The sequence below is a fragment of the Oryza glaberrima genome, chromosome 6, assembly GCF_000147395.1.
Source record: "Oryza glaberrima chromosome 6, OglaRS2, whole genome shotgun sequence".
Classification (NCBI taxonomy): Eukaryota; Viridiplantae; Streptophyta; class Magnoliopsida; order Poales; family Poaceae; genus Oryza; species Oryza glaberrima.
In genome coordinates, this window is record NC_068331.1 from 26192642 (window position 1) to 26261948 (window position 69307).

The 69307-nt window shown below is 45.5% G+C and overlaps 9 protein-coding genes across 12 annotated transcripts in view; 1 reads left to right on the plus strand and 8 right to left on the minus strand.

Moving 5' to 3' along the window:
• Positions 1-1084: 1084 nt before the first annotated feature.
• On the minus strand, positions 1085-3389 carry LOC127777048 (uncharacterized). The gene is made up of 10 exons (XM_052303557.1): positions 3257-3389; positions 3070-3172; positions 2771-2913; positions 2611-2689; positions 2407-2527; positions 2169-2323; positions 1587-2085; positions 1349-1431; positions 1193-1273; positions 1085-1103 (listed from the first exon to the last, which is right to left on the minus strand). Exons 1-10 carry the CDS (start codon positions 3387-3389, stop codon positions 1085-1087), a joined length of 1416 nt encoding a protein of 471 aa, XP_052159517.1.
• Positions 3390-23341: 19952 nt separating this feature from the next.
• On the plus strand, positions 23342-25737 carry LOC127776227 (14 kDa zinc-binding protein-like). The gene is made up of 6 exons (XM_052302586.1): positions 23342-23467; positions 23585-23644; positions 24238-24324; positions 24406-24553; positions 24776-24893; positions 25085-25737. Exons 1-6 carry the CDS (start codon positions 23409-23411, stop codon positions 25150-25152), a joined length of 540 nt encoding a protein of 179 aa, XP_052158546.1. The 5' UTR covers positions 23342-23408; the 3' UTR covers positions 25153-25737.
• Positions 25738-26116: 379 nt separating this feature from the next.
• On the minus strand, positions 26117-37432 carry LOC127776228 (glycine cleavage system H protein 2, mitochondrial-like). 2 transcript variants are annotated; one of them, XM_052302588.1, is made up of 4 exons: positions 37342-37432; positions 26910-26998; positions 26555-26725; positions 26117-26466 (listed from the first exon to the last, which is right to left on the minus strand). In XM_052302588.1, the coding sequence occupies exons 1-4, from the start codon at positions 37415-37417 to the stop codon at positions 26338-26340; spliced, it is 465 nt and encodes a 154-aa protein (XP_052158548.1). In that variant the 5' UTR covers positions 37418-37432; the 3' UTR covers positions 26117-26337. The 2 variants fall into 2 exon arrangements, with proteins under 2 accessions (XP_052158548.1, XP_052158547.1); XM_052302587.1 differs by lacking the exon at positions 37342-37432 and adding an exon at positions 27919-28466.
• Positions 37433-41060: 3628 nt separating this feature from the next.
• On the minus strand, positions 41061-44314 carry LOC127777502 (phosphoglycerate kinase, cytosolic-like). The gene is made up of 7 exons (XM_052304104.1): positions 44200-44314; positions 43888-44104; positions 43109-43186; positions 42743-43003; positions 42085-42402; positions 41598-41756; positions 41061-41521 (listed from the first exon to the last, which is right to left on the minus strand). The coding sequence occupies exons 2-7, from the start codon at positions 44080-44082 to the stop codon at positions 41327-41329; spliced, it is 1206 nt and encodes a 401-aa protein (XP_052160064.1). The 5' UTR covers positions 44083-44104; positions 44200-44314; the 3' UTR covers positions 41061-41326.
• Positions 44315-45858: 1544 nt separating this feature from the next.
• On the minus strand, positions 45859-50061 carry LOC127777049 (uncharacterized). The gene is made up of 3 exons (XM_052303558.1): positions 48924-50061; positions 48778-48854; positions 45859-47067 (listed from the first exon to the last, which is right to left on the minus strand). Exons 1-3 carry the CDS (start codon positions 50011-50013, stop codon positions 45859-45861), a joined length of 2376 nt encoding a protein of 791 aa, XP_052159518.1. The 5' UTR covers positions 50014-50061.
• Positions 50062-62822: 12761 nt separating this feature from the next.
• Positions 62823-63685, minus strand: LOC127777050 (BTB/POZ and MATH domain-containing protein 1-like). Its single transcript, XM_052303559.1, has 2 exons — positions 63449-63685; positions 62823-63344 (listed from the first exon to the last, which is right to left on the minus strand). Exons 1-2 carry the CDS (start codon positions 63683-63685, stop codon positions 62823-62825), a joined length of 759 nt encoding a protein of 252 aa, XP_052159519.1.
• A 2173-nt stretch (positions 63686-65858) lies between these two features.
• Positions 65859-66825, minus strand: LOC127777458 (uncharacterized). The gene is made up of 2 exons (XM_052304057.1): positions 66457-66825; positions 65859-66325 (listed from the first exon to the last, which is right to left on the minus strand). The coding sequence occupies exons 1-2, from the start codon at positions 66674-66676 to the stop codon at positions 66195-66197; spliced, it is 351 nt and encodes a 116-aa protein (XP_052160017.1). The 5' UTR covers positions 66677-66825; the 3' UTR covers positions 65859-66194.
• A 1076-nt stretch (positions 66826-67901) lies between these two features.
• LOC127777051 (uncharacterized) lies at positions 67902-68384 on the minus strand. Its single transcript, XM_052303560.1, has one exon. It carries the CDS (start codon positions 68382-68384, stop codon positions 67902-67904), a length of 483 nt encoding a protein of 160 aa, XP_052159520.1.
• Positions 68385-68862: 478 nt separating this feature from the next.
• The window catches only part of LOC127776488 (uncharacterized), a 10908-nt gene continuing 10463 nt past the window's right edge, over positions 68863-69307 (minus strand). For 2 of the 3 annotated variants that reach the window (XM_052302876.1, XM_052302875.1), the window contains exon 18: positions 68863-69307. This exon is cut by the window's right edge and continues 530 nt beyond it. The gene's annotated coding sequence lies outside the window, so the exon portion shown is untranslated. The other variant, XM_052302877.1, reaches the window with a different exon arrangement.

The following is a 69307-nucleotide window of genomic DNA, read 5'->3' on the forward strand; positions in this document are numbered from 1 at the left end:
TATCCAACATCAATAGATATTTGCGAGTCCCAACATATGTGAAAACGTTACTGTTGTACTGCAATTTTTTTGGATCTGCAGCATAAGTATTCATCCATTTACTTGGTGATGTCTGGAATACTGTACTCAAACAGAATTATAGATGCTTTCATCAAATTTGCTGTACCGAGGTAATTAGTGTAGTCGTTATTTTTAAGGGTTATATTTTTAATAGGCGTGGGACTTTCAGATTATGCTTCCACTTGGTATAACCGATGGCATAAATCAATATATATGTTCTGCCGTATTTTGCCAACTTCATATCGCCCGGATATATATGTTTTGTCAGTATTTTACCAACTTCATATCACCCGAACATTTCTGCTGTGTGCTATAACGGCGTGTATATTCTAACTTAACGTATCCCTATATTTTGTTACTAGACATAGAAGCGCGCTACGCGCGCCCTATCGGGGTGCTAATGACAGAACAAAAAGTATAGTTTCATAAAAAGCAAACAACAGTTTTAAAAGTGACAAATGTTTACATGTACCGGATAGAGCAAGAACGACATTCATACTTTTCATTAAAAACAGTGTAGGGCACGCCATTGCAGAGAGACTATGAAGATACAAACAAGAAGGTAACTGCTGGCAATGTAACACAGGTAAAGATAGCAACTCCATGGAACATAGCAACAACGTAACGATCTGAAGATAGCTGAGGATATAACCATAAGCAGTCTTAATATTTGTCTGACATAATAGAATGATAAAGTAACATGTGGCCATGTCTCTGTTAATTGTTCAGGACCCATTGCTCTGCTAGGTTAGCTGCAATTGTAATGGATCCTGAGCATATAGCTGGAGCATACTAAACATAACAGCAACAATAGCATACATATATAGATAAGGATGGTTCCAAAAGGCTTGAAGTAATAAAGAGACGGGCATAGTTTATAGCAAAAGGCTTAGACATGTAGCATCATTCAGGAGACAGAAGTCTCAGGGGCACCATTGTTTCTTGTACTTCAAACAAGGTTGATGGAGACGCTACAACTTGGATGATGACCAAAATGCTTGACTGGGGATACATGAATGATGCATTAAGCATCAGCTGGTGCACTGAAAAAAAAGGAGAACACATTGTTAGAAACTATATCTATACTAACATGTTTTATAATTTGGTATTAGCTATAAGTTGGTGAGTATACCTATCAGTCTCATCCTTCTCTTTGTTGTTATCTTCATTGAACAATTTCTTAACTGGTGGTGTTGTCTGAGAAGGGTGCACTCTGTTGAAGGACATATTTTAGTATAAGCGGATGTGGAAAATTCAGTAACAGGACAATGAGAGATAACAGTTATACCTCTTCTTGGAGGTAGTGGCAGAAGCGGGCGAAGGAGCAACTGGGCTTAAAGTCTTATCATGCACAGCCACAACCTTTGCTTTCTATAAAAAGGGAAGTAAGGTATTGTGTAGCCAAGAGTAATAACATAAATTATGTTAAGATAAAAAGATTAGACAGATTATGAAATTTATACCATTGCAGTTTTATCCTAAACTTTCTGAGCCATCGATGGAAAAAGCGTGTCAAGTGAGGTTACTTGTTCTGTTGGAGCACAAGAGAACTTGCTGGTTGACGTGTGAGGTGTTGAGGGCTGTAAAGCCTGCTTCTTGGGTGTGCTAATTGCCGCAGATGGAGAAGCTGTTGCAGTGGATGGTGGGGAAGAACAACCAACCTCAATTACTTTTGTTGGTGACAACAGAGCACTGCTTGATCCAGGTGACATCATAGCTGATGAAGTCTGAGAAGATGTTGGGGACATAAGTAGAAGAGGCTGTCCAGAAGTATCCCCTGAGATTATGCTGTTCACTTGGAATGAAACCTCGCAGTTTCTAAGTGAGTTCTCTGTGATGCTGACATTCCAGACGAATTGTTTCTCAAGCAAGCATGTTATCTCATCTGGGATGAAGTTAGAACCTTCTGGTATTTTGTCAATCAAAGCTTCAATTGGCTTCCGCACGAGGCGTTGAGCCGTTTTCCCAAAGAGGATAAACTCGGCGTTATCACTGTCATCACTTGCTGTGAGTGCTAGCTTGTATCTGCATGTTATATCGCAAAAGATGAGAGTTATTGAATGGAACAGAACTTGTTATGTCAAAATAGACAATAATCGTTACTTTACCTTGGTGTTGCCATTCCAATCCAAGAACAGCTGCCGCACTTGTACGTGTATCCATATGGCTTTGCTCCTTTGAAGCACTTCTGGCAGGAACGATACCACCAAGAGTTCTCGTTGCAGAATTTTCTTATAGTTACACTGGTTATAAATCGAAGCCTCTGCACCAATGAACAAAGAGAAACAACATGAGAAATAAGCAATGTCTGATAGACAGTGTGAATCTAGCCTACCCAACACTAACCCGACATTTGTGAGGATTGAGTTTCTTAAGCTCTGCCACAGTCTTTTGCTCAACAGTGTCATCTTCATATACAGTGGCTGCTGTTTCAACCCATTTGATTGGCTGCAATTTTTCCCCAAGCCTGTATAACGATTGTTATGAGAAAATATGTACAGCATACCTATCTTAGAATCTGCACATGCAAAAAGGAAATTATGCACTAACTTCTTTTTTAGTTCAGCTATCTCAGGTATATCGATATTAATATACCACTTGCATGCAGAACATCCAGACAGCGCCAAGCCTACATTTGTACAATAATTAGATATGGCATATATATGTTGTATGTATGAGGTATATTTTGTTGCTTTCTATTAGAACTCACCTATCCCAGACTTGGTGTAGTCCTTGACAAGTGTCCCAACAAAGAGAACAATCTGGGGTTCCTTTTTACCAGCATTGTATATATCCTCAGCTTGAAAGGCCAGTGCTCGTTCACCCCAAAGAGCGACATTTAAAATAGAGTTGCTATTTGTGTAAACATAAAAAAAAGGTGGGAGGCATGTTAAAAAAATTAAATGCCCTATGCTAGTTCTTGTTTGTGTTTAAGGTTAGTCCACTGGTTAGCATATAATATAAATCAATATAGCTAGGAGAAGAAACAACAGGTTGAGAGACCATTACTTGGCATCACAAATTTGAACTGTCCTTTTTAAGCTGTCAGCTTCTCTTGACTTGGGGCGTAGCATTGTCGGTGTAGTTATCTCAGTAATGACACCCACAACATCTGGTGAAAATGGAAAAGTTGTAAATATCAGAGCCAACAGAGTAATTTATAAACTTTGCAAAGACATAACAGCAATGGGCATACCAACAAAGCGATCAGCATTGCCAACCAGATTTGGAACATCATTGTAAGATGTTAAGGAGTACACAATAGTAGGGAAATCAGCAGGGCCACCAATGCATTCCTCAATTTCAGTCCAAGTAGTAAATAGGATCATCATTTCATTGGGAACTGGCCTGTATAACCTATTTCCATACTTGACAGTGTATGAGTCTAAGTAATAGACTTTTCCTTCTGTAAGCAGAGGCTTGTACTTTTCCGTAAGAGGAGGAAAGATCTGTGCATGGATGCTATTACCCTATATAATATGACAAATCAATGTAAGGAAACATGTAAAGCATTATCGAACTCAAAATTTACTTGCTGAACTATCTTACCTTTGCATCAAGCAACACAAGGTCTTTGTGAAAAATTTTACTTTCATCCTTAGCATCACAGAAATCCCAGAGTCTAGATAATCGAACACAAAGGCGCTCATTCTCATCACCACGAATCAGATCGGAAATAAAGATTTCTCCCATGTCAACCTACATCATTCGAAGTTAATAAACACAACAATATAATAAACATCGAACTGATGTATATGTAATTGAATGACAACTATAAACAGAAGTAATACATAGTAGAGAAAAAAATAACAATTACCATGTTAGCAAAAATGGAGAGCATAAGATCCTAAGCAATTAGCAAAACAAGAACCATCCAGTAAATCGACCACATGTTCAAAAAAACATATCCAAAAAGGTGCGCACAACGCACATAATCATATGCTGGAGATTAGTGCAGCGGCAGCTCAGCCTGCAATTGTATCTATGCGTAAGAACGAAGACAATGTGTAACAATCAAAATCTAAAATAGTCAGATGGTGTACCGCTGCTTGTGTAGCAGCAAGAATTTCATGGTACACAACATTTTTTGTTTGTGTACCACAGGAACCATCATCGTTTTCAATCAATACTCGTAAACCTGATTGAGAAGTTGCCCTTGAGAAAGCGACATATAGTTGACCATGAGTAAAAACAGGTTTTTTGAGGTATACGCCGACCCTGTCAAGTGTTTGGCCTTGGCTTTTATTGATAGTCATGGAGTAGCAAACTCGAACAGGGAATTGTCTTCTCTGCAATGTAAATGGCCATTTCACATTCGTCGTGCATAGTGCAATTCTAGGTATGTATATTTTATCGCCAATGTTAGAGCCAGTTAATATGACACATTGTAGAAGACGCTCACCGAGTTGAACTATCAACAGCCTAGTTCCGTTGCACAAGCCCATTGATTGATTTATATTTCGAAGTAGCATTACCGTGACACCTTCTTTCAGTACAAGCTTATGTGTAGGGAAATTGTTTGCATCAATTGAGTCCAGGAATTCAATGGGATATAATAGGTCAAAATCTGGGATTTGATCACTACACTTTGATATTGTATCGCAGCTTAGGTACTCCTTTCCAACGCCTGGAACTAAGCCCACAGCATAATCATTTATCTCATCAACAATCGAATTGTTAGGGCACACGATCGCACGTGAAGCTAAATAGTTAGGGTCTTTATAATGCTCTAAGAAATCAGGATAGACCTCTCTAACAACAGCAGCTATCTTATCACCATCTGTCATGATAAGCAAATCATGAGGTATTTCGATCCATGAAGCGTAGTTGTCACCATCTTTCTTAGCTGCAGGCAAAGTACCATCACCAACAGCCAAAAGCCATTTACCGAAATTACTAAGCTCATCTCTGTGTGCATCTGGAAGCGAAGGGTTAAGTAGCCTCATGTTTATTTTCAAACTAAGCACAACAACATGTTTCCATAACTTCGAGTTTGTGATCGATGCAGCAATAATTGCTTTCCGTGAACCTTTGGGCACAACAGGTAGAATTTGCCTAAAGTCGCCACCCAGGACAACCGGAACACCACCAAATGGAACAATAGCATTTGCAGAACACGTTTCAGAAAGGATATCCCGAAGTGTACGATCTAACGCCTCGAAGCAACGTTTATGTGTCATGGGAGCTTCATCCCAAATAATAAGCGCAGTGTTTTGCAGCAACTCAGCGAGCATTGTTCCTCTCTTTACATCACAAAGGCTATTTTCGTTAATATCGACAGGTATTTTAAATCGTGAATTGGCTGTCCTGCCTTTTGGCAAAAGCAAGGAAGCTACGCCAGAAGAAGCTACAGCAAGAACAATTTTGTCCGCAGACCTTATTTTTGAGATTATGACATTCCATAAAAATGTCTTACCAGTACCACCATGACCACTAACAAAAAAGAAACCAGGTTGGTTAGCAGCCACACAACCAACAATTCGGTCAAAGATTTTTTTTTGGTCATTATTAAGTTGTGAAATCAAAGTTTCTGCTTGCATTGACATCATCAAGGGATCAGGTGAGAGCTCCTCTTCAATAAGCCTATTACCCATGGGTACTTGTGGAGAGAAGGTTGGATGAGGCAGGTTATAATCTCTTATGTTGCCGCCACTCTTTCCAAAGACACTGGTAAGTTCATGTATCAACAAAGTAAGAAGATGTTCGTGTGGAATAATGCAATGTGGATTATCAAGGGCCTTTTTTAATCTAAGGTGTATGTCATCTGTCATATACAACCAATATTTATCAAATAGACCCCGAACGTTCCCAACCGAACATAAAAGGACAACTGTAACAAAAAGTTGTCTTAGCTGATAAGAAGATGCAGTTTGTATCGCTTCATCAAAAAGAAGGTGCCATTCATTATCTCCCTCAAGGATGCCCCGTGCCTCACAAGCCTCTCTATATGTTTCATATACAATATTGTTGTAGGTTCGCATGTCGGCATAACTTTGTGCACCTTTAACAATCATTAGTAGCATTCGTAAGTAGTACAACTCGCCGGAAGCTGGATGGACATAATACATTCTACCAATTTTAGGGGCAGGTGTTCTTTTGTGCCATGTTCTAGAGGAGCCATCCCATGTCCATTCTTTAGGGAAATCACAATATGTCAGGCAACGGGCTTCTTCATATTTCGTGTTTGCTTCAAACCACTCAGTCAGCATCGTACGGTTTGCAGCAGGACAATTAATTAATGCTCTCAAATCAGACCCTTTCTCATATCGAACATAGTTCATTCCTGGTAAGTGGACAGCCAACCTTTCTACTGGAGGAACTCTATAATGTATATCAAACTCAAAACTTCGGTGTAGTGCTTCGCAGGTAGAGAGAAATCTAGCATCCATATATTCTAAAATTTCATCAGGAGGGGCTAAATCATGATTCGGTGACATGTTTCCTGATGGGGCTGTGGTTTCAAAATAAATCTTTGCTTTGTCATGGCCTTTCATTATGTATTTAAAAAGATACTTGATCATGTTTGATTTGTTACACCACTCAACATTTATATGCGCCTGGAATGTTTTAAGCAAGTTAATATTATACGGCACAACTGATCTGTTGTCTAAAAGCACACCGTTTTTTAAAATGGTCCGTCCATCATTCCTTCGCCTATAAACAGCAAAACCACACTCATCAACAAATGTTTCATCCTGGAAATCTTTAGGATAGTGTTTCGAGCATTTGTTGTCTTTCATACAAGGGCATTTTTTGTTCTCCTCACCGCAAGGGCCATGCATCATGAATTCCTTTACTAATTCATACCCTAATTCGTCGGTTCGAAAGTCTGGTATCTCAGCTGAAATGAACCCATCTATAACAGCTGCCGATACCTCAGCATTGCTGGCAGCTAGCCATACCAAACAATGTATGTGTGGTAAACCTCGCTTCTGGAACTCAACCGTGTAGAGAACTAAGGCGCGAAAAAGAGAAATAGTCATTAGAACTATGAAGATAAAACCAATTGTATACGCAGGTGCTGGAAGTGGGAAAAGGGAACATCTTTACCTGCAAGTACAGGCCCAAATGTTCTTCCCTCTCTGATGTCAGTTATGAATTCATGAACTTTCATATTGAACACTCTAACAATCATGTCAGGCCTATCAGATGGCAGTTGGCCATCCTCAAACCTTATCGACTCTACTATTTCTTGCCATTTTGAATTGCATGTAAATGTCACGAATAAGTCTGGAGACCCAAAAACACGACATATTGCCATCGCATCTTGATAGTTCATTACCATGTACCGTCTACCACCAGTAAAGCTAGTAGGAAGTATAACCCGCTTGCCTACATTATCAGCATTGATTAAACCTCGGTCAATAGCATCAGCTATACCCTGAACACACTCTGAACGAAGGTCAGCCTGATGGTCAGCTATCCACTTCAATCTGCTCCCCTCAATCGTTGAAAAAGCATCGACAACTATTTGATTACTAAGACGACCATAACATGTATATGGATTTGGATCGTTCAGTCTATAGTGCATAAAAAACGATGAAACTCCAGCATAGTAACATATTTTCTTCCTGTCCCGTCATAGTCATTGTACTGTATACCAAGATGGAACCCTCGCTCACCATATGGGAAAAGCAGTGGGTACTGTAAGGCCATGTATGATGGGTGTATAGATGAAACACGTCGTAACCCAACATCCTTATCATGCACAAGTACATCGAAAGTATATTCTGATGCCGAGTAATCACCTACTATAATGGCAGCTATTTCATTGCTAGTTGGTAGGTTGTATTGTATCTCAGATTTTGCATTGCACCCCATAAGTCGCAGTGTTAAAGTTTGGTTTCCATGCTCAGCAAGACGCTCTCTAGCATAACGAAAGGTTTGGACAAGTTTGTTTTCAGAATCTAGCATATCAGAAAGAGCACGAACTATAGATGGGTCAGCCCGTTCACCGGTGGAATCATCGTTTTGAAATATGTTCATTCGATTTTCTGTTTCATTTTCTGGGTCATAGATATAAAGTTGAGTAAACTTGGGCTGTTTTCCACGAGAGGGCAGGAGGCTACCAATTTTATGGTGGACAACTCCGTTAATCTTAAAAACACAAGGTGCATTTCTAGTGTTAATTGTCTTGTCAACAGTTGCACCCATGGAAGTGAAAGCAAACATAGAATTGTAAGATCGTATTTGTCTAAGAAATCTCTTTGAGCGTGCATCACCATTAAATTTTAGCAGTGCTGCAAGAGGTTCCGGAGGGTTGCGTATCCTTGGCAAATCTATTTTCGCACCTTTACAGCATAGATTGTAAACAATTTTTCTTTTCGTAACAGCGGAAGCGCTTTTAACCCTTTCCTGGTACCAAAAGATAGCACCACAGTAGGGGCATTCATAGTTTGGTGCACCATAATACGACCTTCCAGGGTAGGACGCTGCAATGCAGAGAATGGTATCTAACATAAAGCTATCGAAAAAAGTTAAATCTATTGGCTGTGTACTGAACATGCACGAACCCTTCAACGCCTCAACGTAATCCTTGTCTGATCGCGCCGAACTACCTCTAGACAACCCACTAACAGCTGCAGCAAGTTAGAGATTAATTAGGATTGACTTGATTATTACAATATGATTGAAAAGAGCATTAGAATTTTATATACCCCGTAGGTTGCTACTGCCTGCAGCTAGAGAACATCTATTGGATATCAGCAAGCGCCGCCTTTGTCTATTGAAGGCTGTGAAAGAAGGATTAAAATCCATAATTGTGTGCGATCTCTTGCACCCACTGGATGAGGCAGACATATCCTCATGGCATGGTTCCTGTAACTGATTGCGCGCATTGCGTCTCTCACGGCTCGCATGAACCCTAGCTACTCTATCAACAGCTCTGGTAGACATTCACATAAATGCCTATGTAACCAACAGAAGGAAGCATTATTATAAACATCACATTACTATATTACACAGTAACAAGATAGAACTCAACAGTAGAGCACAATAAATAGGATTACACTAAAATAAAGTACACTGAAAGGGTTATTGAAGGGAACTACATGGGTACTGCATAGGACAAATAAAATACACACACACAAACAGGGGCTCTAAAAAAACACAATATTCGCAGGTCATTTGCAGCCTAGAATGAAAAATGGCCTATATGCTCTCTGTCCTCTACAAAGAAATTTAAGCACAACGTGGTACATGCTCTAACAATGTCATCACAACATGGAACCAATGGGCCATGCAGAGACCTAAAACGAGCAACACAGGCAGAGGCAGATAAGGCAGCCTGGACAGCAGATTGTGCTATTCTCCTGTAGGACAGCATAGATCGAAAATTGTAGTCATGGACCTCAAAACCATATCGATGCTGTAGGCATCTCAATGCCTGCTGAGCAACCAACTCATGTGCAGATCCAAGTGGATCAGTGGCAGCATCCCAGAAAAAGATGGTCTCCAGTTCACTGGGATGTGCCATGGATGGCACAACGACTTCTACACCAGCCAATAACGCACCGTCCTCACCAAACTCCCATAGGTAGCAAAGTATAGGTATCTTGCAGTGCTGGGCAGCCGCATTTAGTAGAGACACATGCGACACTCCAATAGAGATCATCTTGCTCCCAGCACTGCCAATGTGAAAAGATCTAGGGTAAGCTGGAAAGAACCTATAGAGCAAGAGAAGCTAAGGAGTAAGGATATATAGAGGAGAGGAATAACACAATAAGGGCAGCATGTGGGTAACAGCTAGAAGGGACTTAGATATGGCTATGTGTTCTGGTGCAGATATTAAAGAAGGAAGTTAGCCCTTTTGACTATATATACGACCATGTTATAGATCCTATACTAAATACCCAAAGCATACTGCCACGTATACATAAAATATTTTTTTCCCCAAAAGAACACACACAAACCAAACAAAATCACAGCAAGAGCACAATAAGAAACACAAACAAAACAAAAAGCAGAATAATGTACACAAAACCATAGGGAAGGCAGTTATGCAGGCAGCATCAAGGTTATACCTTTGACCTTCAATAATGCAGGAGCTGATCCAAAGAGGTGGGAGCTTTAATCTGAAAAAGGAAGGAAACAATTTAGCACACATAAACGTACAGGCCAACCCAAGAGAAATACTTCAAAAGGAGGTAAATCCGGTAACGAACCTCGGGTCAACGGCCAGAACAACCAAAGCGCAATGGAATAGCAGAATCGTGAAATCCCTCCTAAACTGACAAGGAACAGACAAGCTGCAAGAACAAGGAAGAACACAAAATCCTTTAAAATACACCGCATCTAAAGGAGCAGTAATCACGGCATGGGCGACGGCAGCCGACGCATCCACTTCACCATCCCCTACATGAAAAAACCACCAAAAACACAAGCACTCAAAAACACAACTCATCGAAGAGAGCAACCAGCGGCAAAGCGTGTAGGCGCGCACCATCTCACTTTCGAAATCTCAAGGCAAAGTGAAGCACAAAGCCTGCCGAAAGGGAATTTATCTCCTGTGAGAACAGGAACTATTCTCCTGTGAAGAGGGGATTCGTTCCCAGGCGCCTCGAATAGAACAGCAGCAGAGAAATCACCACGCTATAGATATCACAAGGAGGAGAAATAAATCAGGGAGGAGAGATGGAAGTGGCATGCACAGGCAAAGAATAGGCTCAATGAGCCATCGAGCGGGCAAGCAACACCAGCCCCACTTTGCAGTGACGGTAGCCCACATAGACCGAGCGCATATATGTCAACCGGGGACTGTAAAACTTTAGCTAGAGCTATAGAACCGGCTCATGCACCACAGATCAAGCAACCGCGATGGGCCCACCTTGCAGTGATGGTAGCTCATATGGGCTAGGTGTATGGGCACGTACAAAGCCTGCTCTCGCCACAGTGCATCAATGACGTGTCGATCACCTGTAGGCAGTGAGACACATCCCATGCTGAGCAGTTTCATCCTCCCAAACTAAAAAAACCGAGGCAATAAAAACATGCTCCCAGTCCATGGAGACAGCAGTACAAAGTGAGACAAGGGCCCGCGTGTCATTGGAAGAGGTCCTATGGCAGCCCATGCACCAACAAGTAGAGGACGATACCCATATCCTGTACATGCGTGATGCTTGTCCAAGCTAGCTGTACCAGCAAAGCAAACACAATGCAACAAACCTAGTGGACCAAAACTGAGAGGGCCCACACTGCAGTCACCGATGGTCCATAGACAGCCACCAACGAAGCGTGCAAACCCATAATAACCGGGCGCCCTGCAATACACGGTGGACATCTCGACACAGAGCACAGCGCGAGGCGCGAGAGGATGTACGGGCGGAAAACGCGCGGGAAAGCAGAAGGCAAAAAGAGAGGTGGGAAATAACGCGCCTGGAGAGGCCGAGGGCGACGTGGATAGAACCGCACGCAGCCACGCCTATCCAAATCGCTGTGGGAGCGCAAGTCAGGGGGAGGTTTTAATATAACCGATATGGGTAGCAAAGTTCGCACTGTCATGTTGTTGAACTTGTGATTTGTGGGGAGCTGCTGAGAAGGAGCCATGTTGCATTGCGTACGTGGGATGGGTTGGGGTAGCTCCTTACCAGCAGTAGTGAACAAACGAATCGCCAATCGTGATTGAGGCGCAGCAGCATAGCATATTGCTAGAAAACTATGAAATGGTATAAACAGGCGAGCTATCAAGGATTCAAGTCACAAAATGATTAAGCGAACAGTACGTCAATCTTAGATTGCACGGCCTAACTCGCCCGTAAAATCCCAGATTCCGGCGCGTTAAACAGAAACTTCTCTTGTAGAAGTGCGCAAATTTCTTTAGGCGAAATATCCAAATTCCCTTTGTGTTGTCATCCTCACCTCTACAACTCAATTAGGTAAAAAGACATCCCACAACGCAATCTCTCTTCTAACATCCTCAGTATAGATTTCATTGATTTCTCTTGCTCAATTTCTTGTGATTTTCTTCTCGTTTGCCCAACTTCTTGTGACCCACATCAGAACTACGGCGACTTTCTGCTCCTGAAACATGTTACAGCCAGGTTGTTGTTTTACTGTTCAAAATTTGAATCACATATGATAGAGCGAGCTTTGTGCTGCATCTAAGGGTGAAAACGGATCGGATAATATCCGATCCGCTCCGAATCCGTCCGAAACGAGGATATGGTATGTGCTTTTAGAAATCCGGCGGATGCGGATAGTACGAGGCAAATGCGGATATGGTATCTCTAAAATCCTGCGGATGCAGATTATCTGACATTTTTGTCGAATTATCCGATAAGCCGTTTGCCGGATAATCCAAAATTATCAACATATATAACCACTCTATCTATTGCATATAACACACTCAAATGCATCAATTAACATAGATTTTTTAGTCTAACGCTTTTATCGTCGTATGTCAGACTCATGTAGCTATATTTATTATATTATGAACATCATGTATTCATGTTGTTTAGCACTTAATCATATAATTATTACGATGGGTCATTTATTGACTATTGTATTATTGTTCCTTGGATTGCTAACTTGATGTTGCATTGATTGCATATACACGTAACATTCGATAAATTTAATTCGTTTCCGAATCGATTTTTCATCGACTCCACACCATTTCTGACGTCCGAAACAATCTGCTCCACATCCGTATCTGCATTCGTACACTATCCGCACCCGCTCGGAATCCGCTTAAAAATATAGTTTAAGATCTGGTATGAGCATTATCCGTCCGAATCCGCTCCGTTTTCACCCCTAGCTGCATCCTTCCGCTATGGTATCATACCACCATGTTGATGAATGACGGGAGAAATCCACATCCGTACACTATCCACACCCGCTCGGAATCTGCTTAAAAATATAGTTTAAGATATGAAATATAGTTTAACATATGGTATGAGCATTATCCGTCCGAATCCGCTCCGTTTTCACCCCTAGCTGCATCCTTCCGCTATGGTGTCATACCACCATGTTGATGAACGACGGGAGAAATTAGTGGAAATTAGACACAAGGGGGAAATTAGAAGAGAATTTGAGTTGTGGGTGATTTTTTTTACCTAATCGAGTTGTAGAGGGGAGGGTGAAAATAAAAGATTTATAGGGGGTATTTGGATTTTCCCCAAAATAAAACGATAGGCCCATCAAGCCCTAAAAAGGTTAAGCACGGACGGTCTATCAAAGCAAAAAACAAAGTAGCCCAGTCAAGGCTGAAAATATTAAAAGGGTTCATCAAGACCCAAAGATTAAAAGGGCCTACTGAGGCCCAAAATGTTAAAAGTGTGTGGAGCTAAATTTCATGAAATTTTGTCATGATTTTGATATCCACAAATTTCACACTCCACGGTCTTGGAGCTAAGCTAGCAAAATTTTGGATCGAAGAAAAGATTTTATACTTTTTTTTCAAAGGTTTATACTCATGGGTTTTGCTAGAAGGCTAACTCTCAAATTTATAGCATGTAGGCTAAATTTAATGAACTTTTTTGTTCTAGTGTTAATAATCACAAATTTCAACGCAACATTCTTGATGCTAATAATAGAAAAATTTTAGGCCGGAGGAAAAAATGTGCATTTTTCCTAAGGTTAATAGTCGAGAAGCTTACAACTCACGAATTTATAGCGTGAGAGGCTAAATTTCATAAAATTTGTCATCCATATGTTAATAACAATATTTTTCACACGCAATAGTACTAGTGAAATTTTGGACCGAGAAAAAAAATTCATGTGTTTATTCCAAAAGGTTAATACTCACAAATTTTGCCACAAGGTTATAACTCATGAATTTATAGTGTGAAAGCTAAATTACATCAATTTTTTTTCTCCTAATGTTAATAATCACAAATTTCACACACGACTATACATATGATAATACTAGCGAAATTTTGGGTCAGAGAAAAAAATCATGTATTTTTTCTAAAGATTAACACTCACGGGTTTTGGCTAAAGGCTATGACTCACGAATTTATAACCTTAGGGCAAAAATTTTCTGTCATAATTTTCTGTTACGGGTTTTGGGTCAGTGAAATTTTCTGTCATAATTTTAATATGCATAAATTTTACATAGAATGATCCTGGTGCTAATATTAGCAAAATTTTGGGCAAGAGGGAAAAACTTGTTTTTTTTCAAAGGTTAATACTCACGGGTTTTGCGAGAAGCCTATAACTCATGAATTTATAGCATGGACGCTAAATTTCATGAAATTTTTTTTCTTAATGTTAATAATAAAAAATTTCATGCGTAACGTTGATGCTAGTACTAGTGAAATGTTGGACTGGAAAAATTTCATGCTTTTTATCCAAAGGTTAATACCCATGGGTTTTATGTGAAAGCTATATAACTCATGAATTTATAGCCTCAAGACAAAGTTTTATTAATTTTTTTGTCCCAATGTTAATATTTGAAAAATTCACATGTAGTGACCTCGATGCTGGTACAAGCGTATTTTTGGGCCTGTGAAAAAAATCATCTTTTTTCCAAAGCTTAATACTCACAAATTTATAGCATGTGGCTAAATCCCCCCTTTGTTTTTTTTTGCTATTTTTAATGTTTTTCATGAATTGTACACATGGTTATCCTGATACTAGCACTAGTGAAATTTTGGGTCGATTAGAAAATTCAACCGTTTGTTTTCCAAAGGTTAATACTCAAGGGTTTTGCGTAAAGACCGTAACTCATGAATTTATAGCCCTAAAGCAAAATTTCATGAATTCTTTTGTGCTAGTTTATTGATTTTCACATATTTCAAACACAATTACCCTGACGCTAGTACTAGTGAAATTTTAGGGCAGTAAAAAAATAATTCAACCATTTGTTATCTGAAGGTTAATACTTAAGGGTTTTGCCCGAAGGCTATAAATCATGAATTTATAGCCTCGAGGCAAAATTTCATGAAGTTTCCTGTCTTAATGTTAATAGTCAAAGATTTTACACACAATTACCTCCATATACTAGCATACTTTTGGGTCGGTGAAAAACTTTATCCCTTTTTTTTCCCAAAGGTTAATACTCATAGACTTTGCGAGAAGGCCATAACTCATGAATTTAAGGCTCAGTTCGTTTGTCCATGTTCCCAACCCCTCCTCGTTTTCCGCGCGCACGCTTTTCAAACTGCTAAATGGTGTGTTTTTTGCAAAAAGTTTATATACGAAAGTTGCTTAAAAAAATCATATTGATCCATTTTTGAAAAGAAAAAAATAGCTAAAACTTAATTAATCATGTGCTAAATGCTGCTTCGTTTTGCGTGCAGGGGAGTGAGGGTTCCCAACCCTTACTCCAGAACATAGCCTAAGTGTGGCTGCTAAATTACATGAAATATTTTCTCCTAATGTTAATAATCACAAATTGCACATGCCTGGGCCCTGATGCTAGTACTAACAACAATTTGGACAAAAGAAAAAAGTTCATGCATTTTTCATTTTTCCAAAGGTTAATACTCATGGTTTTTGTCAAAAAGGCTTAACTCACGAATTTATAGCGTGTAGACTAAATTTCTTTTTTTTGGTCCTAATGTAAATTATCAAAAATTTCAACGCAACATTCTCGATGCTACTACTAACCAAATTTTGGCCGAAGAATTTTTTTTTTTTTGCATTTTTCAAAAAGTTAATACTCATGGGTTTTGCAAGAAGCTTATAATATAAATTCGAATTTATAGCCTAGGTGCTTATTTTAATGATTTTTTTTCTTCATGATGTTAATGATCAGAAATTTCAGACCTAATAAACCTGATGTTAGTACTAGTGAAATTTTGGACCTAAAAAAAGGTTCATGCGTTTTTTTTTCCAAAGGTTAATACACACGAGTTTTGCGAGAAGGCTATAACTCACGAATTTATAGCGTGGAATCTAAAAATTCATGAAATATTTTCTCCTAATGTTACGATATGGTCCAGATGCTAATACTAGCAAATTTTTGGACCGAAGAAGAATTCCGGCATTTTTTTTACAAAGGTTATAGCCTTAATGCAAAATTTAATGAAAATTTTAACCTGATTTTAATATTCACAAATTTCACAAACAACAGTCCCGATGCTAATACTAGCAAAATTTTCAACTATTTATTTTCCAAAGGTTAATATTCATGGCTTCTATTTGAATGCTATTAACTCATGACTTTATCCTAATGTTATTATTCAAAAATTTTACACGCAATGACCTAACCTCGATGCTAGTACTAGCATACTTTTGGGGCAGTGAAAAAAATCATCCATTTTTTTTGAAGGCTATAACTCACTAAATAATAGCGTGGAGGCTAAATTGAATGAAATTTTTTGTCCTGAATTTAATGTTTACAAATTTCACACGCCATGGTCTCGATGTTAATACTAGCAGAAGTTTGTACCAAAGAAAAAAATTCATAGTTTTTTTTCAAAGGTTAATACTTATAGGTATTTTAAGAAGTCTAACTCACGAATTTACGGTGTCGGGGCTAAATTTCATGAAATATTTTGTCCTAATGTAAATAATCAAAACATTTTAACGCGGCATTCCTAATGCTAATACAACGTAATTTTGGACCGCAAGAAAAAAATATTACATTTTTTGAATGGTTAATGCTCACAGGTTTTCTGATAAGCATATCACTCACAAATTTACAGCGTGGGTGCTAAATTTCATGAAATTTTTCATTATGATGTTAATAATCACAAATTTCACACGTAGTGCCAAATGCTAGTACTAGTGAAAATTTGGATTGAAAAAAAATTCATATGTTTTTTTTTCCAAAGGCTAAGACTAGTGGGTTTTGCTAGAAGCCAACTCACGAACTTGTAATGTGGAGGCTCAATTTCATGAAAATTTTCTCCTAATGTTATGGTATGGTATAGGTGCTACTATTAACAAAATTTTGGGTTGGAGGAAAAAATAGTGCATTTTTCTAAAGGTTAATACTTCTGGGTTTTGACCCAAGTGTATATCTCATAAATTTATAGCCTTAAGGCAAAGTTCGATGAAATTTTAATCCTAATTATAGTATTCAAAAATTTCACACGCAACAGTCCCGATGCTAATACTAGCAAAAAATTTAAGCCAGTGAAAAAATTCATGCATTTTTTTTTTGCAAAGCTTAATACTCACACGTTTTGCCCAAAGGTTGTTTCTCACGAATTATAGAGTGAAGGCAAACTTTCATGAAAATTTTTGTGCTAATTTTAACGTTTGTTCCAAATTTCACACACAATTATCTTAATGCCAATACTAGTGAAATTTCGAGCCGGCAACAAAGTTCAACTGTTTGTTTTCCAAAGGTAAACAAATAACTCGCTGCCGCTAATAATTTGCTAATGTCACCCATGTCAAGATTTTAAATCCCAATGAAGAGCGGGATATCAACAGTAAAGCTAAACAACAATTAGCCCAATAAGACGTACTAGTCTGTCAATAAAAAAGATAAACCCAGACACGCATATATCTAAATTCGTAGTAAGGACTTTTTGGATGGAGGGGTAGTATTGCAAAAGACCAGGTCCTTTTAAGCCTAACGGCCTAACTAGCGCACTCGAGTCCCATACCCCCATGGTCTCGCAATAGGGCCAGCAACAAAATACAGCCAGTTTATTCTTAGTCAAGGCCGATTAATATTCATTTAATCTGAAATTAATACATGAACAATCATAATACATGAACAATCACTCATAGTTCGTTGTTTAGTAAGCTACAAACGGGTACCATCGACGATGCACCTGCAATCCTGCAAGCATATCCGGTAAAGAAAACGGGATATCATGAGAATGAGCAGACTCCAGACATAATTAGCTTATTGAACGCAGATTCAGGCAACAGTAATTCAGAGTGAGCCTAAGTCAAAAAAGAGAACGATGTTTCATGCCAAACACACGCTCAGTTGCGAAGTCACGACGGCAATATATTGAATAAAGAATAAGAGGGTCTCAGGCACTCTACTGCACATGCACGATAAAGACTAGCTCCGTTTATGGACGATATATTCAAACATAAAAGATATACATCCAGAGAAAAGTGGTTCAAATGATACATTCACTAATCAAATCATATAAATACAAAGAGCTTAAAAGGAACATCATATAAATACAGGAACAGCAAGTTCTGAACGCTCAATACTATGAATTCACAGCACACACTTGTATAGATGGAATCATATAAGAGCTAGCATAACTGCAAATTCCATTCTGATGAAGGTGAATGATACCTTGGACCATCCATGAAAGCAATAAAATGACATTTAAACAATAAGGCACGGTTCAAATCCCTACTACAAACACCCAGAGCAACTTCTGGTCATATACCAGACATCACACCTGCACAACTAGCGTAACCAGCCGTAAGTACAAAAGAACAAAGCAGATTTGTTGTGGATTGGGTTAAGTGATGGTAGGTGGTTCAGGAGAGAAGAAGATCATCGCTCGAGAATCAGAGGGCGAGCTCTACATAAAGATAAATAATACAGTTGGAAGAGTGGAAATTTATCTTGCTTGCGATAAATAATACGGTTGGAAGAGTGGAAATTTATCTTGCTTGCTGAAACAATACAGTCAATTCCACTATATGCGACTAAAAACTAACTTAATCCCCAAAAGCTACAGCAGAATAAGACTCTGGATTAAGCTAGCCAATAAATAGCAAAAGAAAAGATGGGGAAGGGATCATCAGTCATAAAGAAAGCACCTGAATGCTCACCAAGACATGCAAATTGGCAAATTAGTAAAATAAATACAACACCATGCAGCTTTTGAAGGCTCCTAACAGCAATCAACAGACAGTCCCAAAACATGAAAGCACGAGGCACAGGACTACAAATTGGTATAAACCAAACCGATAAAAAGTACTATCACACGAGCTATATTTGCTTTTTAAAACAAAAAAAAAAGTTCATCCAGCTATTGACGAAGGATATAGTTGCCATTAATATTATTGTCACATTCACATACTAATACAAACAGGTGATTCAGTATTGCTCTCATTATCATCCTTTTCAGTCGTTGTCTCACAATCAACATACATTGCAGCATTGCTTTAATCAAATAGAACTTCTGCCTTGCAAAGGAGACAATGAGACACAAGGATCTAAGCTAAACCAGTTTGGTGTCATTAACATAACTTGCATGTATGAATAATATGAACTCCAGCTGTCCACCAAACATGTGAAAAGAGCGTTACTCTAATACAACAAATAGGAACAAGATAACTCAGCTTCATAAAACTAAAAACAAAAAGTCAGCACCATGGGCTAAACAAACAAAAAAGACGTCTGGATGTAAAGGGTTACATTGATTCACAACAACCAATTTTCATATGAAGGGAGGCAAACAACATAGGGCATTCCCTGGAGATAATTCTATGATAAGGGCACTGAGAAGTTAATTATGGAGGATAACAAATATCAACAGAAAAATCTTCTTTTTAGGGGCAGACTATTTGCACTACGGATAAGCAAGATTCATCCAAGAAACTCTTACAAACATACAAGGTAAAGTAGGTATGCAAGTAGACTGACCCACCTACCACACTTTCTGCACATGGACCTATATAACCAGTGACAAAGTTCCACAAAGCATACTAGGGCAATGATAGGCGCTAGGTGGCATCCTCCCGCCTGCTGCACAAGTATTAACTGGTAACCTAGCTCCTAGGCAGAAACCCAACTCACACAGAGCCTTTCTGAACAATATTCAATATTAGTGGTAAAGCAAGCAAAGGATTGGTATCTGGGTTGGTAGACCAAGCCCAGTTGCATCCCAACAAAAATCCCACCAATCAGCCATGTAAACAGTGAGTGCAAAAACAGTGAGTAAAACATCAGCCATGTACCAACAAATTATGCAAGGCAACAGGGTGCAAAAGAAAAGGTCAAAGTGCAAGTACAACCCAATTTACATATATGAAACCAGTGTTGTTAAGGCGACCCACCACTGCCTTAGCACCATAGCGCTGAGGCATAAGGCGTTGCTTTGCCATATGAGATGGTTGAGGCGTGATTAGTGGAGAATATGGTAGAGAAATTAGGAAGAAGAAAGGGGTATTTGGTAAAAGGCCAACTAAGCCAGGCAGGCAGCCCACCAAAGCCCAACATAGGTCTTCATACCCACGTGTTCTATACTTCTGTGCCCTAAGAGGCATCGTACTCCACCAGGCACCAGCCATTGCGGTGAGGAAGAAGGTGACTGCAAGCCAACTAGGGTTCTAGAATGAGCTTACCCCTATCTTCTTTTCCTTTTTCTACTGGTTTTGTCTCTAAGGCCTTCTTCCTTCCCTTACATATATGAAAGTCAAATAAAAACACAAGACAACTGGGAGAAAACAATACTGTGTAAAGGGACGTTACATTGATTCACAAGAACCAAATTTCATTTCGAAGGAAGGAAAACAGAACCAACTTAAAGAAACACAGCAAGCAATATAGGACATTCCTTTTCTTTCTCTCTCTCTTTTTTTTTTTGGGGGGGGGGGGGGGGGGGGGGGGGGGCTTTGCTATTCATTAAGGCAGAAAGAAGTATAGAAAGGATTACAGCACTTGTTCAGCTGCTAAAACACAACCTAGAGGTAAAAGAAGATAGTTAAGCTCCGATTGCACAAAACTTTGAAGGGACCACCACCACAGACAATACTATGGACAAAGATATTTCTGGTAAGGACACTGAAAAGTTAACTATGGACAAAAAAAGGTACATTTTCATAGCCATCTATTAGTAACATCATACAAGAAACTCTTACACATATACTAGGTAAGTACGTATGCAAGTGGGATGGATGACCCACCTACTCACTCTCTGCACATGGCCTATAGCTATCGTCCGGCATCTTTATGAACAAAGCCAGATATTAGGGCAAAGCAACTGAATGATGGTGTGTGGGTTGGCTGACCAAGCCCAGTTACATACTTGCATCCTAACAGAAACCCCATTAATCTTATCCAATAAATTCCAAAACAAATCGGATGATGCGGACAACACTGAGTAGCAAATAAAAGGCCAAAGTGCAGATACTACCAATTGTACAAATACAACCTAATTTACTTATCTAAAGTATGTTTAATGCCACAAGGAACAAAACAATGAAGCCCATATCCCTCACAAACAACACAGTACAAACTGGTCAGAACTTCACAGTCAACAGACAACATTGTTGATAAGAAACCCAACAAATCTAAGAGAATACAAGGAAACCCAACCTAAAACAAATAGAAAACAATCTATCCCTAAAACATCCAGATTGGAAAAAAGGAAAAAAAAATACAGCACAACTATGTGCAATAAATAAATACTGCATTACTTTAAGCATTTTCTAATTTTTATCACCTAACCTAAACAAGCAAGCCCTACAATCAACGGCATGAATGGGAAACAACAGGTCCGATTAGATTTCACGGGAACATACATTTATAAGGCCTTTAATTTACCCTAATCCCTAAAATCAGTGCAAGGCAATGATATCTGATGTAAATTAGGTTCCGAGATCACCTTGGTCTGGGCGTTTGTGCAAGGGGACCATGCAACTGATGGGAGATATCGCCGTCATCGTCATGGTCTAATGGATGCTAGAGCCAGTGGTTGAGTCGGTACCGTACAACGGACACCCCCCCGTTCACGGAACAAACCCTAACCCTAGGTACCCCAACCCCGCGGATTACCTGCTCGAGGCGTCGCCGCCCGGCTGTTGTCGGCGGGCGTCAGCCGCGGAGTGGGAGACGAACGAACCGCCCGACATGAAGGTAATCGCAGGTTGTTATCATCGATGCCGCCATCGGTGGCGGGTGGTGGGAAGGGGGATGGTCATGGCGGCTTGAGGCCGTCTAGGGTTTTCGATGGCGAGGCGGGATCTAGAAGGGAGGGGGCGATGCCGTCGGTGCGAGAGGAGGCCGGAGGGGAGGAGGAAGACCAAACCCTAGGAAGGAAATCGCCGCCGAATCCGCCTCGCCGCGCCGCGCCGGCCGCCGGCGAGAAGGGGGGAGAGAGAGAGAGGCGGATCGATTTGGGGATTTTTCCGAGAGGGAAGATTCGGGAAAGGATTAATGGGCTTCGGTGTGGGTGGGTTAGCCTTGTAGCCTCGGCCTGTTGGGCCTCGAAAGGAGTAAGTTCACTTCATGACCCTCAAATGTGATAGAAATCTAAACCGTAACCCTAAACTACAAAACCAGATATCTCGACGCCCAAACTCCTAAAACCGGTACAATTTGACTCCCTGAGCGGTTTTGGGAGGCGGTTTTGCTGACGTGGCGCCACGTGGCGCCTACGTGGCAATATTAACCGAGTCTTTGTTACACGTGGCGTTGACGTGGCACCTACATGGCGGTAGAAATAAAAAATATATGTGGGACCCATTAGTCATTCACACAAAAAGAAATGTGGGCCCACTGACATGTGGGGCCCACATGTCAGACCTTCTTCCTTTTCCCTCTCTCCCTTCTCTCTTTTTCTCTCCCCTTCTTCCCCTTCGGCCGGTGGCGTGCGGGGACAGCGAGAGCGAGTGGCGTCGGCATCCGGCGGTGGCAGCGGCGGTGGTGCGGGAGAGGAGGTGGACAAGGAGGCAGTAGGTGCGGAGGGAGTGGGGGGTCGACGATGACGGCGACGAGGAGGCGGCCTAGTAGAGGAACTCGCGGAGGAGGCGGCCATGCACTGAGGCGTCGTGGCGGCGGCGACGATGATAGCGCACGGGGGAGGAACTCGCCGGCCGTCGGCGCGCGGGGGAGGCGCTCGCCGGCCGTCCACGAGCGGGGGAGGGGCTCGCCGACCGTCCGTGAGCGGGGGAGGGGCTCGCCGACCGTCCGCGCGCGGGGGAGGGGCTCGCCGGTTGTCCGCGCGTGAGGGAGAGGTTCGCCGCCGTCCGCCCGCGGTTGAGGGGCTCGCCAGCCATCTGCGCGCGGGGGAGGGGCTGGAGCTCGCCGGTGGTAGGGAGCGGCGGCGAAGGGGAAGAAGGGAAAAGAAAGAGAGAAGGGAGTGAGGGAGGAGGAAGGAGGACTGACATATGGGCCCCACATGTAAGTGGGCCCACATTTTTTTTTTTGAATGACTAATGGGTCCCACGTATATTTTTTATTTCTACCGCCACGTAGGTGCCACGTCAACGCCACGTGTAACAAAGACTCGTCAATATTGCCACGTAGGCGCCACGTCAGCAAAACTGCCTCCCAAAACCGCTCAGAGAGTTAAATTGCACCGGTTTTAGGAGTTTGGGGGTCGACATATCTGGTTTTGTAGTTTAGAGACATGGTTTAGATTTCGATCACGTTTGAGGGTCATGGAGTGAACTTATTCCGCCTCGAAATGCTAACGGGCCGGTACCCCATCTGGGCCGTCGATGTTGGATCGGACGATCCACGAGTCGGATACCTACCGCTATCCCATCCCAGACGGCCGCAACCCACCACCACTCCCGAAGCTTCTCTCATGGCGGCCATGGCCGCGGCGGCGAAGCTCACGGCGGCCGCCTCCTCTCTCCTCCTCCGGTGAGCTCTCACTCTCTCTCTTCCTTCGAGTCCGCTCTACTGCAGCAGTGTTAATCAAGCAGATATCACTTCTAAATATCTAATCCAACCCTTTTCTTACATGTCTCTTGTGCACAGGCGCTCACCCTTGCTGCGGCCTCACGGTCTCCGACTCTCCCGCCGCTTCGCTCCCCAAAGGTGTGGCTGATTTCATCAGGGATCTGAATTATGCCCATGTTTCTTTTGCGAATCATTTTTTGAAATTTGGACCAAGGTTGAGTGTTACTAGTGACATCCAACTTTTGGGCAACTTTGGAGCAGTTTTCCCTTATACTTATGGATGCTTAGGAGACTTCATTATATCTTTAGAGCAATTAATTATCAGATGATTATTAACAGAATCAATAGACTCTACATTTGTTCTACATGCCCATTGGCCTGTTATATGTGCATGGTTCTTGATTTAGTTAGCCATGGGTCAATCAACGGAGTGTAGTGTTCTCTATTATTTCCAACGGTTGGTACTTAAAAAGTATAAGCAATGAACAAAGGGTTGATGACCAAATAGCAATTACCGAATCCCAATTAGTTATATTGGTATTTGATATAAACTCAAGTCTGTAAAACAATTAAATCCAAAATTAAACAAGTGCCTAAACAATATGGTGGCATTTAGATGTGTGGTGGGTTTACGCTAATGCTATGAAATCATAGTCCTGCTCTCTCCCATTGTCTACAATTGATGGTTCTTGACTAATATTGAGTCCGGGTGCTTTTCCCTTTTCCTCCAGATTTGTGCGCCACATTGCTTCATCGACAAATGAAGAAGCTGCTGCTAAAGCAGCAGCAGCAACAGCTGATACTGGAGGACCAACCATGTAAGCTTTCTCATTTTACTATTTCATAATCCCTTCTGTGGCAGTGGCACTGAGTATTCCTCTTTGTTTATGTTTTGGAAGTTTTGACAAGATCATTGCAAAGGAAATTCCTTCTAATGTTGTCTATGAGGATGAGAAAGTGCTGGCATTTAGAGATATTAATCCACAAGCCCCTGTGCATGTTCTAGTCATCCCAAAGATAAGAGATGGGTTGACTGGACTAGACAAGGTATGGAATGTTGCTCACTAGTGTTTGCGAGAGGAATTCTCAATCTCTAAAACTGTGTAGCATGGCAGTATCCATGTACTTCGTTATGTACTTATCTTAGTACAAGCCGATGCCCTTTTTAACTGCCTATGGAAGCAAAATTGTTGGTCGTGTATTCATGTCTTCTTTGAGCAAGCCTTCCATCAGACATTATCACCTCATGTTGGAAGAACATATTTTTAGGCTGAACCATGGCATGTCGAAATTCTGGGCTATCTTCTATACGCCGCAAAAATAGTGGCTGAGAAGGAAGGTATAGCTGAAGGGTACCGTGTCGTCATAAACAATGGACCTAAAGGATGTAAGCACTCCCATGCCACATCTCTTTTCTACTTACTGCGGTTTGCACATGTTTTCACTTTTCAGTATACATGCTACACATCATCCTTCAACGTATTTTCGGTGTTGATACCCATGCTCATGCATGAGCTCTTTTCCACCGCCATATTTTTCAGTATTTATGCTAATACTGTATCATCGCTCTGTCCACAGGTCAATCAGTCTATCACCTGCACTTGCATGTACTAGGTGGAAGGCAGATGAAATGGCCTGCTGGCTAATTAACCAAGTGGGATGCTTTCTGTACTATTGCCTAAGTTCTCTTGTAGTAAGACAATATGATCGGTTGAAGTAATACCCGCATTGGTGAATGGTGTTTTCTATCCATCTGTAACGTCTTTGTTGTCAATGATACCTTCACAAAGAGCCCGTGAGAATGCTCAAAGAATCTGTTAGTGAGATTGTCTGGTCGTTCTGTAATTACTTGATTCGAGCCTCTACGGCTTGTTTGGCAACATGAGGGAAGGGGATTGGGAGTTTACACGAGGGAATTGATGGTGAGATTAAGATGAGAATTTGATTTTTCATCCTAGTCTCTTATTTGGTAGAGGTGGTGGAAATTGATAGGGAGTTTAGTTGGAGATTAGGTCATTAATGAAAACGGATGGCTGAGATTTGTTTAGGCGAAGTAAAGGAGGAATTTCCTCCCAATTCCCATCCCCTACCCAGTTATTGAGAAGGAGGGAGTTCATTCCTCAATTTCCCATCCCCATCCTACCAAAATTCTTATGTCTCCTAATCAAACAAAACAGTTAATAGCCTCATCCCTCTAAACTCCCAATTCCTTCTAAAAACTCCCTCCAACCAAATGGGCTGCTAAAGTTTACATAATCGTTCGGCCACAATATTTATTTGCAATACGGATCGAGGGTAATAAGCTAGATTCTTCGTGCTGTAATGTAGTTTTGACTTTCTCAAGGCAAAATGATCGATTGAATTGAAAGAACAGAGTTATCGACTTGTCTAATGATGCTTGTTTTAATGTTTTATAAATCTGATTTTGTTATTCAAACTGGAATAATATAGCTGGAAAACGGGTGGATCACGTTTCATGCAGCTATCTCCAGAATTGAATTCAGAAGATAAACAAACCCACAATCCCTGAGCTGCAATCTCAATACAATCAAGTCACTGTCACCTAATCAAAGTTTAAACAAACCCAATCCTCCACCTGTATTCAGATGATAAGCAAATCAAGAACTGAATTTCAAATGGAGCACAAACGGAATGATCAGGACACTACAAAATTTTCATGTCTGATTTGCAAGAAAAATGTTTCAGCTTATTACATTCCTTGGGACTCCTCTATCCAGAATAATATAATGTGGTAGGAGAGGCGAGATGGCTCATTGTCATGATGGTGAGTTACTGCATAGTTTCTTGAAATCCAGCAGTTAGGGGATTGATCAGTGTTTGCCGTCTTCTTCCTCACAAAACTTCTTGTACTTCTCATCATCCATCAGCGAGTTTAACTCACTTGGATCACTTATCTTAACCTTGATGATCCATCCCTTCTCATATGGACTTCCATTTATCTGTGTAAATTGCAGAAGCAAATTGTCAACTGAACATAACAGTGATTACTCAAAAATTAGTCTAGCAAGGGTAGCAATTGCGACTCACAAATCCTGGTTTTTCACTTAGTTCATCATTTACTTGAATAATCTCTCCGGATACTGGTGCATTGATATCACTGGTTGCTTTCACACTTTCAACCGCACCAAAGTTCGTTCTTTGTGATACTGTGGAACCAACTTCTGGAAGCTCAACATACACAACATCACCCAAATGGTCCTGGAATTGAAACAGGACATATTAAGCCATCACACTATCACAGAAAATTCTATTTTGAGGAAAAATGCTGTAATGCATGTCAATAACACGTTGAAGTTATCAATTCAGCAAGAGACCCAGTAATATAGCATATTGAAGGCTGATAAAATGCTGGTGCAGCTTGCAAATGTATCAAACTGATTACCTGAGCATGGTCTGTGACCCCTATGGTTGCTGAATCACCCTCAACCTTCACCCACTCATGAGTATCAGCATATTTTAGATCTTTAAGGACTGCCAAGCAGGAAAACAAATATGCATTACTTATTAGAGTGATAGGCTGACAGCGAAGCAATGGATATTGTATTCATTTGAAAAGTTTCAGTAAATGCTCCAATCAGTTAGATACGCTAGAGGGATGCAGTAGCAGTACACTGGAAAAATCTAAAAAGATGTTTTGAAGAAACATAAAACCAAGTTGAGAAAACAAATATGGCACAAGGTGCATGACCACCTTCTCTTGGGATCACCTATTTTTATTTCTGAAATAGAAACAACTATAACCACTACATATGGAATAGAAATGTAATCTGCATATATGTTGTGTTGCCTGTGTAATCTAGCAAGATGTAATTTGCAGTCTAGTACCAATTTTTGGAAGCCCTACACTGTAATTCCATACATCATCTGCATATTTCATCATCTCAAATTCTCAATAACCAAAAGGGTAATTCACATTTCGGTCATCCAATCGGTGCAGAGTCTTGCCTATGAACTAATGAACACCCCAAGAAGGAACTAGCAACTAGAAAGTCTAGAATGGTGCATCAAGCCATTAAAAACAAATAACCCTAACATTAGACCTAATCCTCCTCCCTGATATAAACGATCGACATGCCTCACAATGAACTATCGGGTCACCGCTATACTTTACATACGAAAGTCTCCTGCAAACGAACTGCGCAAATCTGTGACGCGCGCACACAAGCAGTGAAGCAAAAACATCACAAAATTTCAGATTTAACAGCATACTTCCTCCCGAAACCCAATAATTAGGGTAGAAACAGCCGAGTCACCCCGTCCCAACGCGCAGAGCCTTTGATCCCCAATTCCCCATGCCACAAACAGTACACAACTACACATATAATACAGGCAAAATACTAAGCAGGAGGGAGGACAAAATGGCAAAGCAGGAGAGGGGGCAGATGCCATACCGGTGGAGAAAGCCCTGGGGAAGGAGGAGATCCGAAGGTAGGAGGCGGTGCGGCAAGCCCAGAGCGCCCTTGAGGCGGCGGCGGCGGCGGCCATGATCGAGCGAGCTGTTCCACCGCCGAGCTCTTCGAGTGGACCAACCCCGCCGCCGCCTTGGAGAGAGAAAGAGAAAATAATGGGCTTTCTCTTAATGGGCTTTTGTTAGTGGGCTGTAGTTTAGGCCCATGTTGAATTGGGCTAAACTGGGTTGGTTACCAGTTTGCCTCTGACATCTTGAAGAGATATTGGAAAAAGTACACCGAAGGTCCCTCAACTTGTTATCGAGATACAAAATCGTCCCCCAACCACAAAACCACAAAACCAGATATGTGACATCCCTCAACTTACAAAACCGTTTAACTCTAGATCCTTCGGTGGTTTTGACCCTGGTTTTGTCCGACGTGGTGGCTGAGTCAGCGCGGGACCCGTGTAGGCCCCACATGTCAGACTATCCACGTCAGCTTTCTCTTTCCCTCTTCTCTCCCTTCCTCCTCCTCCTCTCTCTCTTCTCTCTTGGCATGGCGTGCATCGGGTGGGGAGGAGACCGCGCCGCTCGCCCACGCCGCCCGCGCCGCTCGCACTCGCCGGCCGAGTCCCGGCCGTGCCGCTCGCCCTCGCCAGCGCCATGTCAACTTTCAGCTGTCGGCGAGTCTGCCGAGATGAGCGGCGGCTGGCCCTCTGCAGCACGGGGCCATCTCTCTACCGCCGGATGCACTCAAGGACAACGCCCCCGCTGTCCCTACCGTCGACAAGCTCGGCCGCGCGCCCGTCGGCGGCCGGCGCGGTTGGGCTCCATGCCACGGGAAGCTCGACCACCACCATGGCCCCGGCACATCGCCACACGGCTTGCTGCGCTCTGCGGTCGACACCGGCCGCCATGTTATGGGGCATCTCGTACGTCTTGGTGAAGCAGTTGCCCGGCGGTGAGGACAAGTCTCCATCTAGCACCACGGTGATTCCATTAATGCTCATTCGCTCACGTTGCATCCCCAGCTCCATCCCCTGCAGTCTCTGCATGGCCTATGCCAAGGCGGCAAGGCTGTTGCCGACAAGCTCCTTTGCCGCTGAAGAAACCCACCACAACCGTGATGCCGCTCCCGTAGCTCGACGGCCACGACCTCGCGCCGACGTCGTGGTCGGAGGTCAGCAAGGCCCTGGAGGACATCAAGCCTACGCTCAACTCCAACACGACGGAGAACGCCAAGAGTCCGCATGGCAGGCGGTGGAGACGTGGCGCCGAGGTCGTGTCGGCGGCAGGAGGATCCCCCGTCGTCGTGGACGGCGGAGAGGAGGCCGACGCGATGGTGGTGGGAGCACGCGGATAGGAGGCCGGCGCAACGGGCAGCCTTTGGCGGCCGGCTGCTGGTAGGGGGGAGCACAGTGGAGAGGAGGCCAGTGCGACGGGCGGCGGGCGGTGGCCGGCGAGGGAGGAGCGCGGCTGAGAGGAGGGCTGGCGCAACGGGCGGCAGTCGGCGACACGGAGCACGACGACGACTCGGGGTCCCTCCCATCGTCCCTATCCCAGCCGCCGCTTGCCCTGATGCCGCTCGGACTGCCCCCGTACTTAGCCGCTCGCCCTGCCGCCGGAGTTGGGCTGAGACGGGGCGCCAGCAGAAGTCGTCACCGCACTCGCCCGCCGCCACCGCGCTCGCCTGCCACCGCCACTGCCACCATGAATTGGCTCAAGCTCGGTTGACCGCCGGCCGCCGTCGCGGCGCCGTCCTCGCCTAGTTGACGCCCGCGCCTTCCCGCCACCCACGACGCCCGCGCCTCCCCGTCGACGCCCGCGCACGGCCGCGGCACGCCCACGCCGTGGAGCTCCGCTGGGCTGCCGTTGTCGCCGCCGCCGACCGCCGTCGCGGCGCCGTCCTCCTCTCCCGCCTCGCCCCGCCCAGCGGCCGCCCTGCACACAGAGAGAGAGAGAGAGAGAGAGGACGAACCGAGGAAGACCGACCGGCCTGCACAGAAGAGAAGAGAGGGAGAGATAGATGACTCAGCCTGACATGTGGGGTCCACGTGGGTCCCACGCTGACTCAGCCGCCACGTAGGATAAAACCGGGGTCACAACCACCGAAGGACATACTGTGACCGGTTTTAATTAGTTGAGGGACGTCCGGTATCTGGTTTTGTGGTCGGGGGACGATTTTGTAACTCGATGACAAGTTGAGGGACCTTCGGTGTACTTTTTCCAAGAGATATTCTCCACTAGAATATTCTTCTCCTCTGATCCCACGAGGAACGTTCTCTAGTTTGCTTAAAAACCATCCAAACTGTTATGAAAAATTCTAAAGAAATTTGAAAACGCTTATACAATATATTTATACAACTCCACAAAATCCTAGGTCTAAACTCAACTCGCACGTCAAGATAAAAAAGACAAATTTAACGTATGAATAGCAATGTACTATTCACATCTAAATTTATCCCTTTTTCTCAATGTGTAGGTTAAATTTGGACATGATTTTTGGTAAAGCGATAGATATTATTATACCCTATATTGCCAAAAAAAAATCATAATTGTTTACTACTATTTGTATAAAATTTAAAAGAAAAGGTACACGAGAGGATATAACCCCGAAGGATTAGAATCCACTCCTCTCTTATTTTCGCTTTTTTTTAGAATTGGTCCAGAAATTAAGGGTCATTTCTGTACGAAAACGTAAAAATAACTTAAAGTTACATTAAGCGGTTAGGTCGTCATTATCGTCCTAATGAAATTATTGCGTACTCCCTCCATAAAAAAAAGACAAACCATAGTTTCCGTGTCCAACGTTTGACCGTCCGTTTTATTTGAAAAAAATATAAAAAAAATTAAGAAGATAAGTCACGCATAAAATATTAATCATGTTTTATCATCTAACAAATATGAAAATACTAATTATAAAAAAATTTCATATAAGACGGACAGTCAAACGTTGGTACGGAAACTTAAGATTTGCCTTTTTTTTTTTTGAGATGGAGGGAGTACTGGTTAGGTCGTCATAACAGCTCATTCCCACTCTATATGTAGTACATTTTTCGATCTATTCCGGGTACATGATCAACAGTTCGCACCTTGATTGACGCTAATTTTAGCCCAAAATACTCCCAACAAGAAAACAAAAAGAAAAAATGAAATTACTACAGCAATCAGCCTCGGGAAGCAGCAAATTTCTCATTAGGAATTTCACTGTAAACAACACGTTGAAACCAACGGCGGCGAATGTGCAAAATTATCAGCAGCTGGAGATCGATCGATCGAACTCATCGAAGACGCTGTGCAAGCAAGGACAGTCCACAGAGACGGATACGAGTGCGTACATCACACTGCAGCTAAGCTGAGTAGGGCATCGAGCACGCGCTGAACGGCAGCATCACGAGGGACGGGTGGGCGCGAGCGCGAGAGACCATACCTAGCTGCAAGCCTTGACGAGTAGTATCGGAGTTGGGGACGACGAACCATAACAGTAGGGATGAAGAGGGTCCCAGACGAAAGCATAGCCCAGTGTTCACTAGACCAGCAACGGGCACGGTCATACTTTCGAGCGTGGTAACCTTTCTGGGGACGCTGTCGAGGTGCCCCTTTGCCCTTAGGCAAGGATCTCTATAGGAAAACTTTGTCCAGTTTTTTAGACAGGCGGCAATGTTATCCTATCACATCGCACCTTTATGAAGGCGTTGTTTTTAGAGTTTCCGTCCTATGGTGTTGTTGTAAGTCTAGCAGTGTCCGGTCTCAAATAGCATTAGTCGTTTCGATGCTTGGGTCCCTTTTTTTTAGCTTGTGTTCGTGTGGTTGAGATGTAGTGTGGTTTCAGGACGTGCGTTTTTAGTGCACGTCCTTTCTTGACAACCAGCTGTCAATTCAAAACTCTCTAACTTTTTTCCCTCTATTTTAATAACATTCAGATGAACTCTTTTCATCATCCCGACCAAAATAAGATTCTTCGTCCGCTTTTGGCCATTGGCATCAGGTGCCGCGTCCTTTATGCACCGGAAAGCTTAATCATTCTTTAGGCCCCTTCAAAGGAAATTCATAGGAATTTTAGATGATTTCATTCCTATAGAAATTTTTCCTACAAAGCCCTTTGAATCAAAGGAATGAACCCTATGGAATCCTATGAAATTCCTATGAAATGCCTCTTCCCGTACAAGTTTTGGAGGAATTTTAACAAGAGGTAGAACCTCATAGAAGAAATCCTTCGAGTCTTTATCTCTCCTCAAATTCCTGTGTTTTTCCTGTGGTCCAATCAAACAGTCATTCCTATGTTTTTCCTGTGTTTTGCAATCCTCTGTTTTACACTTACATTCCTGTCAGAATCCTATGTTTTTTCTATTCCTCCGTTTCTTCGTTCCTGTGATTCAAAGGGGCCCTTAAGCACCAATAATACTACTTCGGAATAACAATCAGTAGTGTACTGGTGTGTTTGTTTTGTTGCTCCCTTTCTTCAAAGATTACGACAGATTACCAGTATTATATTGAGAAGAAAGAGGAAATGCCTTCATTTAGTGGAATCAAGATCAAACCGGACCCAATTAATTAATTAATTACTCCCTCCATTACAGAATATAAAAATTTTAAAGTTGGACACGGTTATTAAGAAAATAGTTAGAAGTGAAAGGTGTAGGGTTGTAATTGGATAAGTAGTGGAGGTAGGTAAGAAAAATGAATGATGGAGGGTTGTAATTAGTTAGAAGAGAATGTTGGTAGAGAAATTATATTTTAGAATAAATTTTAAGAGCTAAAAATTGTTATATTTTAGGACGGAGGGATTACTAAGATGAAATCGAACTACAAAATGTAACAAACACACTACCTCACCTAAAGCTAACCACCGCAAACTGAACTAGCAAGCTGGAAGAACTCTGCAAAATTTGCTACCTATCGACCTCGTCACCTCCGCTGTTTGTTTGCAGTCATTCGCAGCGGCAGCGATGGATGTTGCGGCCGCCGCGGGCGTCGTTGGTGGGTTCTTGCAGGTCGTCTTCGACAAGTACTACGGCTCCAAGCTCGAGCAGTGGGCTGCTCGCTCGGGCCTGCACGGCGACTTCCTCAGCCTCAAGAACCAGCTCCACATGGTCCGTGCCATGCTCGAGGCAGGCGGCGGCGGCAACGCCCCCCACAACGACTCCCTGCGCAGCCTCATCGTGGAGCTCAAATCCGCTGCCTACGCCGCCGACAACGTGCTCGACGAGATGGAGTACTACCGCCTCAAGGAGCTCGTCGAGGACACCAGTGGCCGCGACGGCGGCGCACCGTCGTCGTCGGCTCGCCAGGTGGTCGGCCGCATACTGGTGCCTGCGCCTCTCCTGTCCAATCCATTCAAGCGAGCCAGGACGGGCGCCGACGAAGCCTTGCAAGGGCAGGGCGCTGACACGGACACCCCCAACTTCGATCAGGATGCAATGTCCTCCAAGATCAAATCGATATCCTGCTGCCTCGAGCAGATTGCTGGCATGGTGCGGAGGATCATCGAGCTCGACAAGTTGGTGTCGATGGCGAGCTTAGGGCATGTACAACCAGAGGTGGTGGTAAGTCTGCGGCAGACAAGCTCCTTTCCCACTGAAACTAAGTTGTTTGGGAGAGATGAGTCTACCAACAACATCATAAACCTTATGCTTAGAACAGATATGGAGTCTAGGTACAATAACTTCAATGTTCTTCCCATTGTTGGCATTGGTGGAGTTGGTAAGACTGCTCTTGCCCAGTCTGTCTACAATCATCAAAGAGTAGTTGATTCATTTCAAGTGAGAGCCTGGGCATGCGTTTCTGATACTCTTGATGTGCGCAGAGTTATAGCAGATTTGATAGATTCGATCGATGGTGGCCAAGAAACTCCCAAGTTTCATAGAGTGCCTAGTCTTGATGCAACTCAGAGAACTCTACTGACGAAAATTGAAGGGAAGAGGTTCTTGATTGTCCTTGATGATGTGTGGGTCAGCAGCCACTGGGAGAAGCTTTGTGGTCCCTTCTCCGCGGGGATGTCTGGAAGCATGGTTTTAGTTACAACGCGACAGCGAAAAATCGCCAAGGCCATGGGCACATTTGACAGTTTGACACTGCACGGTTTACATGATAATGAATTTTGGGCTTTCTTCCTACAATGCACAAACATCACAGAGGACCACAGCTTGGCTCGAATAGGCAGGAAAATAGCTCTCAAGTTGTATGGCAACCCCTTGGCTGCCAAGACCATGGGGAGATTCCTTTCGGAAAACCACGAGGAGGAGCATTGGTGCAAGTTTCTGAATAGAAACATATGGGAACTAAAACAAGAGCCTGACGACGTTATGCCGGTTTTGTTGTTGAGTTATCAGCATCTCCCTCTAAGCTTGCAGCGATGTTTCACCTATTGTGCCATATTTCCAAGAGGCTATAAGTTCACTGAGCAAGAGCTTATATTTGCTTGGATGGCACAAGGCCTTGTTCCAACACCTGGAGAGGATCAGACATTGGAAGATGTAGGAAAGGAGTACCTTAACGAGTTACTCAGTTGCTCATTCTTCCATATAATCGAGAGTGGCCACTACACGATACCTGGGTTGTTACATGATCTTGCTCAACTTGTTGCAGAAGGGGAATTCCAGGCAACTAATGGTAAATTCCCTATCTCAGTTGAGGCTTGTCACTTGTATATCTCTCATTCTGATCATGCTCGTGATATGGGCTTATGTCATCCACTCGATTGTTCTGGTATTCAGATGAAACGCCGCATCCAAAAGAACTCATGGGCTGGCTTGCTGCATCTAAAAAATTTGCGGACTATAATGTTCTCTGCCTCTTCATCAATTTGGTCTCCAGGTTCTGAGGTAGTCTTTGTCCAGAGCAATTGGCCTAGTACTATCAGACTGTTGTCTCTGCCCTGCACTTTCCGAAAAGAGCAACTTGCAGCGGTTAGTAGCTTCATACATTTGCGTTACCTAGACCTCAGATGGTCACGCCTTGAAGAATTGCCTGAAGCCGTATGCAAGCTTTACCTACTACAAGTTTTGAACATAAAGCATTGTCCGTGCCTTCTTCATTTACCTCCAAGGATAGCCAACTTATTAAACTTTGAGCATCTGATTGCTGATGAAGGAAAACATTTACTCACAGGAGTTCCATGTGTTGGCAATATGACTTCCTTGCTTCTGTTGGATAAGTTCTGTGTTAGGAAAACCAGGGGCTTTGACATTGGACAACTGAAAAGGTTGAGGAACCTAAGAGGTTTGTTGAAAGTTCAGAATCTCGAGAATGTTGATGGCAATGAAGAAGCAGCAAACGCTAGATTGAGTGACAAAAGGCACCTAACTGAGCTGTGGCTGTCATGGAGTGCCGGTTCTTGTGTACAAGAGCCTTCAGAACAATACCACGTCCTGGAAGGTCTTGCACCACATTCAAATGTAAGTTGTCTCCATATAACAGGCTATAGGGGCAGTACTACCCCATCATGGCTTGCTAGTAATCTCAGCCTTAGCTCACTAGAATATCTTTATCTAGATTATTGTTCTGAATTGGAAATTCTTCCTCCACTGGGACTCCTCCCTCACCTTAGGAAGCTGCATATAGTCAATATGCACGCGCTAAGAAGAATTGGCTCTGAGTTCTATAGCAGTGGTCAGGTGGTGGGGTTTCCATGTTTGGAAGGGCTATTTATCGAAACAATGCCAGAATTGGAAGACTGGAATGTAGATGACTCCAATGTTTTCCCTAGCCTGACCAGTTTGACTGTAGAAGATTGTCCCAAGCTGAGTAGAATTCCTAGTTTTCTATGGAGTAGAGAAAACAAGTATTGGTTCCCAAAGCTTGGTAAAATCAACATCAAATACTGTCCTGAATTGGTGCTGTCAGAAGCCCTCCTTATTCCACGCTTGCCTTGGCTCCTTGATATAGACATTCAAATTTGGGGACAAACAGTGATAAATTTGCGTGGTGGCTGTCTTGAGGTTTCTGAAATCAATGCTAATACTAGCTCAGGCCCAATAAATGCTGTTCTACAATTGCATTGGCTAAAACATGTGTCTAGTTTTCATATTTGGGCACAGGACAGTCTTTCTGTACACCCCTGCAAGCAAAAGACAGAACCATCAGCATGTAATTCTGAATACATGGTAAATTCTCTACAAACATCAGCAGAGAAAGTTGAAGTCACAGGGTATGGTATTACTGATGAATTATTGTCAGCAATTTTGGAGAATGAAATCTGTCCTTCAAGTTTATCTATATCAGATTGTCCACAAATAACATCTCTTGATCTTAGTCCCCTAAGATCATTAAAATCTCTCGTAATACACAATTGTGTATCACTAAGAAAACTCTTTGACCGACAATATTTCACTGCTCTTAGGGATTTGGAAGTGACCAATGCATCAAGTTTTGCTGAAGCATGGAGTGAACTGTTAGGATCCAGATATGCAGAGTGGGGTCAAGTTACTACCTCACTAGAATCTCTTACAGTTGACAGCACCTTATTCCTCAACTCCCCTTTGTGTGCAGTGCTCACTTCTCTGAAGAAGCTAACAATTCATTCGGATTTCAGGGTCACTTCCCTCTCAAGACAACAGGTGCAGGCACTTCTACTCAACCTCTCTGCAAGATCTTGGGTTTATACAATGCTGCAATCTACATTCTCTTCCCAGTGAACTGCACAAAATATACACTCTCAAGCAGCTCGAGATTGATTCATGCCCATGTGTTGAGTCATTGCCAAATAATGGGCTGCCGGAAAAGCTTGAAAAATTGATCATCAGAGGCTGCAACAGAAAATTGTATACAGGTGCATCAATGATGGGTTCAACTAGCACCAAAGTGCACCTAGTAGATAGATGATATAATAGATTTAGGTTCATATTAGTCGGCGACCACGAATATAAATAGCTCGTGCAAGTGCACAGTAATCAAGTAGTCTACGTAGTCGCTTTTGGATGTCAGGCTATGCAATGGTATTAATCAAAAGATTTATTCACCTATTTTTATTTCTGAAAACTGTTATAGATACAACCGTTTCGTATGGAACAAAAAGGCAACCCACACAGATGTTTTCATCTGACTTGATAATTCCTCTTAACAATCTAATTACCATGACATGCATCCTCCATACATTCTTAGATCTCGATACCAGATTCCTCCAAATAATAGCTTTACTTTTTGTTCTGATTTGCACACAAAAGTCTCCTCCAAACGAACTGCACAAATTTTGACGCGCACACAAGCAATGCAGCAAACTCATCACAGAAATTCAGATTTGACAGCATGCTTCCTTCCGAAACCCGATACTTAGAGCAGAAACAGCCGAGTCACCCCGTTCCAACGCGCAGAACCTTTGATCCCCAATTCCCCATAGGCCATACCACAACTACCCAACTCGGCAACTACACGAGATACAGGAAGGGATAAAATGGCGAGACGGGAGAGGGGGCGGATGCCATACCGGTGGAGAAAGCCCTGGGGAAGGAGGAAATCCGGGAGGTAGGAGGCGGCGCGGCAAGCCCGGCGGCGGCGGCCATGATCGAGCTTCGAGCTAATTCCACCGCTGAGCTCTGCGAATGGACCAACCCCGCGGCTCCGAGTCCTTGAAGAGAGAGAAGGAATAAGTTCACTTGAGGTCCCTTTAACTTGTCAACGAATCCGATTTTCATCCTTCAACCAGAAAACCAAATACAACGGGTCCCTCAACAATCAAAATCAGTGCAAAGCAAATCCCTCAACGGCGGGCAGCTACCAACGGATCCGCCGCCTTTTTCCCTCTCCGTGCGCGCTCGCCGGTGAGGAAGGATGGCCGGGAGGGAGAGAGAAGGACGCGTCGGCCGCTCCTCTCCCGTCGTCCGTGTACAGAGAGGAGCGGCCATCAAAACCGCTGAGGGACCTGCTTTGCACCGATTTGATAGTTGAGGGACCCGTTGTATCTAGTCTTCCGGTTGAAGGACGAAAATCGGATTCGTTGACAAGTTAAGGGACCTCAGGTAAACTTATTCCGAGAGAGAAAGAGGGAGAATAATGGGCTTTCTATTAATGGGCTTTTGTTAATGGGCAGTATTTCAGGCCCATGTTGAATTGGGCTTAACTGGGTAGGTTACCAGTTTGCCACTGACAGCTTGAAGAGATGTTCTCCCCCCCCCCCCCCTCTCTCTCTCTCTCTCTCTCTTTTCGAAAATGCTAATGGCGATCGATTGCCCCTAGCTATCACCCTCCTCCTCCACGTGGTTTTCTTTTTTGGCACTGTATTACTTTTCTATTTTAGTAAATTTATACACCTAAAGTTTGTACACCTCAAGTTTACATATCTAAAGTTTATACACCTAAAGTTTAGAGACCCAAAGTTTATAAGTCAAAAGTTTATATATCCGACTCAAATTTGAATTTAAATTCAAATATTTCATATATATAGTATTTCTATACATCTAAAGTTTATACACATAAAGTTTATAGACCCAAAGTATATAAGTCAAAAGTTTATATACCCCATTCAAATTTGAATTTAAATTCAAATATTCTTTATATATATAGTATTTCTATACATAAATTTTTCTAACTTTTTTTTATTTTTTTAAAAAAATTATGGTGTAGTAGGAAGAGAAAAAGGGGAGGAGAAAGGGGGGAGAGGAGCATATAGGGGGATGGGGGTGATCGCCGGCCATTAGCAACGCCCCTCTCTTTTCCCTTTTTTTTAGAATTGGTCGAGAAATTAAAGGTCATTTCGGTTAGAAAACGTAAAATATCTTAAAGTTTCATTAAGTGGTTAGGTCGTCATTATCGTCCTAATGAAATTATTGCGTACTGGAACCCAATGTGATTAGTCAATAACAGCTCATTCCCACTATCTATATATGTAGTACATTTTTCGATCTATTCCAGGTACAAGATCAACAGTTCGCACCTTGATTGACGCTAATTTTAGCCCAAAATACTCCCACCAACAAAACAAAAAAAGAAGAAGAAGAAATTACTACAGCAATCAGCCTCGAGAAGCAGCAAATTTCCCATAGGAATTTCACTGTAAACAGCACGTTGAAACCAACGGCGCCGAATGCGCAAAATTATCAGCAGCTGGAGATCGATCGATCGAACTCATCTAAGGCGCTGTGCAAGCAAGGACAGTCCACAAAGACGGATACGAGAGCGTACATCACACTACAGCTAAGCTGAATGCATCGAGCACGCGCTGAACGGCAGCATCACGAGGGGTGGGTGGGCGAGAGCGCGAGGGACCATACCTAGCTGCAAGTCTTGATGAGTCGACCTCCATCCATGCATGGCGCTCGCAAGATTTTGTCTCACTGCCCTACCGAAATTGCCACTGATGATATACATATAGATGGATGGATTGACACAATGCCAGAAGTATCGTTTGAGCATGCATTTTTCTTTGGTCAGAAGATATTAGTTCTTGCTGGTGTGAGAGGTTGAAGCTGCCAGCATGATCTGGTCCATGAGTTGCACTGCTGAATATATTGAATTCAGCCAGGAGCTGCTACTGCAGTTCTGATCTCGATCTGCATTCGCTGTTCTGAGCTATGTATGGATTTGATCGGTTTGAAGGCATCCATGTCTTTAATTTCATCGATCAGATCATGTTGCAGCTTCACTCTCTCACTACCAGCAAAACCATCTCATCGGGGCTCCAGTCTTCGATCACAGGTTCGTAATTGTCTTAAGGTAGGTTGCTGATCGATGTTATCTTGTTTTGTCATGCAATTTGTTTCTGATCCATCGAGCTGTTGATCTGTAGTTCTTTTTTGACTGTGATTTCTCAGCAGGTCATCACTATAAGCTGACAAGCTATATGATGCAACCTTTTCCCGAACTTCTATGGACTATGGAGAAAGGAGGTCAGTGTTCTTTGTTCCTGTAACGATTAAACTATTAGCATATATACTTCTCATTTTCTCTTGAACATGGTTTTCTTCTTTGTGTGCACTTGATGATTTGATACAGTACGATATATTGCTATCTAATCTCACAACTGTTGATACATTCTCAGTTGGAACTCTGAGCAATTTTGTCCCCCATTTCCTCCTCGGACACATTTACTACACTGCTATATACATTTTCACAAAAAAACAATGCTCCAGGGACATTGTTAGTTCATCTGAACTTGCTTCTGCAGTTCTACATCTGTACTGTTAAGTGTTTCAGGCAACATCACGACAGGAGCCATAAATCCTTTCAGCTACATCTAGGGAGCGCAACTGCTGTCCTCGACACTGTGACAATATTCTACAGAGAATGTGATTTTCAGAAAAGAAAAAAAAATGCAAAGCATTGGCCATTGGCCGCTTGAAATGGTTTTTGTTTTTTAGAGAAAGCATTGGCCATATGCATGTGCTCCTACACGATTTTAGCGACTCCATAATCACAATGTGTGCTTCTCATGTTCATCTTCCGGAAAGCATCCTCTTTCCCCAAAATAATAGCTAATAATAAAATGACTCATATCACATTGGATTAAGCATTGCTATAGTTCCTGTGAATTTTAATCATTGAGAGGACATATCAAATACTGTATGACATATGTAAGAGGTGTCATATCTGAAGCCCTGAAACATGTGGTGTGAGCAGCTTTGAAGTGCAATAGTACGTAGGAGTACCACAATTTTTGTTCCTTTTTATCAACCAAAACTTAATAGCAGTAGTACAGTCTAAGCATGAAGAGATGTCGGTGAACACATGGGCATGTAGCCTGGGGGACACGACCATAATATCGTCACAGGTTAGCGTAACACATCTACATGTGCAAATGTGATCCTTGCCTCCGAAAGGCCATGCAGCGTCCATGCTGCATTAACTCTGACAACATATGATAAGATTCTTCTATTTGTGATTAACAGCGACACAGATCGTGCCAGGTTTCGGTCCAGTATCTTGCACATTGGAAAAGCCTACTGCAGAAAACTAATGGCAGAAAAGGTCTTGAGAAACAGCTAGCCATCCTCACGTTCCATGACATCTAATTGCAACGAATTCATCATTAAGTTCTATTCACAAAGTTAGCTTTGGATGATACATAGAATCTGAAAGCAACATACCAACGCCCAAAACCAAACTGGCAGCCCAGAAGCTTCACCTGAGAAGGCTTAAAACAGTATGCACAGTGGCATTTGTCTCCATACACAACATGTACAGGTCTCATTCATAACAGCAAGAGCGATATTTTAGCTTAGTGTAAACTGCTGCAACTAGAATATAGCAAAATATAGTACACCATTATAGTTTGTTTGTGCCGGGCATTTCTCTCATGCCGAGGACGCCAAAAGCTTATTGTTATTCACTGTCATCTAGCAAAACCTGAAGCGAAGCCTATTTCAAGTTCAAAGGTAGCAGACGACTGACTTTGCATTCTTACAAACTTACACCAAGGTCCGAACAAGACCACCGCAAAAGGCTAGGGAAATTGCGTCATATGCTTGCCACCAGTCTTATGCGTCATTAAGAGCAAGGACTCCTGGGAGGGTCTTGCCTTCCAACAGTTCCAAGCTCGCGCCACCTCCCGTTGAAATGTGGCTCATCTTGTCCGCCAACCCGGCCTTCTCGACAGCAGCAACAGAATCGCCACCTCCAATGATCGTTGTAACACCTTTGGCGGTGATATCAGCCAATTTCTTGGCAATTGCCTGAATTGATTAAGAACACATTTAGCTTCAAACACAAAAACCTGTGCTGATAAATCTGTTCAAAAACAGTACTCACATCAGTGCCAGCAGCAAATTTCTCAAACTCGAACACTCCCATAGGCCCATTCCAGATGACAGTCTTGGTAGTATCCAAAGTTTCACTGAAAGTCTTGATGGAGTCTGGGCCAATATCAAGGCCCATCCAACCATCAGGGATAGCAGATGCTGGAACAGTCTGCATATGGTTTCATATTGTCAGTTCTACAGGATAACTGCAGAATTGTAGTCGCAAGTACTCTCTGATATTGTTTGTTTGCTGAATCCATTTACCAGGCAACTGGCCATACAGAAGGCGAATGCTGAATGCAGATATTTGGCTTATGACGCAGTGAATTTAAGCCATGATTTATGAATGACTACTTCAAAAGAACATTGCCATGGCAGCAAGTTCACATTTACAATGTTGTGCTACTGAAAAACCATTTTCATATATTCAACTATGATTGTATGATGCAGTGAAATGAAATTCTTATGCAGTGCCATTCACGATGTAATGAACAAACCTTGCTCTCTGCATCCGCAGCAAACTTATCAGCTACTACAATATCAGTTGGAAGCAATAGGGAGACTCCCTTTGACTTGGCTTTTTCAATAAGCGAGGTAGCCAATTCGAGCTTGTCTTCCTCCACAAGAGATTTTCCAACAGCGTATCCCTGAGCCTTGTAAAATGTATAGATCATACCACCACCCAGTATGAGGATGTCAACCTTTGCCAAAAGACTCTCAATCACCCCAATCTTTGTTGACACCTTGGATCCACCAACAATGGCAGCAAATGGTTTTTTGGGGTTGGCAACAGCTCCAACAAGATAGTCAAGTTCCTAGATTGGTGAGGACAGTTACTACAAAATTTTAAAAGGATTACATATTTCAAAAAATCTCAAGGAAAAACAGCTTGAATTCATTGCGGATACAATTTAAAAGACAATATGCAATTTGGCAAAAAGAATGTAGTTGATTTCAACATGTCTTGCAACTTGTCACTCAAGTACTGCTGCAAGCCATCTGCTGCTTGCAACTTGAAGGAGTTTCATTGTTCTAAATGGAGTATATCAGTAAGTAAACACCAAACGAAATTATGTTCACCAAACAGTTATGTCAAAACAGTTCAGATGGTGAAAATCTTGAGCAATGCACAAAGTAAGGAAACTTGTGCAATACCTTCTGCATGAGGAAACCAGCAACAGAAGGTCTCAAATACTTCGTAACTCCCTCTGTTGAAGCATGAGCTCTGTGTGCTGTGCCAAAGGCATCATTTACATAAAGGTCAGCAACAGATGCCAGCTTATTGGCGAATTCAGGGTCATTTTTCTCTTCCTCCTTGTAGAACCGAACATTTTCTAGAAGCAGAACACCACCATCTGGTAAATTGGCAGCCAATTTCTGGACTTCCTCACCGATGCAGTCATTGGCCATCACAACCTACGACAAGGACATCATCAAAACATGGAAATATAAGATGGTCTACCAGTTTGTAGTAAGCAGAATTGCAGAATAATAAATATGATTTATCCTTTTATAGCATACATCAACACCAAGAAGCTCAGACAAGCGCGGAACAAGAGGCTTCAAGCTGTACTTCGGGGTTACACCTTTTGGGCGACCCTGAAAAGACAAAATTGATTGCATTACAACAGAGGACAAGAGAAAACAAAAAGGGGGGCGAAAGAACATTATCCCAAGCATAGAAACACGGTTAGCTGCTGCCCTTTTTTGAACATACAATTTCAGTTTCATTTGCCATTTTAACATAACCCAATTATATGGCATGGGGATTTTTGAGGACTACTGCACTTTAAACATGTGGCTCTTTCTATAACCAAAATGTTACAGAGGTGGATTTTGCATTTGACTTACACAACATAGGAGAACCAAAGTTTAAAGAAACCGTGGTGCATTACAGTGATTTTGTAAAAGGGAATTGTGCCTCTTGCAAGCAAGTGTTGGGCATTGATGGAAACCATTAATAGGTATTTGTATCAAAATTAGATATACATAATAACAACACAATTAAGTAACAAATGCCACATTCTGGTAGTAAAATCGCACGATAAATAAAAGATCACTCGAAACATTACTCTGTGAAATCATCGCTCACTGTAATCAGTCTAAAAATACAGTATTAAATTTATATTGACACCTTAACCTCCTATCGTAACCATGAATCTGCACATAGTTACCACTTAAAATTCACTTAAAATCGAAAATGTTTATATAGCATGTCACATCATCCAAAACGGACCACCAATCTCACATATCACACAACCTCATGCTCAAACACATTATAGCAACGTAGTAATCCTCACCAGATGGCTGGCCAGGATGACCTTGGCGCCCTTCCCCATCAAGAACTTGATGGTGGGAACCGACGCGCGGATGCGGGTGTCGTCGGTGATCTTCTGGCTGTCATCCAGCGGCACGTTCAGATCGGCGCGGAGGAACACCTTCTTCCCCTTCAGATCCGACTCCGTCAGGGTGCCCACGCTCCTCTTGCTCGCCATTTCTCTCTCGCGTCACTACACGCTGCACCAAATCCGACCCCGAAAATCTCAAAAATTCGCACGACGGCCTTGCAATCCATAAATCGGAGCGATCAGGGGAGATGAGGTAAGATTTACCTGCCAAAAAAAAGGATCGAAATCGGTGGCCAAGTTCGTCGCCGCTCACGAGATTGGGGTAAAGGAGAGTTTGGATACGAGGAAGGCACGGGAAGGTGCTGGGCTTTTCTTTATATCGTCGTTGCCTGCAGTTGTGCCACCTGTCAGGCTCCTTGATACGTGTGCCAGTGGCATGTGGAGCCAGACGAAATGTGGGTCCCACTGCACGTCAAAGGTTTTGGACCTTTCGGGGTTTACGCTTTCGGCGCCGTGGGTTTTGGATGAAAGGATTTGTTCTGGTATGGACGAGTGGACGACTCAGATTGTACTGGAGTTTTGAACAATTTTTTTCATTAACAACCGATATGAGACGGTGCCATGATTTATTCACGGGATAGACCTCAACATAAAACTGTTTAATAACGGCAGCAAGTGATTGTGTTCAAAAAAAAAAAAAATTACTAGGCTAACATCATGTAAAATATTAATCAGGAAAGAAAAAAAATAACCACCCGAGCAGCGTCTATACAAAACCTAGAAGAAAACTAACACAAAACTCATCACTAGACTAACAAAGAAGCTACCTATAACATACTCTTTTTATAACAAATTATACTCCTTTTATAACAGATTGATGGCTTTCGGCATGCCTTTCTAGTAACCATTAAAACAAATTATCCACTAGAGTAAGATATAGATGTGTTTAATTCGTAGTAGTACTTCAGTTAAGTAAGTTTGACTAACCTATACTCCATTACTTTAATATTTGACTTGCCAACTTAAAGTACTTTAAGTAAGCCACTTAGCCACAATATTTAGCTAGAAGTCTCTACTTCACTTTTCTGTCAAAAATTGCTGGGATATGGTTGATTTCTTAGGTTCAAAAATTGCAAGGCTAGCACCCTGTAAAACATTAACCAGGAAAGAAAAAAACCACCACCACCACACCAAGCCCAATAGCGCCTATACAAAACCTAAGAGAAACCTAACACCAGACCGATTACCGCTAAACCAACAAAGAAGCTATCTTATATGTTGTGAACTATATGATCAATGGTGGATTTTATAAGTTGATCGACTTTTCATCTATAGTTGCTATGACACAAGTGGATCCCACCTTTAGACTCCTGAGAAATTATACATTGGACATGCTCTCACTACATCAAGCATCCTAGTGATTTTCATATCCTGAGAAATTATCCTACAATTGTTTGCTTTGTCTGATCTATTCCCTATCTCCCTCCTTTTCATATCGTGTTTTTTCTAAAAGTCAACTTCTTTTAGTTTGACTAAATTTATAGAAAAAACTAATGAGACATAAATAGCAGTATGACTTAAAAAAAGTCAAAATGTTTTTTCAATATGAAACGGAGTATGCAATGCGAGTCTGCGACCCTAATAAACAATATGAAAGGGAGTACGCATTACGAGTCTGCGACCCTAATCAATAACCTGAGGAAAGGTCACATATATAGAAAGTTTTCTCATAAAATACACCGTTTAACGGTTTGAAAAGCGTGCCAACGGAAAACGAGAAAAAATATGTATCTTTATAAAGTTAGAACGGGCTTTGAAATGCGAGAAAGATAAATATTTTTTTTAAAAAAGTTAAATGCTAGAACAATAAATAAATTAAAACTGATGGAGTATTGTAATTGGGAAAATTCACTATTTTCTTCTTCAAATCTCGAGCTCGCAATACTCAACTCTATCTAGGAACGTTGTTCTATCCCGTACATGTTCCGGTAACAGAACAGTTAATTTGTACCTCAGAAAAACAGCCACTAGAAGGTCATTCAGAGCAGAGGGGCAGCTATCCATGAGAAGCTTGTAACCCTCCGTTGCAGCGACTGCGTGGAAATTATCCTGAGAAGCCAAGATGAACTCGATGCACCTAGCCTTGAGCTTGGTACATCCACGGCGCTCCGCCAGAGCCAACGCCATCGCGGCGGTGTCCACGCTAATGCCAGCGTGCACCTTCTCCGCGCAGATCAGCATCAGCCTCTCCACGCCGTACCGATCCGCGGCTTCGAGAAGACCATACGCCATTGTTTCAGCCTCGACGTCGTCGTCATCTTGCTCCGGCAAAGTGTCGGTGTAGATGAAGTGGAGCAGGGTCCTGAAGACCTCTGCCTCCATGTCCTTGATCTCGATGCTCTGCGAGTCTTTCTCCTTCATGTCGCCGAACAGCTCGGCCATGAACACCGGCGACCTCGCGGCGAGCACGCACCTGTGCGCCGCGACAGGCTCGCCGGAGACGAGGAACGTGATGTCGGCGCCATTCTTGCTCGTCAGCATCTCGCCGAGGTGCTTCTGCAGGTCGGAGAGAGGCGCCGGAACGCTAGTCGGCGGCGGCGCCGCCGCCGCTGCCGCCGCGTTCACTGGTGCTTCGAGCAGAACGGTGATCGCGCACTCGATCAGCAAGGAGTCGTCTGGTTGGACGTATCTGTATTCAGACGCATAGCTCCTCGACACCAAGAACATGTCCTTTGGTTGGCCATTGGAGAAGATGGATGTCACTATCACCTCCTTGAAAGAGCTGGATGCGGACGCGGCGGTTTGATTGATCTGATGATCATCGACAAGGCGGCATCTGAACGTCGCCGACACGGTGCGCTCGCCGTCGCTCGACAAGGTGAAGCGCAGCTTTATGTAGGGGCCGGAGTTGCGGGAGCTGGTGCCGTGGTAGTAAGCGGCCGGGAAGACCTCGATCAGCCAGTCGTATCCGCCCACGGCGATCGTACACGACGTGACCAAATTTTGCCTGTTCGCGGTCGCCGAGTACCCGTTGATCCTGAGCAGCTGCACGCGCCGCGCCGCCTGCGTGAGGTTGATGGCGGCGTTCTCCATGTCTCTGGGCTCAGGCGTCGATCGAGCGTTAACTACCGGCTATATATATATCCCTTCGTGGATTTCAAATCGAAACGTTTTATCACTAGATTTACAAAGAGACATAACTTGTTACAGGAGTCTGTTTTAGTACCCACCATCTACAATTAATAACAGGTATAGTTCGCAAAAGCAAACCAGAAATATACAAATGTTTCGGAAACAAGGTAAAAAACAAGTGCTAAACCATCAATCCCTAAAATTCAATGAACATCCAACTAATTTTTCGTTTTTTCTCCTTTTAATTTGTCCCCTTGATGAACTGAACTTTTAGACGAGCCGGAGATTTGCCATGATATTGCACCGCCGCAGTGTCGACGAATTCTTATGGGATTCTACAAACGGACAGGTATCTGTGGAGGTTCTGAGCCCAAAAAAGAAGAGGGCTGCTACGGGATCCCGTTACAACAGGATAGACATATTAATTATTCTCTTGCACGAGTATCATAGGTATCAGATCCTAGGTATTACAGGTGCCGGGTAACAGGTATCGGATACCATGTAGCTGGTACCACAACAGGTATGTCTCATAGAAGAGTATCCCGTTCCAACGGGATACCGTTGTCTAGGTTTTCTGAAAAAAGAAAAAAAAACCTCCATTGAACATTGAAAAATAAAATTTGAGCTTGTCCAATCCATACTGTCGTGGCAGCCAGCGATGACGTGGCCATCGCGTCGGCCGAATCCTTGATGTGGGCCGCGTGATCCTCGGTTGGGCCGGGGATGTTTCGTTCATCAAGAGTTCAAGACCAGCTGTGTCCAATCTGCTGTCATTAAAACGTACCGGTATATTATTATGCAGGTTCAAAGGAAAATAAACTCCATCGTACATTGAAGAGCAAATTTCTATTTGAGAAATGAGAAATGGAATAAATTTGATCCTGAGTCAGCAGTTCAACTGTGCAAAATCAGGTTTTGCAACAAAACAAGTTTTGGCACAAAATTTTCAGAACCCAGGTTTATCATTGTTTCAGATCTCCCTGCCAAAACTGACCGGCAATGAGCCTGAAAACTGATCACTGCATTGTGCCTCTCCATTCCTAAATGTCAATCTATTTTCCCCAGAGGGATTTGATTCTTTGAAGGCGAGAAGTACTCCAATATGTTTTTCTGAACCGGGATATACCCGTTTCAATTACAGATTAAACTGAAATGAAAGGTCCTACACAGACAGAGTAGCAGAGGGATTAGACAGGGTTGCGTCTAATTACTACGAATTGCCCACTGCAGAAGAGAACCATATGATCATGGGCATCACACAACAGATCCAATGGCAAAATCACAAAAGAAAAGGATAGAGCAAACATATAAGCAAATTGAAGATTTGTTTGCTCTCAGCAAGTCCGCAGCAGCTCATCGCCAGCATCCAGGAGCAACTTGAAATCTTCTCTGCTTATTACCTGCACAATAGGAAAATTTTTGCTCAGATGCCAAATGGCCCATAAATAAATATCAAGAACAGAGCGAAGCTAGTGATGATTCTGAAAAAAAAAAAAACAGGTTCTCCTGCTTTAAGAAATGTTTCTGAAAAATAAACGTACTGATTACTAGTGGCAACAGGCATGTTCTCATAGCCTGAAAGGCTTGAAACGCAGAAGCATATTTCTGCAGTGCAGTAGTAGTATTGTACTAACACGTGAGAAAAATACAAGAATGACCAAGGTAATACTAGCTAGTACTAGTGAGTAGTGACAAATAATGGGCTTGTACAAAGTATGCACTACTCCATGACTGGGAAGAATCAATCAAAACTTCTAGCACAAACAGAGATGATGCATTGCCAAATCCTGGAGAAAATTTCACAATAGAACAGTTCAGCTATGACATCTCTGATACGCACGTACCTGCATTTTAATTCTTTCTTCCACGGGCAACCTTGACAAGGTCAGTCAACACCGAGGGACAGCTCGCCTCCAGATGTTTGAACCCATCAGTGGCCAACACAGCATCAAGGTTTTCAGCCGTGCCGGCAGCAATGAACTCGACGCACTTGGCCTTCAGATGCGAGCAGTCGTGCTGCTCCGCCAACGCCAACGTGGTCGACACCGTGTCGACGTCGATGCGCTCGGCGAGCTTGCTCGCGCAGATGAGCTTGAGCCTCTCCAGCCCGTACCTGTCGGCGCCGGCGAGCAGATGCTGCGCCATCGCCGTCGCCGTCGACGCTGCCTCCGTCTCCTCGCCATCACGGTGGTCGAGCTCTGGAACGGTGTCAGTGTAGACGAAGTGAAGAATGGCCTTGAAGACCGGCGCCTCCATGTCCTTGACCTCGACGCGCTCCGAGGCCTTCACCTTCATCGCCCCGAACAGCTCGGCCATGAAAACCGGCGACCTCGAGGCCAGTATAGCCTTGTGCGCGGCGAACGACTCGCCGGACACGACGAACGTGACGTCGGCGCCGGTCTTGCTCTCCAGGAGGGCGCCAAGGTACGCGTGCAACTCGGACGACGGCGCCACGGCTGCATTCGCGCTGTCGCCCGCCGCTGCCGCCGCCGCGGCTATCTCCGGCTGTTCTCGGAGCACGGTGATGGCGCACTGAACGACGTAGGAATCGTCTGTGAGATAGCCCGACGCCTCCAGCTCGTCCCTTGCCATGAACACGGCACGGGGCGAGTAGTCACCGGGCTTGTGGAACTTATGCGACACGGTCTTCATCTCCGACGGCCTCAGCTTCTGCGTCGGATCTACCAAGCAGCAGCTTAGCTGGGCCTTCACACTGCCGCTGCCTGTGCGGGGCGCGCCGCGCAGGACGAGCTTGAGCGTGAGCGGCCGGTCGCGCCTGCCAACCCAGGGATCCTTCGGCCGCAGGCGGATCTCCCAGTCGTGTCCGCCGACACAGTACCGCCTGGAACTGAAGAACTCGCCGTCGTCCATGGCCATTGTCAAGGAGTGGCCCACGATCTTGAGCTGGATGTCGTTGGAGCGTGTCACGTCGGTGAGCTTTTCCATGGCGATCGATCGAATCGTATGGCTGGACTGGACGTATCGTGGAGAGAGGGCTAGGTGAGGAAGCGAGTGGAATTGTTTTTCTTCAGTAGCTGAGTGCTTTTGTATTAGAGCAAGTTTAATAGCATAGCTCTCCAATTCATCTATAGCAAATCTAAGAGCTTATCTATACAATAGTTACATACTACACTATTAATATCTGGTCATACTTGCCATACACACACTGCATCTTGGAGTCCGTGCTATAGCTGGCTACAAATCTATAGCTCACTGCTCTTCTCTCTTTTTATTTATCTCTTTAAAATATATTTGCAGCTGACTTATAGCATGCTATTGTACCTACTCTTATACTATATCGGTGTCGTTCATTAAAGTGAGCTAGTCGATCGTTCGATGGCTCCTCGGGTAGCGCTTCCGGAAATGAACAGGCGAATTCATCAGACCGAGTTCCCTCTTTAATTAATTTGGATAATTTGACCGATGGCTTCAGTGCAGGATAGAAATTGATTCCCCACTTGTGGCATGATCGACCAATGCAGCGTTTACACTCTAAACCCCTCCCCTCATTTTTCACGTGCACGTTTTTCAAACTGCTAAGTAGTATTTTTTTAAAAAAAAGTTTCTATATAAAAGTTGTTTAAAAAATTAAATTAATACTTAATTAATCACGTGTGCGGTCTATTTTCTACGTACACTGTTTGGGTCGGGAAAAAGAGTGTCGAACACAGCTATGTATGTACGGATTGAGATGTACAGCAGCACTGGCAAGAAGTCAAGAACAACCCACGACTTTTCGAACACACGAGCGAATTATTTGCCGTTGCTCTAGTAATCTAATACTCCATATTAATATCCCTCCACACCGTAACGACAAAAATATTTTTGTAATTAGCTTAGAGGGGTTTCTAGGTCCATCAAAAAGGTGATTATAATTGAAGCTAGTGTTGTATGTTGGTCAATTTAACATTGTTGTAATGATAAAGTTTTAATGGTAACTAACTATCTAACCCTATGCAGCTTATCTTCATGTCTTCCTGCTGGCTCCACTTTTGATTTACGATGCTACCACAGAAAGAGCATGATACTATGCACAATGGTGCTTGTCAGGGTTACGGGTCAGGCATACCCCCTACCCTTCGATATACGATACGTATCGACATGGCATACCCACGCGCACGCGGATATTTCTTTTATGATCTAAGGAAACCTTTCACGAAATCAATATACGGGAAAAAGTCCTTCTCGGACAAGAACTGGGTTACCTACGTATCGTGCTAGGTCTGGTATGTTCGAGTCCTACTCAGAGAGTACCAGACCTGCGATATAAAAGGGACCCCCCCAGGGAGGGCATAGATCATCGAATCTCAGAATCCACACAGCCTACGAAGCTGGAGCCTGCGAGGAGCCAAGTCCCCAAGAGCTAGTCGAATCAACTCGACTACAATCTCGCCGGATCTGACAAGTTCCATCTTTTCCTTTGTAACCTGTGTTTTCCACCATATAATCCCACATCAACTGGATTAGGGCTATTACCTGTCAAGGGGCCTGAACCAGTATAATTCTTGTCTTTTGATTGTTCGATGTCGTACTACGTAGATCCTTGTACCAGCGTACTCCAATACCCTCTATATCCGGTCTACGGGTATCACCCGTCGATAGTGGCGCGCCAGGTAGGGGGACTAGGTACTCAAGGTTCTACTACTATACCATCAAGCTTCGTCGACAACAACATCAACACCAGCTCCAGCCAAGCACTCTCAACTTCAACAATGCTGGTATGGACTCAAGTCGGCGAAATCGTCTTCCCGGTTTACACCACGATGCCGATCTCAACCGGTCCTCCAATGACTGAAAACGAGAACGCAGTGGCTATGAACCAAGACGGCTCCATCGAAAAATCCACCCGTTGAAACGGAGAACGGATTACCGACTATATCCAAACTCGGGAAGGATTCTGATGCGGCCAAATCTTGTCCCACCGACATAAATCACGGGCCGACAAAGATAACTTCCGAAGCTATCAGGTCTTGGTGTCCTATCCACAAAACCAAGAAACATACCCTTCAAGATTGCTGGGTATTCATCAACGTCCATGCTGAAATTCGCGCCTGCAAAGAACATGGAATTCAGCGTATTTCTCCAACTCGGGATGTCTATTGTCCTATCCACAAGACAAAGAATCACGATCTCTCGAGCTGCAAAGTTCTCCTCGGCGCCATGAAAACCCCGTCTCCTAAGTCATACGTCCCCGCCAGGGATAACGGCAAGGAACAGGGAGCGACTCCAGCCTTAGATCGATTCGTTGGGGTAATCGATCTCGATCCTCACGAACCATCGGTCTTACATCCCCTCGAAGACTACGGGTCATCGACAACAAGTGCGCCGCGGGAGGTATTAGTTATCGATGACGTTGGCACGTCAGCGCAAGCCAACGCAGAAGCGGCGAATCAATCGACTACTCCAGCCTAGCACATCAGGGCTATTCAAGCTATACTGAGGGAAACTCCTTACGATCCCATTCTGAACAACGACCTCGAGCGTTGGACAGAACGATTACGGGAGTCGGTGACCAACCTCAGCAATGCGTTCGAAGAGGCCGCTACCGCAGCACACCAAGATCTGCCACCAATCGGCGACGCCAATGGTGAAGATCCGGAGCGGAGGGAATTGCCTCGACAGGCTACCCCTCCACCTCGTGGCACTGGCGATCTTCGAGATCAAATTAACGGTCGCCGAGAAGCACGGCGCACACGGGACGACGCAAATCGCTCTCGGCGTCATGTTTCTTCACGGCGCCATGATCGAGGAAACCACCCAAACGAGGACCGAGAATGCAACGATCGCGAACGGCGGGGGCCAGACAATACTAGTCATGGCCGTCGCCGCAACGACGACGACGAAGGAGATCGGCGCCGAGATAACAACGAGAGACAACGACAAGATTCCCGGGATCCAGGTCGTCATCCTCGTAATCGTACACCGGAGCCAAGCGACCCATCGTCATCGTCATCATCCGCGTCCTCTTCATCGTCAGACAGACATCCACGAAGGTCACGCGACCGCCGACAATCCACCACCCCCAGTGCTGGGTGTAGGGCTTTTGGTCGTTCCCTACGTGATGTCCGATGGCCTAAGAGATTCCGACCTAGGGCCATTGAAAAGTATGATGGGAGCACCGACCCCGAAGAATTCCTTCAAGTCTACTCGACAGTGCTTTACGCTGCCGGAGCAGATGACAACGCATTGGCGAACTATTTACCAACTGCGTTGAAGGGTTCTGCACGTTCATGGCTGATGCATCTTCCTCCCTACTCAATCTCTTCGTGGGCAGACCTATGGCAACAGTTCGTCGCCAATTTCCAAGGAACATACAAGCGCCACGCGATCGAAGACGACTTACACGCGCTAACACAGAACTCGGGGGAATCATTGAGGGAATACGTTCGGCGCTTTAACGAGTGCAGAAACACAATTCCCGAAATTACCGACGCTTCTGTAATTCGCGCCTTCAAGTCCGGTGTCAGAGATCGCTACACTACCCAGGAGTTGGCGACAAGACGCATCACAACTACTCGAAGATTATTCGAGATCGTTGAGCGGTGCGCCCATGTGGATGACGCGCTAAGACGCAAGAACGACAAGCCGAAGACTGGGGGAGAGAAGAAACTAGCCGCGGACGCCTCTGAGTCAAATAAGAAGAAAAATCGCAAAAACGGGAAAAGGAAAGCTCAAGCGGAAGTCCTCGCAGCAGAATACGCGAACCCTCCCAAGCGCCCAGACGCACAAGGCAGCGATACAAAGAAATCATGGTGCCCCATACACAAAACGGACAGACATTCTCTGGAGGATTACCTTGTTTTCAAAAAGTCGCTCGAGAAGCACATGGCGTTCGAAAAAGGCAAGCGAGTACGCGTTGTCGAGAAGAACGAGGAGACACCTCCTCATGAATCGGATTCTGCGTACCCAGACTCCGACCTCCACGTCTCACACATCTTCGGCGGCTCCACAACGTACTCCTCCAAGCGGGAATACAAGAAAGCGAAACGTGAAGTCTGTTCGACATGGCAGGGGGCTGCACCCAAGATGAAGTGGTCTGAGCAGAGGATAGAGTTCTCGGATGAAGACCACCCCAAGACCTCTGTTATCCCAGGACGATATCCGATTGTGGTCGAACCCACTATTCGGAACGTCAAGGTAGCGCGAGTTCTCATCGACGGTGGCAGCTCGATCAATCTCCTCTTCGCCAGCACTCTGGATGCAATGGCAATTCCGCAAAGTGAGTTGACACCAACCGATCAACCCTTCCATGGAATTACTCCCCAATCATCGTCCAAACCTCTGGGCAAGATTACGTTGCCCGTGACCTTCGGCCAAGGCAACAACTTCTGAACAGAGCAAATCACCTTCGATGTCGCTGAATTCGATACAGCTTACAACGCCATCATCGGAAGAACTGCACTTGCGAAGTTCATGGCCGCATCCCACTACGCATATCAAGTGCTCAAGATGCCGGAACCGAAGGGAACAATCACTATTCAGGGGAACGCAAAGCTGGCAGTGCAGTGCGACAGGCGGAGCCTCGACATGGTCGAACAAACACCCACCCCACCCGCCATGTCTGAGCCACCCAAGAAAGTGAGCAAGCCAAACAAGACGCCGAAGCCAGACGGCACCATCAAGATCGTTCCGCTCTCCAGTGCTAACCCCGAAAAGACTGTCAAAATCGGGGCTACACTAGATGAGAAATAGGAACTCGCGCTCATCACCTTCCTCCGCGATAATGCCGACGTGTTTGCTTGGCAGCCGTCCGACATGCCGGGGGTCCCCAGGGAGGTGATTGAGCACAAACTTATGGTGCGACCCGATGCCAAACCAGTAAAGCAAAGACTGTGGAGATTTGCACCAGACCGAAAACAAGCCATACGAGAAGAGCTCGACAAACTTCTCAAAGCTGGCTTCATCAGAGAAGTACTTCATCCAGAGTGGCTAGCCAACCCAGTCATGGTGCGGAAGGCCAATGGAAAATGGAGAATGTGTGTCGATTTCACAGACCTCAACAAGGCGTGCCCCAAGGATCACTTTCCTCTCCCTCGAATATATCAGTTGGTGGATTCAATAGCCGGCTGCGAGCTATTAAGCTTCCTTGACGCTTACTCTGGCTACCACCAAATCAGCATGGCAAAAGAGGACGAGGAGAAGACAGCGTTCATCACGCCGTTCGGGGTATTTTGCTACGTTAAGATGCCTTTCGGACTGATAACCACCGGGAACACTTTCCAGCGCACGGTCCAGGGCGCACTTAGCAACCAGCTTGGCAACAATGTCGAGGCTTACGTTGACGACATCGTTGTCAAGACCAAGACAAGCGACTCATTGATTGACGACCTGCGGGAAACGTTTGACAACCTCCGACGATATCGCCTCATGCTCAATCCAGAGAAGTGCACATTCGGAGTACCGTCGGGCAAGCTACTTGCATTCCTTGTTTCTGGCAGAGGAATAGAGGCAAATCCCGAGAAGATCAAAGCAATCGAGAACATGAAGTCGCCCACAAGACTCAAGGAGGTACAAAAGCTAACCGGATGCATGGCAGCATTAAGCAGATTCGTCGCTAGGATGGGAGAACGAGGACAGTCTTTCTTCGCTTTGTTGAACAAACAAGACAAATTTGTATGGACACAGGAAGCCGAAGAGGCATTTTTTGCACTCAAGCACTACCTATCAAACCCACCTGTACTCGTTGCTCCCCAACCTAATGAAGAATTATTCCTTTATATTGCCGCCATGCCATATTCCGTTAGCACTATCATTGTAGTCGAGAGAGAGAAAGTACAACGACCAGTTTATTACGTCAGCGAAGCTCTCCATGACGCAAAGACAAGATACCCACAGATTCAAAAACTGCTCTACGCAGTCATCATTACATCAAGGAAGCTACGCCACTACTTTCAAGCCCACAGAGTCACAGTTGTCACCTCCTTCCCCCTCGGTGAAGTTGTGAGAAACAAAGACGTTGTCGGCCGCATCGCGAAATGGGTAGTCGAGCTAAGCCAATTTGATATCCACTTTGTGCCGCGAACAGCCATCAAATCTCAGGTACTCGCCGACTTCGTGGCCGATTGGACCATGCCAGATAACAAGTCAAACAACCAAAGCGACAATGAGACATGCACAATGGCGTTCGATGGCGCACTCAACAGCCAAGGAGCAAGGGCAGGATTTATCTTGACATCTCCCTCCGGAGATCAATTCAAGCACGCAATCCACCTCAACTTCAGGGCAACCAATAATACTGCAGAATACGAAGGACTACTCGCTGGGATACGAGCTGCAGCCGCACTTGGGGCCATGCGACTAATCGTCAAAGGAGACTCTGAGCTAGTCGCAAACCAGGTGCACAAAGACTACAAATGCTCCAACCCCGAGTTATCCAAGTATCTTGCAGAGGCCAGGAAGCTAGAGAAGAGGTTCGACGGGATCGAGGTCCGACACGTCTATCGCAAGGACAACGTCGAGCCAGACAACCTAGCACGACGCGCATCCAGACGAGAACCGCTCGACCCCGGCACCTTTCTCGACGTCCTGACGAAGCCATCGGTGAAAGAAGTTAACGGTGAGTCTGGCCCGAGCACCCCCGACATTAGCTCGGAGGTCACCGAGGCAGAACGCGCCGTTGCTGACATCGAAACCACAGACGACTAGCGTACCCCATTAATCAAATTCATCAGCAGCGAGGAATTGCCTGAGGACGACACAGAGGCCGAGAAAATAACCCGTAAAGCAAAGATCTACTGTATGGTCGGTAACGATTTATACAAAAAAGCGCCAAACGGGATACTTCTCAAATGCGTCTCTACCGACGACGGCAGACAACTCCTCCTCGACATACATGAAGGCATATGCGGGTCACACGCCGCCGGTCGGATATTAGTCGGCAAGGCCTTTCGACAAGGGTTTTTCTGGCCAACCGCCCTTAAAGATGCATGCGACATGGTCCAGCAATGTGAAGCCTGTCAATTCCACAGCAAGCACACAAAACTACTTGCACAAGCGCTCCAGACAATCCCTCTGACTTGGCCGTTCTCGTGCTGGGGGCTAGATATACTTGGGCCATTCCCACGAGGACAAGGCGGCTATAGATTCCTATTTGTGGCGATCGACAAATTCACCAAATGGATCGAAGCACTACCCACTGGGGAAATCAAGGCCGACAACGCCATTAAGTTCATCAGAGGGATATTCTGCAGATACGGACTACCGCACCGCATCATAACCGACAACGGCTCTCAATTCATCAGCGCCGACTTCCAGGATTACTGCATCGGTTTGGGAGTCAAAACATGTTTCACCTCGATCTCTCACCCTCAAAGCAATGGACAAGTCGAAAGGGCAAACGGCATAGTACTACAAGGGATAAAAATCCGCATCTACGACAGACTCATGTCACACGACAAAAAATGGGTTGAAGAACTCCCATCAGTACTATGGGTCGTACACACCACACCGACAACATCCAACAAGTAAACACCCTTCTTCCTCGTGTACGGGTCTGAAGCCATGCTCCCTGGCGAGTTACGACATCAAAGTACACGAGTACAGAAGCATTCCGACGAGAACCAGGAGGAACAGCGAGACATCGATGTAAACCTTCTCGAGGAGCATCGTGAGCGAGTTGCCGTTCGAGCAGCTAGCTATCAACAAGCCCTCCGCCGTTATCATGAGAAGCGCATCCGAGCACGCATACTTTTGATCAGCGACTATGTCCTCCGACGAGTTCAAACCCAAGCAGGGCGAAACAAACTCCCACCAAAATGGGAAGGACCCTACACGATCACACAAGTCTTGCGGCCAGGCGCATTCAAAATCGCAGACGGCGACGGTCGCGAATTAGCAAATTCGTGGAATATTGACCAACTACGTAAATTCTATGTATGAGTCAATAACACCGTACCTGTAAGCACCCTTACAGTATCAATAAAGCCTATTTCTAGGTTTCATACCACGACCAAAGTGTTTTCACCCGACGATCCCTTACTCTGATAACACCTAGCGTTGAAACCTATCCTTATGACCCTTTACACCGTCTCGACAAGGCCTCCGAGGAACCTAAGGGATCTTCGGCTGGGGACGCCCAGAACCGATAAGGCCTTGTCAGATCCTTCAGAGACGAAAGACTATGTAAGATCTAGTCGTGTAAGAGTTCTCGCCATGCGTATTAACCAAGCCGTGTAATCGGAAACCGAGCTTTCCAACTTCACGGCTGGGGGCTAGGATCAGAGCTTATTCAACCAAGGCAGATCAAGTGTCCAAGAGCCTTATCATCCGAGAAAATTTCTCCGACGAAAAGGCTGGGGGCTAGGGAGAGTGTACGACTCAAACGGCCGAGGTCGTTAACTGAGAACACACTCTAACACATAACATCCAGAGTAAGATGCATTTGTTTAAGGAATATTTCTTTATTCACATAATAATTCTTACTTGTTTTTTACATAGATCTCCCACTACATTACACTTTTTCCTAAGACATCTGTAGCAGGCCACGAGTACTACCAAGAGGGCCAATGCCAGTCCATAGACTGGAATACCTTCTCGGCTAACGGCGACATCGACCTCGCAAGGTGGTCTATCTCCGCCGGAGTCCTCCGAGAACGAGCAAACCCTTCATGGAGGAATTCGAGATCCAGGCGCGGGCGGTGATCTCGCAGGCAAGCTAGCACATGTCCTCCGGCATATCGACTCGCTCGACGACACTCTTGTTTCGAGGCCTCGTCGATACGCCTGCCGATGCCATCGAGTTGGGCACAGGCCCCGTTGAGCCACGAGATGTACCCGGCCGCCGATTCCTCAGGAGTGCTGCGGACTACTCGAAGCTCCCCGCATACCCGGGCCATTGAGGTACAACAACTCTTTAAATATGACGCAAACCACACCTCACGGCCTCGGAGCGTTTCCACGGCTTGCTCTTTCTTCACGGCTAGCATGGTTCTCTCGAGTTCCGCCACTTCAAATTTCGTCTTCCAATATTGGATACGACGATCTTGGGTTGCAAGGGCATCCTCGAGATCTGCTAAACATAACGACCACTAAGACAAGCTGGAAACCACTAACCCAACACGGGTTAAAAAGGCTACTCACTTGAGGTGGTTGTCCCCATCTCGACCTCCACATCAAGAGTTTGGTCCTCGACGTCATGTGAGACGCGTGGTTCAAACTCGAGTACCGGAATTATCGCCAGTGACTCGGGCTGCCCGCGCTGCTGGACATCCTTGTCACCAGCATCTCTACAATCGACAAGAAAAACTTCCGAAATCAACACTGAACAAGGATGGTAATCATACGCCCGAAGGCAACAAGAGTTCAAGATTTGCAAATTATAAAAAATACAAGAAGTCCTACTCTTCAAAAAGGGGGAGAACAGACTCCCCTAGGTCACTGACTTCTTCCATCACCTCCAAGATCTCACGCAGATCGAGTTCAGGGCGCGACAACCTTACACACGCGAGGACGTGACACGCCCCGGTGTAGATACCGTTGGACGTCTCCTCCGTGATCCTGGCCAAATGCTTGGAGGGGATTTCCCCCATCGCCGTCGCCAGCTCCGCAAGAGAAGAAGTCAACGAGAACTCGTCGGGGTTCACCGGGATCGTGGACTTGACGCCGCACTCCTCGGCGAGCTGGTGAAGGCCGGTGTAGGTGACCCGCAGCGAACCACGGATCTCAGAGAGATTGTCTCCAAGTTCCGACATGCGGTCCTCGAGCCCTTTGCGTTAGCGCTCGTTCCCGGCCACCAGCTCCCTCATCTTCGTGAGGTCCTCGCTGGCCTCAGCCAGTTCCCGCACCAACCGCTCGGCACGCGCGTTTGCCGCCGCCGTCTCTGCCCTCGCCTCTGAGATCTCGCGGCCGGTGCCACGAGCACCAGCTTCGAGAAGGCGCCCCATTTCGACTTGGAGCTCTTCCCAGGTGAGGACGGCCTCTGCCAGACTATGACCCTCAGCGGGATCGCTAACAGGGCCACTTGGCGTCGCCTCCCGACTCCTGACCACGGGCACGACATCTGTCGACACCGTGGCAGGGGATGCGCTGGGCGTTCCTCCGGATTTGGCCCGCGCAGCCTTTGCCCGCGCCTCCCTACTAATAACCACGAATCAAAACTCCATTTGAACAGAAGACACCATAATCCAAAAGTCTGTTTACTAACTTCTCGCTGATCGTCACAATGCGCTGACGTCGCGGAGGTGGAGGAGATGCGTCGGAAGCCTGCAAGACAACCAATGTGGAGTGAGAATAAACCTTCCTTGCTACACAACATAGCGACGAGGTTAAATTACCGAGGGAGTCGCTGCCTTGCGGCGATGTCCGAGCACAGACGAGAATTTCCTCGCCTTGGTCGGAGCTTTGCCATCACTGGTGGTAGCAGCGTCAGACGCCTCCTTGACGACCTTCTCCTTCAGAGATGCCGCCACCTAATGATCCGCGAGCGGTCCGACGACATCAGTCAAAGGAAGGGCCTACGCTAAATCATGTCATAAGCTGATTTCGAGTAGAGAAGGCGAGACGCTATCGAATGAACTCACATTGATCGCTCCGTCGCACCCTTTTCACAAAGGGGCGTGGGGATGTCGCTCGCCGTGGTCGGGCCGCTGATCATCACCTGACCAACACGCCGCTCCACGGCTTCGCTGCTCAGACCTGTCAAAAAGGAATCAATTTTTGATAAGTCGAAGAGGAACGCGAGTACAAGCATGTCTAAATGAATGCGAGAAAGATACCCCGAGGAGAAACCCGGGTCGCGTCGTCTGGCCCGGAATAGTCATAAGCCGGATGGGCCCGAGCCTGGAGCGGCTGGATTCGCCTACCGACGAAGTCTGCAACGACTTCATATCCCGATAAGCCCCGTTCTCGGAGATCATCGATGATGTCGATAAACGGTTGGAGAGAGGGGGTCAAGGGGGGTTTGGCGGTCCAGACCGGAATCTTGTCCGGTTGTTCCTCGGGAACAACGAGGACCGGATTTGAATCCTTGATTTCAAGGTAAAACCACCTGTTCCGCCATTTGCTGCGAGAAGAGGGACACTGGAAGGGGACATAATGCGACTTCATGCCATCACGAAGTCGGAACCCGACACAACCGGATACCCTATTGGATTCCATCTAGTGCAACTCGTAGTACAAGCGGAACAGATCAAGAAAGGGCTCTACCCCAATGTAGGCCTCGCAAAGATGCACAAAGACGCTAAGGAAAGCAATGGAATTGGGGTTCAAATGCAGAAGAGAAAGCCCATAGAAATTCAAAACCAGCAGAAGGAATTCGGAGGGTGGAGGGAGAAACCCGCAGACAACATAATCTTCGATCGCAACCATGCGACCTAAGATGGGCTGAGGATTAGTACCTCCTGCTTCCCTCTCCGCCTTTTCACGGCCAGGAAGGGCGCCATCCTCCTGGAGCTTCTTCAGGGTCGCGCTGGTGGAAGCCGACTTGCCGAGATCCATCGCTGCTGAAAGATCGCCGGAGATGGACCTAGAGCTGGCGAAGCTAGGGTTCTTTACGGCAGCGGAGAAAGTGAGGAGTGCTAACAGGCGGTGTGTTTGACGGAGTTGGCGGACTTCAAAACGCGCACCCAAAATCCCTTTAAATAAGCGCACCCCCGGCGGTGCGAATTCCAAGGAACTGAGAGAAATCCCCACCGGAAATTTCTAGGTCCGTTACGCGCGACAGTTTTTGGACTTCAGTTCAAAATTCACTCATGACCGTTGGGCTTCAAACGGGATGCTTGACTACACATCATCTCCACGGTTCTCGCACCCGGAATGATAACGTTATAGACGCCCGAAGTCGCGAATGGTCACATGAGTTCGTTTTTGAGCAGAAGTCGGGGGCTACTGTCAGGGTTACGGGTCAGGCATACCCCCTACCCTTCGATATACGATACGTATCGACATGGCATACCCACGCGCACGCAGATATTTCCTTTATGATCTAAGGAAACCTTTCACGAAATCAATAGACGGGAAAAAGTCCTTCTCGGACAAGAACTGGGTTACCTACGTATCGTGCTAGGTCTGGTATGTTCGAGTCCTACTCGGAGAGTATCAGACCTGCGATATAAAACGGACCCCCCGGGGAGGGCATAGATCATCGAATCTCAGAATCCACACAGCCTACGAAGCCGGAGCCTGCGAGGAGCCAAGTCGCCGAGAGTTAGTCGAATCAACTCGACTACAATCTCGCCGGATCTGACAAGTTCCATCTTTTCCTTTGTAACCTGCGTTTTCAACCATATAATCCCACATCAATTGGATTAGATCCTTGTACTAGCGTACCCCAATACCCTCTATATCCGGTCTACGGGTATCACCCGTCGACAGTGCTACACTTTTGAAATCGGTAGCCAATAGTCTCTTATTCCACTATAGGTGGCGTGATTCCATTAGAATTGCTAGCTAAAGAACATTATGTGGTTTAACGCTAGTCCATAATAAAGAGAAGTTGGGGATTTGTCTCATCGCCTTATTTCTCATTTTAATTTTAATTTTATCTTTACCTTTTTTATTATTAAACTTATGACTGTGTGTCTTAGGATAGAAGCTGGAGATGTAATCTATTTTCATTATCTCAAATCCAGTACTCCATACACGAGTACATGTCGGATGTAAATAAAAGCACAGCTTGTGCACTGCATTAGCACACCCATCACAAGTTCACAACTCGCGAGTCACAGATCTAAGGTTCGTTGCGCGTCGTGACTCATGACGAAGTAGCAAACAACGATAAGAAAAGAGTTCTCAACGGTTGGCAGCATGCAGAGCATGCGTTACATGACAGCACAATCTGCACTACAAGCATCGTCAAATCCAAGCATATTCTCGCAAATCTGCTTGAGCCTCTCCAGCCCATACCGACCCGCGGCTTCATTCAAGCTCATCACCATCGTCCTCGGCAGCAGGGGATCAGAACCATCCTCTCTCCAGTCGAGCTCCATCAACGTGTCGGTGTAGATGAAATGGAGCAGCGCCCTGAAGACGCCGGCTCTCATGTCGTCCTTGACCTCAACGCGCACCGACCCATCCTTCTTCCTCGTGCCACCTTTCAGGACGGCGGCGGCGAGGGACGGCGACCTCGCGGCGAGCACGCACCTGTGCGCCGCGATGGACACGCCGGAAACGATGAACTCGACGTCGGCGAATCTCCCGCTCCGCAGCAGCTCACCGAGCTGCAGGTGAAGGTCGGGGGACGGCTCGGCCGAGTTGATGGTGTTCTTGCTGAGCACCGTGATGGTGCAGCGCACGGCGAAGGAGTCGCCGGTGATGAAACCCGACGCCTCCAGCTCCCTCCGCTTCACGGGCAGAACCCACGGCGAGCTCTCGTTCGCGGACCCGAACGCGTGCGACTGTCGCTCTTCTCCTCGGAAGCATGGGAGCGCGTGGTCGACGGGTGCACCAGGCAGCAGCTGAGCGACGCCTTGACGGCGCCAGCGTCGTTGTCGTCGTCGTCTCCGCCGGCGCGCTGCGCCTGCTCGCCGACGCCGAGGAAGACGAGCTTGAAGGCGACCCAGTAGTGCCAGTGCGCATCGTGGCCTGGGGTGTAGTGGATCTCCCACGCATACCCGGCCACGGTGAGACGCTTGGAAGAGACGTGCTCGTGTTTGGCCATGGCTTTCGTGGCCGAGTAGCCCATTGACGTTGAACTTGTGGACGGCGCGCGCGGCCTGGGTGAGGTTTGAGGAGGGCGCCATTGATGCGGATCCCAGGCAAGCTAGCGGAGGCGAACGAGCCTGAGCAAAGGGAGCGTTATATACAGATGTCTGCACGGCTTGGGTGAACGCGAACCGTTGTACCGCTCTCGAGAGTGTTTCGCGAATCGTGCTTGCGTTTTCCCAGGCGGCGCTCTGTTAAATCCAGAGATTTTGAGAGATCTTTCCGTTTCAACGCGCCCGTCTACCAACGCAGACTTGAGACTGACTGTGGAAGGTACTTGAAATAAGTTCACTTAATGTCCCTTACCCTGTGAACGTATTTGATGTTCGTCCTTCAACCGGAAAACCAGATACAACGGATCCCTTAGCGGTTTCGATGGTGGTTTTGGCTGATGTAACACATACATGGCTAGTTTAACTCTGCCTTCGTACTTGGTGTAGATGATGTGGCAACGGAAGCAAAATATATAAAAAAATAAAAACAAAAACTGCGAGGCCCACATGTCAGTAAGACAAAAGGAAAAGTAGTACGATCCACATGTTAGTGGGTCCCACCCTCCTCTATCCACGCATGGACGACAGGAGACGATGGACCCCCGGACCGCGCCTCCTTCTCACTCTCTCCCTCCCGGCCATCCTTCCTCGGCGGCCGACAAGCGCGCACGGAGAGGGAAAAAGCCGACGGCCGACGAGGGGGGCGGAGACGGTCGACAGCCGCCGCTCGCTGCGAGGGAGATGCCGACAAGGGCAGAGAGGGCGGGGGGCTGCCGCTCCTCTTCTGCCCTCTCGCCAGCTGCCGACCCCCTCGCACCGTTGCTCCTCTCCCTCCCTCTCGTCAGCCGGCGCGCATTGCCTCCTCCCTCGCAGCGCTCCCGTCGGACGCCCTCTCTGGCGGCGCTGCGCGCGCAGCCGCTAATCTCCCTCCCACCCGTCGGCCGGTGTGCGCCGCCGATGCTCTCCCGCCAGCAGCTGCGTGCAGCTCCCCCCTGCCGCTCCACTCCCTCCCTCCCGCCGGCCGGCGTGCGTCACCGCTCCTCTCGCGTCGGAGGTACGCGTGGCGTCCTTGGCGAGGTTGTCGCCGCTCCGCTTGTGCCTCTGCTCTGCCCGCTGTCGCCGCTGCTCCGCTGCGAGGACGAGGGAGAGCAGAGAGGAAGAAGAGGGAGAGCCGAGAGGGGAGGGAATGACTTGTAGGCCCACGTGGGCCCCACCAGTATTTTTTTGTGTAGCTGACATGTGGGCCCACGCGGGCCCTGCTATTTTTAAATGATATTTTGTGTAGCTGACAGGTGGACCCACGGTTTTATTATTTTCCAAGATATAATTGCCATGTCAATGCCACGTGGGACGGAGAGCTAGTTAAACCTGCTACGTAGACACCACATAAACCAAAACCGCCGAGGGACCCACTTTGGTTTTAATAGTTGAGGGACCCGTTGTATCTAGTTTTCTGGTTGAAGGACGGAAATCAAATTCGTTGACAAGTTAAGGGACCTTAAGTGAACTTATTCCAAGGTACTTTGACGCGAGACGAAGCTGTGGCCCAATTTGAAGCCGGCGTGAGGCCCATGAACCAACCACAGTTTGGCCCCATTTTGATGGTTAAAAAATCACGCAGGTTTTAAGAGGGGAAAAGTACACCGAAGGTCCCTCAACTTGTCATCGAGTTACAAAATCATCCCCCAACCGCAAAACCAGATATCGGTCGTCCCTTAACTAATCAAAACCGGTCACAATAGATCCTTCGGTAGTTTTAACCCCGATTTTGTCTTACGTGGCCGCTGAGTCAGTGTGGGACCCACGTGGCACCCACGAGTCAGTATGCCACATCATCTATCTCATTCCTCCTCTCTCTCTCTCTCTCTCTCTCCTCTTCTCTGGGCAAGCCGGCCGGCGGCTGGAAAGGAGGTCACCGGGTGAGGCGGGAGAGGAGGAGAGCGGCGCCGCGACGGCGGCTGGCTGCGGCCGTTCCATGGAGGCCACATCTCGCGTCAGCAACACCAACAACCACCCGGCGGCGACGGCGAACCTTCTCGTTGGCGGCGACGACGCGGCCGTCCACGGGGAGACAGCCGTTGCTCGCCCCTGCTGCCGCCAGCTTCTCCTCCGCCTCCCGCGCCCGGAACGGCGACAGCCGCAGCGCATGCATCAGGCGGTCGCAGCGTTTCCATCTCACTGTTTCAGTTCCAGACAAACGTTGCAATGGCGAGCACAGCGGCAGCAACAACAAGTGAGCAGTTCCCACCGGCGGCCATGGGGCCCGTCGCCGCTGCGCCGTTGCTGGAAGAACCGTCGTACTAGGCAGTGACAACCTCGAAACAGCTGACGATGCATACGACGAGCAGCACGAGTGCAATGACCGGCTTGGAAGAAGAGCGCTCCATCTTGTTCTGCTTTCGCTTGCATGTTCAAAGTTCAGAACTCAGAGCAGAGACGATACACTTGAGCATTTTGCTCAAAATGGCAGGATTTATATAGAATTGCTTCATGGAATTATCTGTGAATGTTGACATGGTAAACATAGTACATATGCACACAAGTTTGTCCTTTTCTCTCGATCGTGTTCTGCTCGCCAGGTTGAGTTGGGGTTGATCTGGACGGCTGGTTTGTTGCTGCATACTCGTCTGAAAAGTTCAACAAGAAGATGAGGGCTTTGATTTTATTGCTGGTGTTCCTTCCTTTCTGCCTGTACCCCAACCACCCCGCTCTCCTCGAGGCGCAGCAGCCATTCGCCTAAAAGGAAACCAGTACTAACCTCGGGATGGTGATGGCCGCGACCGCCTGATGCGTGCGCTGCGGCTGTCGCCGTCCCGGCGCGGGAGGCGGAGGAGAAGCTGGCGGCGGCCGGGGGCGAGCAACGACTGTCTCCCCGTGGACAGCCGCGTCGTCGACGCCGACGAGGAGGAGAGCATCCCCTCATTCGCCGTCGCTGCCGGGTGGTTGTTGGTGTTGCTGGCGCGGGATGTGGCCTCCATGGAACGGCCGCCTCCCCACTGCGGCCGCCGCCGGCCGCCGTCGCAGCGCCGCTCTCCTCCTTTCCCGCGTCGCCCCGGCGGCCTCCTCCCCAGCCGCCGAACAGTTTGCCTAGAGAAGAGGAGAAAGAAGAAGAGAAGAGAGTGTGAGGAGGAAGGGAAAGAGATGGCGTGGCATCCTGACATGTGGGGTCCACGTGGGTCCCACGTTGACTCAGTCACCACGTAGGATAAAACCGGGGTCAAAACCACCGAAGGACCTATTGTGACCGGTTTTGATTAGTTAAGGGACGGTCGATATCTGGTTTTGCGGTATCTGGTTTTGCGGTTGGGGGATGATTTTGTAAGGGCAAGTACTATAATATCTCATATGTTGCCCCTAACAATGCCACATTGGATTGGGTGATGAGGTGGAGGAGAGAAGTGGAGAGAGACAAGATGAGCCACCCCTAAATCAAGAGGCAACCTCTAGACAAATTTAAAGAAGTGTGTGAGAGTATTAGAGATATTGGTATTTGTGTGTTAGAGGTGATGCATTGTATGGGTTGTCTCTTAGTTCATGAGTAAATAAAATAGATAAATTTAGAGGTGGTAGTCATATCTACCGCACTTGCCCTAACTCAATGACAAGTTGAGGGACCTTCGCTGTACTTTTTCCTTTTAAGAGATGTTTCTTTTTCGAAGCATTAACGGGCACAAGGACCTGTGCAGTCGTGCTGACCTTGGGTGGAGCATTTGACAGAAGAATTGGGAATTGATCCTATCATCAACGTTTTCAGAGGAAACGAGTAGCCGAGTAGGTATTAGGTAAACACCGTTTGGTGGACCGAATATACAGGTAGCAGAGCCGAGGGTTGAAGAGAGCCTAAAAACTTGGCTATGGGTGAACAATGGGCCAACCCCTTCTGCTTCTTTGATCCGATGATACATTCCAACGTTTCCAAAAAAAAAAAATCATGACAACGTTGCAAACGCCATGAGAAAAGAGAACATACTAATAGCATCAGGCATCAATTAAATATAATCTTATAATCATACGACCATTTTGGGGCTAATTAACCACAACATAATTAAGTAGATATCGAAATGCATGCATAAGTTAAAGTAAAGCTTCTCTTGGCAAACCAAAAACCCCACCAGCTGCTAGGATGGAGGTGACGGCACTCTCGATCCAATCCATACGGACAGACGGCATCAAACCATGGGTATGCTGCCTAGTGCCTACGTACTACTGAGGATCTTTGAGCACCGTGATGACGCACCTCACTCTGAAGGAATCACAAGCTAAAATAGCCGGGCTCCTCTCCAGATCGTCCTGTTTAATGAGCTTAACCCAGTCAGAGCTCTCCCTGGTGAGGTGAAATTTGCGCGACACAGTTTCAGCCCTGCAGTCGTGCTGGTTCCCGCTTGCATCACGCCAACGTGCCTCCGTCCAAGTGGAGCGGTGATCCATCAGGCGGCAGCTGAACGACGCATTCACGCCTCTCGCCCCTGCAGGTCCAAGGAAGACGAGCCTGAACGCAATACGGTAATCGCCATGTGCGACGAACACCTTTGGGTAGTAGCGGATCTCCCACTCGTAACCACCCACAGTGAGTCGCCTGGACGGGAAGTCGTTTTCACCGCTGGACTTGGTGGCAGAGTAGCCGTTCACCGTGATGTCGTGAACAGCCGATGTGGCCTCGGTGAGGTTCCACGATGAAAACGACATTGCTGCCGATCGATTGCCTTGTTTGTGATGGGTTCGCACTACGGCTACTGCAAGCGTGAGATGGCAAGGCTCAAGCAACTCCGTCTATGAGTACCCTATATATTTATATGTAGATTTGTAGAGGCAAGTGGAGGCTGGATTAATATCGGAACGAGAGGAGCGCATGCGACGCCCGGGTTGAATGTAGAACGCGAATTGTTTGGTCACTCTCGAGCTAGGCGTTTCGTTATTCTCACCGACGGGTTCTTTCCAAGGGATTAACGCACGCCTAAGAGCATATACAATAGCAGACTATTAACCAGCTATAAACATATTTTAATGAGATAAAAGATGAGAGAGAAGAGCAGTAGACTACAGATCTGTAGCCAGCTGCAACACGAACTCCAAGACGCAGTGAGTGTATGACAGTGGGACCATATACTAATAGTATAGTAAGCAACTATTATATAAAATGGCTATAGATAAATTAAAGCCAGTAGTTGGCTATACCATTAACCTTGCTCTAATACTACATGCAGTCATGATGACCTGTGAGGCTGTGACTGTTGGGAGGAGAATGAAAATTGATGTCACCGGCAATCCGGCAGTCCTGCAGACGGGCAGAAAAAATGTGTCTGCAATGTGCAGACTCTACTTGGTGCATACTGTATGCAGTACGTAAATTTCATCCAAATGCCAAATCTGCCACCAAACGCCTTGGCCTCATATGCCATTCAACATTTCATCCAGATGTACTATACACTACGGTGCCGTTCTTACAAGTTTGTATAACTTGAATTCCATAGTTCAGACTGCAACAATCCGAAATCCATGAAAAGTATAATAACTTAAGGGTGAATTAACTTAAATTCTAAATTAGTACTACAGTTCATGGAACAGATACTTCCTATAACTTGGGAAGTTCTCTGCCGAAAATCAGTTGT

Coding starts and splice junctions, on each gene's coding strand:
- LOC127776227 (XM_052302586.1), top strand. CDS start 23,409: ATGGCGGCCATGGCCGCGGCGGCGAAGCTCACGGCGGCCGCCTCCTCT. Junction 23,468..23,584: donor GCCTCCTCTCTCCTCCTCCG/GTGAGCTCTCAC, acceptor TCTTGTGCACAG/GCGCTCACCCTTGCTGCGGC. Junction 23,645..24,237: donor CGCCGCTTCGCTCCCCAAAG/GTGTGGCTGATT, acceptor CTTTTCCTCCAG/ATTTGTGCGCCACATTGCTT.
- LOC127777050 (XM_052303559.1), bottom strand. CDS start 63,685: ATGGGCTACTCGGCCACGAAAGCCATGGCCAAACACGAGCACGTCTCT. Junction 63,345..63,448: donor CGTCGCTCAGCTGCTGCCTG/GTGCACCCGTCG, acceptor CTGCCCGTGAAG/CGGAGGGAGCTGGAGGCGTC.
- LOC127777048 (XM_052303557.1), bottom strand. CDS start 3,389: ATGATCCTATTTACTACTTGGACTGAAATTGAGGAATGCATTGGTGGC. Junction 3,173..3,256: donor CAATGCTGATCGCTTTGTTG/GTATGCCCATTG, acceptor CATTTTCACCAG/ATGTTGTGGGTGTCATTACT. Junction 2,324..2,406: donor TCAATCCTCACAAATGTCGG/GTTAGTGTTGGG, acceptor TCATTGGTGCAG/AGGCTTCGATTTATAACCAG.
- LOC127777049 (XM_052303558.1), bottom strand. CDS start 50,013: ATGGAAAAGCTCACCGACGTGACACGCTCCAACGACATCCAGCTCAAG. Junction 48,855..48,923: donor GGTTGCCCGTGGAAGAAAGA/ATTAAAATGCAG, acceptor AATTTTCTCCAG/GATTTGGCAATGCATCATCT. Junction 47,068..48,777: donor CATGGAGTAGTGCATACTTT/GTACAAGCCCAT, acceptor ATATATATATAG/CCGGTAGTTAACGCTCGATC.
- LOC127777502 (XM_052304104.1), bottom strand. CDS start 44,082: ATGGCGAGCAAGAGGAGCGTGGGCACCCTGACGGAGTCGGATCTGAAG. Junction 43,004..43,108: donor CTGAGCTTCTTGGTGTTGAT/GTATGCTATAAA, acceptor TCCTTGTCGTAG/GTTGTGATGGCCAATGACTG. Junction 42,403..42,742: donor CTGGTTTCCTCATGCAGAAG/GTATTGCACAAG, acceptor TCACCAATCTAG/GAACTTGACTATCTTGTTGG.
- LOC127776228 (XM_052302587.1), bottom strand. CDS start 28,012: ATGGCCGCCGCCGCCGCCGCCTCAAGGGCGCTCTGGGCTTGCCGCACC. Junction 26,999..27,918: donor CCCCAGGGCTTTCTCCACCG/GTATGGCATCTG, acceptor CCTGCTTGGCAG/TCCTTAAAGATCTAAAATAT. Junction 26,467..26,554: donor TAAGTGAAAAACCAGGATTT/GTGAGTCGCAAT, acceptor CAATTTACACAG/ATAAATGGAAGTCCATATGA.
- LOC127777051 (XM_052303560.1), bottom strand. CDS start 68,384: ATGTCGTTTTCATCGTGGAACCTCACCGAGGCCACATCGGCTGTTCAC.
- LOC127777458 (XM_052304057.1), bottom strand. CDS start 66,676: ATGGAGGCCACATCCCGCGCCAGCAACACCAACAACCACCCGGCAGCG. Junction 66,326..66,456: donor GCGGCCATCACCATCCCGAG/GTTAGTACTGGT, acceptor TGAACTTTTCAG/ACGAGTATGCAGCAACAAAC.